This window comes from Camellia sinensis, chromosome 1 (assembly GCF_055761805.1).
Source record: "Camellia sinensis isolate YWXY chromosome 1, ASM5576180v1, whole genome shotgun sequence".
Taxonomy (NCBI): Eukaryota; Viridiplantae; Streptophyta; class Magnoliopsida; order Ericales; family Theaceae; genus Camellia; species Camellia sinensis.
In genome coordinates, this window is record NC_138961.1 from 148957049 (window position 1) to 149029137 (window position 72089).

The following is a 72089-nucleotide window of genomic DNA, read 5'->3' on the forward strand; positions in this document are numbered from 1 at the left end:
ACGTGTACGCGTCAATGCTGTCAAACAACATTGGCTAAAACAGCCAAACAGTATTGACACGTACTACTAGCGGGTTTTCCTCCTCGCACTCCAATTGGGCCACGTAACGGCTCTTGTCGTGTTACCCATAACCTGATGCAAAGTCGTTTACCAACTTCCATCAATTGGCTCAACTCCAAGTTGTTCAACCGGTTAACAGTGGCTCGGCCAAATATTGCTCGGTCCATACAGAAGACGACATCATTAGTTCAAACTATCCTTAGGTCGGCCCATTCCACATGTAGTCTGGTCCTTTGTTCGGTGTAAATTCCCGTCAATTGCACACATAGTTCGGCCCACACTTCTCGATCGAGCACATACATAGCTCGGCCATTCTGCTCATTGGATTTTCCCCTCTCATTTTCTTTCCAGCCTTTTTCACTATTTTCGATCACCCTTCTACTCTCCATAATTAGAAATGGGCGTGCATTGCTAGAGAGCAAAAGGTGAGGCTAACATCCAGGCCTTCTAATAAAATTTTGTATAAAAATTCAGTATAACAATAATTTTACGTCATTGTCAGCATGTGGTATCACAAACCAATATTAAACAATGTATGGTGAGGTGAACCCTAATTATCAGATATAACTAACAAACTTCCACATCTACATAGAGAGATTAACTATGTTTGCATATTAATGATGATGTGATATCACAATTGTATTATTTTTTTTACGTAATTTTTATATATGGGCCTATTTTGAAAAAATGGTTAAAAAATGAACTTTTTGACTTTTTTAATTTTTTGAAAAAATATGTAAAAAATGTGAGAGGTGATATTATTCAAAATATGTTAAAAACTGACTTTTGACTTTTTTTTAACTCTTCCCAACAGAGCCCATAATAGTTAGGGTGTTTGTTTGGGCTTTTTTGAGTCAACTTATAGCTTTTAGCTTTTAAAAAGTTATTTTGGACCGTTTGGTTAAATTTATTTCAAACAGTTTCTGTTTCTTACAACTTATTTTAACTCAAAAAAACAGATTCTGAGAAACTGTTCACCCCTTACTTCTGATTATCAACTTCTGCTGTGAACATGTTAATTTACGGTTACACTCTTAGATTTTTTTATTTTTTTTTTAAAGTAGAAAAAGAACCAAATGGACTATATATTATTATTATTATTATTATTTATGAGAAATATAGACAAATAATGAATAACAAAAAATAAAAGTTAATTGAAAAAGTTATTTCACAGTTTATTTAACAAACACTACTCAACAACTTAAATCTATATTTCAACAGTTATACCAAACAGATTAATAACTTCTGATTAATGTCATAATCTATAATCCGTTAAATTATAATTTATAATCTGTTTTAACAGTTATATCAAACAAGGCTAGTGTTATTTGTTATGGTCCCTTCATTTTAAAAATGGCATTGACAAATCTTTCTAAAAATTATTTATGTATAATTATTTTGTTTGTAAATTATTTGTTTATCTAAATAAAATAAAATAAATAAATAAATAAAACACAAAAAAATTAAGGGGGCACGTGACCCTAATCCTGGAGTAAATCCGCCCCTGCCGTCGAGTCTAAATATTATAATTTGAGAAAAATCAAATCTAATCTTAAATTAAATAACATATAACTCTAAAATAAAATTTTAAAAAAATCACCAACTAACCAAAACAAAATTGTAAAGTGTGACTGAAAACATTTGCATTTTGGTTTTTTTTAATTTTTTGACTTTTTTTTTTAATCTTAATATCTTTCTATTTTTTCATACAAAAAAATTAAAAAAATCAATTAAAAAAATCAATTTTTTTTCATCTACTCAACACACTCCTATTATAAATTCCGCGTTCAACCTTATCCGTAACTAATAAGCGCGTTTATATACTGTACAGTAGTGGACAACTGTTCCAATCACAACCAAAAAAAAAACAAATACTAGTCAACTGTTGAGTCTAGACCCGCCGACTTCGATTTCAACAATGATGTTTTGCTATCTAATGCGATGTTGGGTGTACTTCACAAATCAACTCAGTCGACAAAAACTTTTACATTTTTTTTTTTTTTCTTTCCCCCTCGCTTATTGGTAATACTCCTCCACTTGGGAAGAAATCGACAACGCGTATGTCTGACAAAACTTTCACCCAAAAAACAAACAACAATGATACATTTTATTAATTTGGAGTATTAATGAATCACTAATAAGGTAAAAATTAAAAAAAACAAAAAAAAAAATTTAAGGTCAAAATATCATATCAGTCAGTGGAAGTCACTCTCTAGAGCTTCTTTAGTATTCGCAATTTAGAATTCCCAAACATTTTTCAAAAACAAAAAAAAAAAACAAAGACAAAACTTTCAACTTCTTTGGATTATATACTATTAAAAATAAATAAATAAATCGATTCAAACTAAATTGTATAAAATAAGTTAGTTTCCTCAGTCCACATATTGTCTTTGTTATTAAAATAAGTAAATTCTATTTTACACTTCCATCTATAATTTTATATGTAAATCAAAGTATAACATAGCGGATAAAAAATTTCAGAATCATATTTTTTAGCAGAGTCTGAAGCGAAGAATCTCGTAGACAAATCACGTGCTTCCAGAATGTGAACAACCAACCCAGCAATGAAGTGATACTACAAAATGAGTATCACCCACACAAGTCACAGTGCAAAATGACTTGATTGTTATTTAATGGGAGAGAGTCAGTATGGGAAAAACAAAAACATACGTTGTTTGCTGATATCCATATCTCATATATCATATCAGATATATATGATAAATATATCATCTATCCATATCAGTTGATATGATAGATATAGATATCCTGAGTAGTTATCCAAATAAGTTTTGAATTCAAATTTAAACTTACATGGATAATGTTCAAAGGGTCATGCCACATGGGCGTCCAATTTCTAACATCTCCCACCCGCACATGAGTTGGCATGACGCTGCCACATCTCTATCTCAATCTCCCCAAAAAATGAACAATCTCATACTAGCTAATGCATCGTGCGACCGATGAGAACACCTGGATGTGAGAGTTCTATACTAGAAACTCAATATGAGTCAGCATAGAAACATCAACCCAAAATGAACAGAAACAATGTCTCATGTACCCAGACCCATCTAGCTATATGGGTCCAAAAACATCTATAATCCCTCAAAGAGCATGTTTAACTCTCCTAGGTCCCGCATTATATTCACACCCAATCAGCATCCCATAGAGAGCGATGTGAGTTGTCGACAGTGAATATAGAGCAAAGATGTAAAACTAGATAATCTTCCCTTCACCCTCATATCATTTAATTTGAAATTGACCGCTTTCCCAGTAATGTCCCTTAAAGCCGAATCATACATGACCGCAGGCAACATACCAAAGTAGCTGAACATCAACTCCTCATCTTATGACATAGTCAAAGGTCACAAAACGCACAAAGTGAAGTCATTTAGGGAAAAATGACTTTTAAGACTTACACGGTGAAGCAGCAGGTATTCATTCTTTCACCTCGCTAACGGGTCGATAAGCATATGCAGTACGAATGAATGTTATTGTGGAGTAACTCTTCCAAAGAGTTATGTTAAACTCACACACCATACAGATCTTAGTCTAGTCGCTCTTAAGCGCACAAGTCGCTTCCTAGCGTCTAACTCGAATTCTCTATTTGCTCGCCTCTTAGGCATCAAATGAGATCTCGCATCTGGCTGTCCATAACAGGCACATCATGGAAAAGTAGGTACTCTCATATCCATGGTCGGTCTCTAACAAGACCTCATCTTGGCTCCAACCAAGGCGACATAGCTAGTGGATAATTTTGGCTTCTCTATTTGCTCCAAATACAATAAGCCACTAGTCTCATCCTTACTCGCTACCTAGCACTAAGGATGATTGTTCGTGTGAGTGAGCCAATCTTGCTTGCTAACATCAATTTAATTATTCTATGTATGCTAATTCACAAATCATTGCAAAAAGTAGTAAACATAAATGTGTAATAGAAACAAATATGAATACTAATGGCATAAATATCCCAAAAAAAATGAGTTCAACTGTATACACATAAATATATACCACCTACGTAGTCCTAAAGCCCTAACATGAGTAAGATAAACATCTCTAGCAATGGGCTTAGTCAAAGGGTGCGCAACCATGCGACTCGTAGGAATGTGCTCTAGGATCACTTTTTTCTGCGCCACAATGTCTCTAATAAAGTTGAACTTCACATCAATGTGTTTGGTTCTGTCGTGGTATTTAGAATCCTTAGCGTAAGCGAGTGCAGCCATGCTGTCACAATGGATAGTCACAGGCTCTGAAGTGTGTGTGACAACATCCAAATGTTGAAGGAATCTCCTCAACCAAACGGCTTCCTAAACGGCATATGAACAAGCCACAAACTCAGCCTCCATAGTCGATAAGGCGATACAGGATTGCTTCTTACTGCTCCAAGAAATAGCACCATCGCTAAGCATGAAAGCATATCATGAAGTAGACTTACGCTCATCTAAGTCTCCTCCCCAGTCAGCATCACAATAGCCAACTAGATGTAGATCTGAACTTTGGTAACAAAGTGTGCAATCTGCAGCCCCTCTAAGATATCGTAATATCCTCTTAACTGCTTTCCAATGAGCTAGTCCTGGGTTGGATTGGTAACGACTCACCAATCCGACTGCATAACAAATGTCAGGACGTGTACACATCATAGCATACATCAAGCTTCCAACAGCATTTGCATAGGGAACACGAGCCATCTTTTCCATTCTCTTCTGGAGTCTTAGGACCTATATCAAGGCTTAGGCTCTCGCATTTCGCAACAAGAGTGTCAATGGGTTTGCAGCTCTGCATCTGGATTCACTCTAGGATAGTCTTAATGTAAGTCTCTTGAGACAAACCAAGAAGTCTCCTTAAGTGATCCCTAAGGATCTTAACACCGAGCACATAGCTCGCTTCACCCATGTCTTTCATCTCAAATGTAGAGAACAACCACCTTTTAGTGGCGACAATCATCTCCTTGTCATTTCCAGCCAATAATATGTCATCTACATATAATGACAATATTAGAAAAATGTCCTTGGACCGCTTAACGTACACACAGTGATCTTCATCGATCATCGTAAACCCATTAGAAATAATAGCTCGATGAAATCTCAGATTCCACTGTCTGGATGATTGCTTTAAGCCATAAATAGATCGTTGAAGCTTGCAAACTTTGCGCTCATGACCTACTACCACAAAGCCTTCTGGTTGATCCATATAGATCTCTTCATCCAATTCTCCATTGAGAAATGCAGTCTTAACGTCCATCTGATATAGCTCTAAGCCCAACTAAGCTACTATGGCTAGAATTAGGCGAATAGAGGCAAACCTTACAACTGGTGAAAAAGTTTCCTCATAGTCCACACCCTCTCGTTGGGTGTAACCTTTCGCCACTAGGCGAGTCTTATACCTTTCTATGGAATCATCCGCTTTGCGCTTGATTTTGAGAACACATTTGTTCCCAATAGTCTTGCGTCCTGGCGGCAAATCAACCAAGTCCCAGACATGATTTTTCTTCATAGACTCTATTTCTTCATCCATTGCAGTACTCCATTCTTTACTAGCAGGGGATGAGAGAGCCTCTTTGAGATTCTTAGGCTCCATCTCATCACTCGGAGCAATCATGAATGCTTCTCCTTCAATCTCAAAACGACGACGGGGTATAGCACCGCGTTTGCTTCTACGTAGTTGAGAATCCTGAGAATCCTCATCCATTGGATCTAATCCATAGGCAAGTAGATCACTCCCACTGTCCCTAGGAGCTTGAGGGATTATCTCCTCATTCTCTACTAGGCTACCAGGTGCGCCTTCAAGTAGATCCTCCATCTCATAGAGTTCTACATCTATAGTTACCTCACCTCTGCTAGGGAAATCCTCCTCTAGGAAATCCACATCTCGTGACTCAATTTCAATCACACTTCCATCCAGATGCTCCCCAACAAACACATAGCCCTTAGAATACTCACTATAGCGAATGACGATACACTTCTTTCCTCTAGGGCCCAACTTTCCAAACTTATGAGAAGCATTATGTATCTAAGCTGCCGAACCCCAAGGCCGCAAATTACCCAAATCAGGCTTTTTTCCAGTCCACATCTCATATGGGGTGGAAGAAACTGATTTTGAGGGCACACGATTAAGGACGTAGGCAACAGTCAACAAAGCATCTCCCCAATAAGAAATGGGAAAATTAGCTTGCGCCATCATTGATCTAACCATGTCAAGCAATGTGCAATTTCTTCTCTCCACTACACCATTTTGCTGCAGAGTCCTAGGAATCATCAATTGCCTGATAACTCCTTTTTCCTCACAGAGCACTTTTAATTGCTCAAATAGATACTCGCGTCCCCGGTCAGTCCTTAGAGCCTTAATGCTCTTGTCTAATTGATTCTCAACCTCATTAACATACCGTCTAAAGTAATCCAATGCTTCTGACTTGTGAGAAATCAAATAGACATGACCAAAACGCATGTAATCATCTATAAATGCGATGAAATAATGGACTCCATGCCTTGCCCTTGCATTCATTGGTCCACATATATCAGAATGAATAAGTTGTAATGGGATAGATGCCCTTATGACTTTCTTAAATGGTTTCCTTGTTGCCTTTCCAGCAAGACAGTGCTCACAAGTAGGCAAAGTGACTCTAGCGAGTGGGCCTAAAAGACCTTCTCTAGCCAATCTAGTCATTATGTCTTGCCCTATGTGGCCTAATCTAGCATGCCATCTCATAGAATCATTATCACAAAAAGATGTAATATTAGAAATAGAGCCATTGGCATTTTTATTAAAACTAGAATCATCCACATCCAAAACTAAAAAACCATCTGAAAGATAACCAAAACCATAAAAAATTGTTCCCAAATAAATGCTAACACCATTATTCTCAAAACAAAAGCTAAAACCAAGGCTTATCATGCTAATAATTGAAACTAGGTTTCGCCAAATATCCGGAGCATAAAGAACATCATAAAGATACAAGGTACGCCCTCGTCGTATTTCCAGCTTGTATGTGCCAATGTCAAGCACCTCCACACTGGACTCGTTCCCCATGTAAAATTTTCTACTCCCAGCAGGTACTCGGCGATACTCAACGAACCCTACTCTGTCCCTCGCAATGTGGTCTATTGCTCCGGAGTCTACAACCCAAAAATGAGGAGAATGAGCAATTAATGCTTGACTATAAACAAAGTATTGAATGCGAGAAATTAAGTAAGGGAGTACCTTCTTCTGCTCAGGACAATCCCGAGCGAAGTGTCCTTCTTTGTTACAGTTAAAGCATGTCAATTTAGCCTTTACCTTCTTGCCACCTCTCTTGCCCTTACGCTTGAAATTTCTAGCGTCATTGGGCTCTAGCGCAACTGCTGCTTGCTTCTTAGGGGAACCTGTTGCTTTTCTACGTTTGAATTGAGAAGTCCTACGTAAACTCGACTCAACCACCATAGTAGAACCATCAGACTTAGCCGCCTCAAGGCGCTCAGCCTCTAGCTCCAAATGACGCGATATGTCTTCGAATGTTTTCAAACTCTCATTATGCATCATGTTCTGCTTCATCTGCTCCCAAGAATTTGGCAGAGAGCGAATCACAGCTTGTACTTGCTGCTCTTGAGTCAAATTGTGCCCAGCAGCCGCAAGCTCACGTATCATGGCTGACATGACCCTCAAATGATGCTTCATTGAGTAATGCGCCATTTTCTAATAGGAGTCAAACTTCATAGTCAGCCCACGTAGCTTTGCCAAAGAGGTAATAGCAAACTTTTGCTTGAGAGCTTCCCATATCTCAAATGCAGTCAGGCAATACTCAAACTCACTAATCAAGTCGTTGTTCATGCTGCTCAACATAGTGAAGCGCGCACACCAATCTTTGTTACGCCAAGTCTGAAAGACTTCAAGATCACGACAATATTGAGCTGTATTGCCCTGCTCTGGCTCAACCATCACTTGTTCAAGTGTGGTCAACACTTCTTGCTCATTGAGGATGTATTGGATCTTACGACGCCATATGTCATAATTGTCGCCATCCAATTTCTCTCCCTTAGTTAAGTCTTCCACCACTGTCTTAGCAGCCATTTCTACATACAGAGTAAACAAATGCGCAGGGGATATTAATGATAGCAACACAAAAAATTATTTTCGCAGCAAAAGAATCTAAATTAAATAATCATAATTTTACACATGTCTCAAGATCGAAAATTTGCTATGCTCGTAATCATCTCTTACGCCTCTAGTGATAATTATCAAAATTTAATTTAATTCCATGTGCAAAAAAAAAAAAAAAAAATCAATCTCCCACAACTTATGACATATACTAAGTATGATAAATTCCATACAATAGCATCTTAATAAATAACTCATGCTATATTCATTTAATAATGGAATTCAAATAAATAGATAAAAACTAAGCATGCTTCTCTAATCACAACATATTACAAATCCAAAAAAAAAATAATATGCTGTGTTTTATATTCACATTATGCCATAATAAAATGTACATCATTCTGAAATTTTCTGAAATTTTAAATAACTAATAAACACACATAAAATTAGAAATAAATATTTCAAAATCTAGTAAACTGAAACAATTATACCAGTAAATGGTAAAACTTTGCAGTAGTCTACAATAAAAAATTCAACCCCAGAAAATTAATCATGCAACACCAGAAGTATTTTAAAGCAAAAATAATGAATTATTATCACAGAAAAAATATTTTTCTTTTCATAAAATTTTTAAAATTTTACACATGATAGAAAATTTAATTCTGAGTCTAACAGTACTAACTACGCATAAAACAAATCTATAACGAATTATTTATGGCCATTTAACGCGATTCAGAATTAACAAAACAAGCAGTGCCTTAACATTAGCAGCCAAGCCAGCTAAGTCGGCGGAGGAAAACGGCGCGGCTTAGTGTACAGCGCGCGCGTGGACAGCGCCGCTGACGCGCGCATAATGGCTCGTGGAGGTGCGTAGGAAGCGCGTCTGGTGCGTGGGAAGCGCGTCTGGCGCGTGGGAAGCGCATGGCAGCAATTCACGGCGTCAGATGGCGCGTACGGCCCACGCACCGCCTTCCAGATTGTTTTCTGGTCCAATTTCGGTACTGCAGGACTCCATTTTCCAAAATAAAAACATTTATGGTCTTAAAAATGACATTTAATGAACATAAAAATGAGACATTTTACACTCTCAAACTAATGAGAGTGGAAGTGCAAAAACCCTGCACTTCATCTTCCTCCTTCATTGATTTTCATGCATATAATGTGTATATATTAATAAAAATATACACATGATTAAAAAAAACACGAAAATACCCATATAGCTCTGATACCAATGTAAATCAAAGTATAACGCAGCGGATGAAAAATTTCAGAATCATACCTTTTAGCAGAGTCTAAAGCGAAGAATCTCGTGGGTAAATTACGTGCTTCCAGAATGTGAACAACCAACCCAGCAGTGGAGTGATACTACAAAATGAGTATCACTCACACAAGTCACAGTGCAAAATGTCTTGATTGTTATTTAATGGGAGAGAGTGAAAAACAAAAACATACGTTGTTTACTGATACCCATATCCCATATATCATATCACATATATAGGATAAATATATCATCTATCCATATTAGTTGATATGATAGATATAGATACCCTGAGTGGTTATTCAAATAAGTTTTGAATTCAAATTCAAACTTATATGGATAAGGTTCAAAAAATTCAAATTTAAAGGGTTCAAAGGATCATGCCACATGGACGCATTCGTCCCTACAATCTATGCAAATTAGTGGCATAGGGACAAGGCAATGTCTCTCATTCATAAAGATATCTCTCATTCCTTATTGATCACCTTATCCAACCCTTCATTCCCTACCTTACCAATTTTTTTTTTTTTTTTTTTGGACAAAAGTCAATTGTTAATTGTTAAATTAACACCAATAAAAATTAGACTCCTCATCCTTGTAAGGTACAAAAAAAAAAAAAAAAAAAAAAAAAAAAAAAACTAACTGTTAATTGTAAGTATTTACCTTCTATTTTAACTTCTCTTTAAAAAAAAACTGAACTCCTAACTTCTCTCTCAAAATTAAACCTTTAAAAAAATTATAATAACCAATTACAATAGGACTAGTTGGTTCCTCCCTCACCCGTCGTCCCACCCACATTGGCTTTGCTAATATTAGACGAGAGAGAGAGAGAGAGAGAGATTGATTATGATGGGTTTCCTCATCAACATCCACAGAAGATGCTGGATGTGTGATGTGACATATTATGTAAATTATTTAAATATTGGTTCTTACCGCACATGTTTCTAATTATTTTAGCATTTTTTTTTGACACATTTTTTTTTTTATTTGAATCGCATTATTTTTTTATTTAGGTCATATCATCTTTCCATTACTTTATATATCTTTTCATAAAAAAGTTAAAAAATATACTTATTTAGATCAACTCAACTAACCCTTTAATTTTATTCTAGTAAAAAAAAGTATTTAAGAAAAAAAAATACACCCATCAGTTTTAAACTTAGGATCTAGATGGAATGGATAACATTCTATTTGGCTTTCATTTTCAGAATTCACTTTTCAAAGAATGTTACCTTTTCATTTTTCATATTTTTTTCTTTCTACTGAATTTTTTTAATATTTTAAGTATTTTTTTTTTTTTTTTTAGACAAACCTAACATAAATACACTTAAAAAGTATAATATTTATGAAAAAAATCTTACAAAAATTAACTAAATACCAAAAATATTAAAAAAAATGAAAATTTAGTACATTTTTCTTATTTTTGTGTATTTATTAATTTTTTAAAATATTTTTTCACAAATATTTTACTATTTAAATATATCTAAGTAAGGTACATCTCAAAAAGTAAAACAAATTGCTTAAAATTTTAAAATATTCACAAAAAATTTTAAAAAAAAAACTCAATTTTTAGAAAATTGAATTCTAAAAATTGAAACCAAACACACTGATCAGCGTTTGATTTTATTTTGGAATTATGATCCCAATCAAAAAATTTGAAAACTCGTAACTAAACACTCAATTCAAAACTCTTTTTAAAAGTCTATTTTTTCTAAAAAAAATATTTTTTCTTTTATTCTTTAAAATTATTTTTTGTATTTTATTTTTTTGAAAAAATATTTTTTCCAGAATTTTTTTTTATTTTTGAAGAAAAATATTTTTTTACATTTTTTATTTAAAAATATATATTTTATTATTTTTTTAAGTATTGACCAAATAATTTGTTATAATTTAAATATATATATATAGGCGATCCAATTTTTTTAAATATTTAAAAAAATAAAATATATGTATTTAAAATATTTTTTAAAAATTTAAAATGAAATAAAATATTAAAAAAGTAAGAAAATATTTCAAATAAAAATTATATATTTAAAATAAAAAATAATTTTTTTAAATTCAAATATTTAAAAAAATATAGCACACAAATGTAGTAAATACATTGCACATTAAAAATAAAAAAAAATATTTATAATAAAAAATATTTACCCTAAACAAATAAAATTAAGAAAAAATTTAAATATTTTAAAAAAATAAATCCAACGAAAGTTACAACTCAAAACTCAAAATTCTTTTCAAATCTCATAACTAAACAAGTTTTTTTTTCAAAACTCATTCTAAAAATTTATCTTTTAAAATATAATTAGACACTTAAATCGTGATTCTAAAATAAAACCAAGCGGACGTGTTTCTGTCAGCTAAACAACAATTTACTAATGTTTAAATATATAATATTTAGTTATTTTTTTAATATACAATATGTGGGTTTGTTCAAGAGGCTTGAAATTTTAACATTAGGCTTGGTATGAGATTTAGGGTCTAATGTCGGGTCAAGTTTGGATAAGAGATTTTTCTAAGTTTTCAATTCGAATTTTTATATTTTTAATGATTTTTTGAAATATTTTAATTATTTTTTTATTTACTTTTTAAATCTACTTAATCTTAGTATAATTAAAAAGTATAAAATTTGAAAAAAAATATTTAAAAATTCATTGAATATAACAAAATACGAAAATGTATTAAATTTTTATATATTTTTATTTTTCTTGTATTTGGTGAATTAAAAATATCACAAATATTATATTTTTTTAAGTATATCTAAAAAAAATTTAAAATTGGGTAAAATATTAAAAAAAAAAATTACTTGTTAGGTTTTTGTAATTAGCAATTCCATTTGACAAAATTCTTTTTAGTTGTAATTTTATTTGTTCTTTTATTTGATGTGAGTGTTTAGATGTGAATCCAATCTGAATTGTGCATGTGTAGAGGAGTTTATGCCAACATTCAATATCTTGAGCATTCCTTATTTGCCACTTTGCTGACTATGTACAGGGTTCAAGGGCAACGACCCTTGGCAGGTCCGGGGCAACGTTCAGGCGGGGTCGAGGGGTAGTGCCCCTGAAGCCAAAGTTGTTTAACTACTCAAGCGATCATATGTGCACTCGAACAGTGAAGTGGATCATCCAATATCTCTGCCTAAAAACTGAATTTCTGGGAAATATGTTTCACTGCTCGAGCGGTGGATGTTACACTCGAGCAGTTGGCTTATATGTTTGCAACGTCTTTACTCACATCACTTGAGCAGTAAAGTGTGCACTCGAGCGGTCTTCACAACTCTGTTTAATATAAAGTGTGTTGTTTGCTATTTTTAGGGTTGAACCAGTCCAAATTCTCAGAGATGAGAGCTACTAAGGTTTTCTATATTGGAGGGTGTTTATATGTTGGTTTCCTTGATGATTTGAGAGTGATCGATGAATTTACAAGTTTCATATTAACATCATTAAAGGATTTATTTTTATTATTTCATTCACTAAAGAATGAGGTGTTCTTCGGTAGATTCCGAGAAACTTGGACCTAAAATTTTGGTAGATTTCGAAGTGACTCATCGTCGTGGATTCGACATCGGAGTTATGAATTCAATGTTGGGCAAAGCAATTCCGAGGTGAAAACGGTGGTGGAAGAGGCATATCGGGTTTGGTTCAATTCGGGTGTCGATTTGCTAGGTGATTAATAGGACTCGTTTGTAATTCCTTTTCTTGTCTTCTTAATGGATTATTTTGTAACTTTGACAGGTGATTTTTTATCACAATTGGAGGTGCTCTATTTGTGATTTTTTTCACGTTAAATCGTTGTGCCAATTTGTTGTTGATTGTTTGATTGGGATTGATATTCACTATTTAAAATTGAAACATAATATGAACCAATATCTTGAGGGTTTTTAGATTGGATATTCGGTTCGAAAGTCCAAATTCAAATTTTGTTTGGTGAGAAGTCCAGCGCTCAAATACTTTATCCATAAAGACAAGTTTAAATAAAATGACTAAAATATCTTTGGCTATAAATACAAACCAAACCCTTACACCTCAAAAAAATTGTCTCCGCTCTCTTTCTAGTTTCGTTGTCTGTCTATTTGTCTGTCTGTCTCCCTCACTCTCTTTGCTCTCCGCTCTCAGTCACCAGCGATCGTCGTCGTTCACCTCTCACCCTCCGTCTCACCCGCGCCTTCGCCTTACATGTCATTCTTCCTCCGCCTTGGTGTCAATTGATCTTCCCTAAGGTTTCGTCATCAACGACCGACAACCAGATCTGAGATCGATGATCAAACCAAAGCTCCGTTGTGGTTGTCGATCATCCACAAACCAGAGCCTTACTCAGATCTGCTTCATCCGAACTCAGATCTATGGTTTTCATGTTATTTGCGTGCTTGTTTGTATTGTTTCTCTCTAGATCCATCTTGCTGGAGTTAGCTTGAGATGTTGCCCTCTGCCGCCGCTGCTGACCTCTGTACTCATCTCCGTCAAAGCTTCATTCTCCGAAGAGAAGCCCTTTGCTATAAATTTTCTTCATTTGATCTAAACCCTAGTTATATATATGTTTGATCTGATCTATTATTACGTTAGTGTAATGTCCTGGTGTCCCACATCCGGAATGGAGAGGGAGTTCTTGATCTATAAAAGTAAAAACTCGAACCCTTATGTAGCAACGAGGCTTTTTTCCGAGTGGTAAAATCCCTAACAGAACTCCCTAGTTAAGCGTGCTTAGACTAGAGAAGTTTTAGGATGGGTGACCTATTGGAAAGAACAAATCCGTGTGGGCGTGGCCCAAAGCAGACAATATCAATGACATATGAAGGGTTGGAGTGTTACAAATGGTATCAGAGCCGACTCTCTGAAGTACAAGTGTGGGCCCCTGGTGTCTCTCGGTGCATGTAAGCGAGCTTGTGAACTGGAAGGCTACTGCATGAGGACGTGCAGTCCTAAGGGGGGTGGATTGTAAAGTCCCGATGTCCCACATCGGGAATGGAGGGGGAGTTCTTGGTCTATAAAAGTAAAAACCTGGACCTTTATATAGCAACGAAGCTTTTTCCCAAGTAGTGAAATCCCTAGCAGAACTTCTCAGTTAACCGTGCTTAGGATAGAGTAGTTCTAGGATGGGTGATCCACTAGAAAGAACAAATATGTACGGGCGTGGCCCAAAACGGATAATATCGATGACATGTAAAGGGTTGGGGCGTTACAGTTAGTGCTATATATGTTTATTACCATGGTGCTATATATATGTTTATGTATATATATATATATATATGCAACTCACTCTCTCTCTCTCTTTCTTAGATTTGATTTTTTTTATTTTTTATGTAAGTTTAGATTATTGTTGTTGTTGATGTTAATGATGATGATGAAGAAACATTTTTTTTTTTTTTTTTTTTTGGGTTCTTGTATTGAATAGATTGGAGAAAGAGATATTTGAACAGATAAAAAAAAACAAACAAACAAACAAACAAACAAACAAATTTGAACAGATAAGGTTTGGTCTACCTTGGTATTGCAATTTTTTTTTTTTAATCGTAGATTTGAATTTTTTGTTATATTTGATCTTGCTTGTTGTTGTTATTATCTGTTTAAATTTGTTTTTCTTTTTGCTTTTATTTCTGTTTTTGTTTGTGTTTGTGTTGTGAAAAACATGATATTGAATAGATCACAAATACAAATACATATGAATTGAACAATAGTTTTTTAATTTGTTGTTGAAAAAAATTTGTTGAAACAAATAGTTTTTCAATGAACAAATAGAAAAAAATTGTTGTTTTTGTTGAACAGATAGATTTTATTTGGACAAAAATTAAACAGATAAAAATTTTGACAGATAAGAATTTAAACAAATAGATTAAATAGATAAAGAAAAATTCAACAGATTAAAATAATTTGGACTCTACACAAAAAATTTGAATAGATAGACAAAAAAATTGAACAAATAGGGAAAAAAATTCAACAAATAGTCAACAAAAGTCAACTAATAAAAAAAGTCAACAGATAAATTAAGGGATAAAATTGGAAACAAAATATCCTTCAAAACAAACAAAAAGATTTCTCACTAAATTACTTTCACAAAGAGTGGACCTCTCACAAATAAAAAATATCTACTAGACCTAATACTTTAGACACTTTCTTAAATTAGATTTATTACCAATTTTCTCTTTTAAATTTTTCAGTACTAAAAAAAAAAAAACACACAAAAATCACAAAAAATTAATTTTTTGAAACTTGAATTAAACCAAACAAGATTAAATTTTTAATTGATGATACCACTATGTTATCACCACCACTTATAACGATGGGCTTTGGGTAACAACAATATTTGATAATTAAAAAAATAATTAGAAAAAATAAATCTATAAATTCATATTATGTGTGACTTGTATTATAATATTAACTTTATTTGAAAATAATTTTGAGAGTAAAACATGATGAATGAGGAGACAGATAACAGTTTTAGGCCACGTTTGTTTGGCGGATTAAATTAGATGAGATTGTTAGTGAAGGGATGATTAGTGAAGAGATTGTTAGTGAAGGGATTATTAGTGAGAGAATGAAGTAAAAGTGTATTTATTTTGATGATGGTGTGAAAGATAATTAATGAGGAGATAAAGCAAGAATTTACAAACACATTATAAATAAATAAATAAATAAATGCCTTGAACACTAGGTTGTGGGATTGATTTTTCAATCCCACCTGTATTTGAAGGCATCCCAATCCCACCACTTTGTAGGATTAACAATCCCCTTGGAGTGACAATTCTAGGGCTCATAAACCAAACAAACAAGATATATGTGGGGTCCACTTCAATCCTAAGCCAATCCCACCCATGAATCAAGATAACAAACATGACCTTACAGCATTCATAATGGAGCTGTTTGTGTGTCCATTAGTGTCGATTTATAAATTTTAATTAGTTAAAAGTGTCATTTTAAGCTCCAATGAAACTGTTAAGCGGCGGGTTAAAACTTGAAAAATATTGTTGCCGTTTGACAATTGATTTTTTTAATTAAGTTTACTTGAACAATCTGCTGTAAAGATTATGATTGGATTCAAAGGAAAATGATTTTTGTATTATATTATTTCCATAACTATTCTGTGCTACTTATATAAATTATGAGATAAGGATAGATACAAAGGATAGATACAAATAATGATAAAGGAGTTACAGATGTATATCTGATATGTATCAGATAATATGAAGCATATCTCAATAGCCCCCCTCAAGCGGAACAGTCCGAAGAGCGGATTTTCAGCTTGTCCCGAAAGAAACGAAAAGATTGAGAAGGTAATCCTTTAGTAAAAATGTCGACAATTTGATCCTTGGTAGAGATAAACTGAATGAGAAGGTAATCCTTTAGTAAAAATGTCAGCAATTTGATCCTTGGTAGAGATAAACTGAATGTGAAGTTCCTTACGAGCCACCTTTTCACGGACAAAATGAAAATCAATTTCAACATGTTTAGTCCGCGCATGGAAGATCGGATTAGCAAACAAGTAGGTGGCGCCAAGATTATCACACCAGAGAATGGGTGGAGAGGATGATCGAATACCAAGTTCAGTGAGTAAAGATTGGAACCAAGAGATTTCGGCGGAAGCATCAGCCAAGACTTTATATTCAAATTCTGTGGAAGATCGGGCTACGGTCCGTTGCTTGCGAGAACACCACGAAACCAGATTGTCACCAAAATATATGGCATAACCATTTTGCGATCATCAATAGAACCAGCCCAATCAGCATCGGAAAAGGCTTGAATACTAGTAGAAGAAGAGGGTTGCAGCAAGAGACCATAGTGAGATGTATCCTTGAGGTACCGAAGGATCTGTTTGACAACTCGCCAATGGTCTTCGGTAGGCGAGTGCATAAATTGATGCACCCTATTGACGGAGAAGGAAATGTCTGGGTGAGTAAGAGTAAGATATTGCAATGAACCGTCCACCATACGATAATAAGAAGGGTTGGCCATAGGAGTGCCAATGGCTGAAGTGAGTTTGGTGGTGGTTGCAAAAGGAGTCTGAACGGGCTTGGCGAGCATCATTCCGGATTTATTTAAGAGGTTGAGGATGTATTTGCATTGACAGAGCAACAGACCGTGGGAGTGTTTGCAAGCTTCAATGCCCAAGAAGTAATTCAAAGTGGCAAGATTGTTGATGGAGAACTCATGACTTAGTTTGAAAATCAGCTGTTGAAGATAAGAAGTGGAATTGCCGGTAATGAGGATATCATCAACATAAATAAGAATATAAAGGAGAATACCATCATGGCGATATATAAACAACGAGCTATCAGATTTGGAGGCAGTGAAATGAAGCTGAAGTAAGAAACCCGTCAAACGGGAGAACCATGCACACGAGGCTTGTTTCAAGCCATATAAGGATTTGTGAATCTTGCAGACGAATGACGGATGAACGGCATCAACAAACCCAGGGGGTTGATGCATATAGACATCTTCTTGAAAGGATCCATGAAGAAAGGCATTGCGCACATCGAGTTGCCGAATGGACCAATTGTTGGAGACAGCAAGAGACAAAACAGTTCTAATGGTCGTGGGTTTAACCACGGGACTGAATGTTTCAAAGTAATCAAGCCCTCCTGTTGATGAAAGCCTTTGGCAACTAAGCGCGCCTTATAGCGCTCGATCGAACCATCAACCCGATGCTTAATCCAAAATACCCATTTACAGCCAACAATGTTCATACTGGGAGTGACCGGATGTAAGCTCTAAGTGCCGTTATGGATTAAGGCATTGAGTTCCTCAGCCATAGCCTTGTGCCAAATGGGAGATTTGTTAGCTGAAGTGAAACAGGTGGGTTCAATTGAGTTGGTAGAAACAGACGTAGTAAGTAAGGCATTGGCTTGGGTTGACATGTTCCGAAGAAGCATGGGATGAGTGCGACGAGGAATAGAGACAGGGGAGGAGTAAAGGTCAACGATAAGGTTGAGGCCACGGGTTTGGTGGAGTGGGGTGGGAGGACTCATAGCAGGAGAGGTAGGGGACGAGATAGGGGAGGCAGCAGTATGTGGAGCCGTGGATAACTAGGTGGGTAGAGGAAAGGCAACAACGGTATCTAGTGGAGCAGTGGGTATGGGATGGTTCGTTTGTATAGCAGTAGATGGAGGCCAGAACACGTGAGTGGGGGCAAGAAGGAATGGATGTGAAAGTGGTGGGTGAGGCCGGTGGGAAGAGGTAAAGGATGTGGAGAAAGGAAATGTGGATTCATCAAACCGAACATGACGGACAATGTAAAGGCGACCAGTGGAGGTGTTAAGACAACGATATTCAAGATGAGACGGACTATACCCGAGAAACACGCAAGGAGCAGAGCGAAAAGAAATTTTGTAGGTGTTAGAGGGACGAAGAAATGGAAAACAAAGACAGCCAAAAAATTTTAAAAAATTGTGGTCGGGTGATTTAGAAAACAAGCATTGAATCAGAGAGATATTGTTAATGACTTTAGAGGGCATTCAGTTAATGAGGTAGACAGCAGTGTCAAAGGCAAAATGCCAATATTTATGCGGCACAGAAGTATGAGCGAGAAGGGTTAGGCCGGTTTCAACAATGTGATGATGACGTCGTTCAACCAAACCATTTTGTTCATGCGTATGTGGACAGGGAAGGCGGTGAATAAAACCCAAGTTTTGAAAATATGAATTTAGTTTACAATATTCACCACCCCAATCAATTTGCATAATTTTAATTTTGCGACAAAACTGCCGTTCAACCAAACTTTTAAAATTTTGAAAAATATGAAACACATCGGATTTATTAAACATGGAAAAATACCAAATAAATTTAGAAAAGTCATTAACAAAGATTACAAAATATTTATGACCTTCACTGGAAGGAAAAGGGGAAGGTCCCCAAACATCACTAAAAATTAAATCTAAAGGAGCCAAACTACGACTAGGAGAAGACGGTAAAGAAAGTCTGGATGACTTGCCAAGAGGACAGGCATGACACATTGGTATGCAAGTCCGTGGATGTTGAACAGGAAGGGTGTGAGTTTAAAGGATGAGACGAAGAACACGCTCATGCGGGTGACCAAGACGACGGTGCCAGCAAAGAAAAGATACGACTTCAGAGAAGAGAGCTTCAGAGGGGGAAGGAGAGGTTAGAGAGAGCTGGTAGAGACCATTTTCATTCTTGCCATGGAGAAAAGTTCTCTTGGTGAGTTGGTCCTTAATCAAAAAATAGGTGGGATAAAATTTAAAAAACATATTATTATCTTTAGTAAATTGATGGACAGAAAGTAGTGATTTCTGAAAAGTAGGAACATGAAGAATGGAGTTAAGATGAAAGGAACGAGAGGGAGAAAAAAGAGTGGAGGAACCAATATGGGTGATTGGAATGTCCATATCGTTACCAACGCGAAGATGAGAGGTACCATGAGATCGGGGATGACATGGTGTGTAGCACCGGTATCCAGAAACCAATCGAGTTAAGATGAAGGAAAAGAACTCAAGCCACCATATTGACTAGAAGGGGGCTCGGAACCATAGCTAGTGAAGTGAGCACTTGGAGCAACCATGCGGTCAAACCGAGAATAGCATTGAGAAACAGTGTGATTGGTCCGATTGTAGATTTGGCAACGGACACGATGATCAGCAGATGGGATGGGGAGGAGGCCCGGACCACCAGAAAATCGAGAGCCAAAATTGGGTGAAGGGCGATCGTGCCCATCGCGCCCCCGGCTACGACCACGGCCACGAGAAAAACCACCACACGAACGGCCACGAAAGGTGGGCTGCGCAAAGTGAGCCTGTAGAATAGATGTTGGAGCAGGAGTGGGCGTGGTGCGATGAAGAAACTCATGGCTTAAAAGGAGACTGTGGAGTTCCAAGAAGGAAACAGGATCTGGTCGAGCCGTGAGGGTCTTGACGAGATCCTTTAAGTCGGGATGAAGGCCTTGGAAGACATAAAGATTGAACTCGGAAGGAGAGAGAGGAATGCCAGCAGCTGCAAGTTCACCGGCAATGGTTTTGGTGTCATTGAGAAAAACAGTGGCAGAGCGATCATTCTGTTTCAATTGTTGAAGGCTCAAACGAAGTTGAAGAAGCCGAGTTTGAGACGGTGAGGCGAGGGACTGCTCAAGGGTGAGCCAAAGAGTACGAGAAGAATTACAACCGACGGCAAGAGGTAAAATTTCATCCGAAAGAGAGGCAATTAGAAGGCTTAGGATGAGTTGGTCTTGACATTGCCAAGTCGCATGTGCAGGATTGGGAGTAGAGATGCCATCCAGGACAACCATGGATGGTGGGCAAGAGAATATACTATCAATATATTGGTAGAGTTGTTGGCCACGGAGGTAAGGAAGAAGTTGAGTTTTCCAATAGAGAAAATTGGTGGATGTGAGTTTGAGAGAGATGAAGTGATGAGCATGAGTAAGAGAGGTGGGTGAAGGTGCTGTGGTAGAGGGAGGAATAACACTGGAGGATGAAATTTCAGAAGCCATTGGCTCTGATACCAACTTGAACAATCTGTTGTAAAGATTATGATTGGATTCAAAGGAAAATGATTTTTGTATTATATTATTTCCATAACTATTCTGTGCTACTTATACAAATTATGAGATAAGGATAGATACAAATAATGATAAAGGAGTTACAGATGTATATCTGATATGTATCAGATAATATGAAGCATATCTCAATAAGTTTTTAACTATTTTAATTTGGAATTAAAAATTTATTTGGTTTGATTTTTTTATTTTTTTGACTTTTATAAGAAAAAAATGAAATACCTATAATTTAAATGTAACATTTTATTTTATTGACTTATTTAATCTTTTATATTTTTTAGCCAAAAAATGATTGTCAAATGTAGGGGTGGTTGCAGTTCGGTTTTGGATGGTTTGCGAATTAGTTTGGACCCACCTGCATGTATGCGGTTTGGAAAAAATTTAACCCACAACCACCCGTAGTGTGGGTTACGGTTTATGCGGATAGGATTCGCGGATGTGCGGGCGGTTGTGAGCGGTTTGCGTATTGAATTTTTTTCTTTAAAAATTTATTATGGAGCCTTTTTTTTTCCCATTTTGTAAATATTTATTTTGGGCCCTTTTCTCCCCATTTTCTAAAATGCTTCAACATTAATAATTAATGAATTAAAATTTATAAAATTAAAAACACAACAAAATCAATTTCTAACACAAACAAATCATTCAAAATATTAAACTTTTAAGTCAAATCATAAACTAATACAAGCACATCTTTCAAAATCCTAAACTAGATCTCATTTACTATCTACTACCTAACAATACAATTAAAGTAAAATCATTTAAAATCCAAAGCTTACCTAAATGTAATTCTTCATTAACTTTTACATTCATCCAAAATGTAATAATAAAATAACAACAGTCCAGGTTTAAAAAATTAAAAAATTAAAAAAAAAAATCTAAATACAAGCGGGTTCTTACGAGTGCAGGTTAAACCCGCAATCCGCAATCATGTCAAATTCCAAATTGCATCCGCCCACATTGTGTTTGTGAAACTGTCCATTTATATGCGGATCAGTTCGGGTTGAGTGGGTTGGACAATTCGGATAACTCTATGCATTTAACACATTATTCAGTAATCTTGAAATATGAACACGTGATATTCTATAATATTATAATTGGTGGAATGGGTGGATAAGTGGGGTATTGTGTTGAGTGATTGGAGAACATAAGGGGCATATTGAATAATGATTGGTTAGGAAATACAGACACGTAGTACTTCGAAAATATTAAATAATTTCCTTCCTTAACATATCCATTGCACCACTTCTCACCCTCCAAATTAATAAACCTTATAACACATAAAAATATATCTCACTTTTTTCATTTTTTATCATATAACACATACTAACCCACATAATTTTAATATCTTCATCAGAGATGCTCTTAATTGGAATAGCACTATTTAAAATTAAAAATTAAAAATTAAACTCAATTTTCAAGTTCAGTAATGTAACAATCAATTAAGATATTAAAGGTAACACCCTCTCATGTTTTTTCTAATTATTAATCGATCATGTTACTTATACATCATTAAATTTATAAAATAAGTATAAAAATATAGGAAAATATTTGGTAGCTCAAATTTTTGTGGCTCAAATGGCTCAAATCTGTCAAAACGGCGTCGTTTTACACTCAAAATCTGTCAAAACGGCGTCGTTTTGACAGATTTGAGCCATTTGAGCCACAAAAATTTGAGCTACCTATCATTGTCGAAAAATATATTTATATATCATTGTTCTAGTTGGAATTGAGCGAAATAGAGCCCAAGAAGTGGAATGTCGGCTAAAAATATGAACACCGACTGAAACAGACAAAATTTTGTATACCGACTGTTGTTGTTTGTGAATTCACACCCGCTAGTAATTCTCTTTGACTCACTCTCTCTCTCTCTCTCTCTCTCTCTCTCTCTCTCTCTCTCTCTCTCTCAATCCTAATATAATTTATATTATAAATCCAAAAATGCATACATATGCCTTCACACAATCAGAACCCTTTATTGTCCGCAGCTTCACTAGTGTGTCAAAATAAATAGGAAATAATAATAATTGAAACAAAGATATTTTATAAGTCAAAGCCCAAAAGAAAGAGGAAAACTAGAAACTCTTTTTTACCTCAAGTTTGGTTGCTTCAAACTGAAGGTGGCTGATACAGACCGACTCTTTTAATGGAGGCGGTTTATTTAATTCATATATTTTATATTAGCACCGCCATCACCGCCACACAATTTGATTTTTTTATATAAATCATGATGATGAGGATGGATCAACTTGACTTATTGATGGGTTATTATTATTGTCAACTTACTAGTTCAACTCAGCTCAGCTCAACTAAGTTCTCTATAGATAGATAGTATTATACCATATAATTAATATATTAGTTACATGTGTGTGTTCAGCTTCAAGGTGGCGAATTCAAGGAAGTCCGGCAAGAGTAGTGTGAGGTTGAGAGGTGGCTTGGAGGAAGAGCAGGAGAGAGAAAGAGATGAGTTACTCTACGGATACCAGTACAGTCGGGAGATGGAGATGTTGGCCATGGTATCTGCACTCACCCATGTGGTTTCTGGAGGAGACCTCACTCGGGATGATGATATAACTGGTGGCGGTGGCGGTGGTGGTGGTGGTGGTTCATCATCTGTTGGAGAGAAGAGAGGACGTGAACAGGATGGTCGTGGTGGTGGTATCTCTGAACCAGTAGCACGAGTTTGTACGGCATATGCTGACTTCCCATTTGGTGGTTCATCTCTTACTTTTAAAGGTATGTTTTAATAAGGGGGAAATTAAGAGTGATGCCAGAGATGTTGAAAAATTTATCAAAAATTTTATTAAATAATATCTTATATGGGCGTAAGATTTACATAATGTGAGTCTTATGTAAGTCTCACACTCAGTGAGACATTTAATAAAAATTTTAGTAAAATTTTTAACATTTTTGGTGAAAATAATAGCACAGTAGTGTCAAATATATATATATATATATATTAGGTTTATTTTGACCATTAAAAAAAAATTCAATTTATTGGTTTATTGACTTATTTTAATCAAATTATCCTCTCTTTTTTTACTTTTTTTTTTCTTGTACGATCTTTTAGAAAAACTAAAAAATTGAGTTTTTTTTCAACTTTCCCAAACAAACCTTAGTGTTAAAATTTATACACTTTAATAATTAAAATACTATAGGTTCTCCCTAATTTGGAATGTTTTGGAAAGATGGTTAAAAGTTTTTTTTGACTTTTTCACTGTTTTATGTGAGAAGCAATATGATCCAAAATGAATTAAAAATTGACTTTTAATTTTTTTTTAATGTATTACCAAAACAGCCTTTATAGAAAAATTTCTCCCAACTCCACTGAAAAGTATTTCTCCCTTTTAATAAACTCTCACTTTCTCATCTAAAATTGTTGTGAAAGGCCTCGTAAATATAAGGAGTTATTTAGAATAATCTAAATAAATATATTTTTTAATTTTTTATAAAAAGATATATAAAAAAATAAATATGTGATGTAACTCAAATAAGTACACTTATCTTAATAAGTACGCTTATTGTCAAATAGTGCCTAAATCTTGGTAGCTTTCCTTAGCCCCACAATATCTGGTTTCATAAAAATGCTACGGTTGATGAGCATATATCTTTTTAGGAAAATAGTATATAAATTTATTTTCTAGACTCACTTTTGAAATTAATGATGTGTAATTAAAATAATTAGTTGATAATTAAAGAAAAAATAACATATAAGAGTGATTTGATCATTAAACTTAAAAAATAAATCTAATTCTTTAGTTTAATTTGCACTGCTCATCTTATTTTATGTCCTATCTAATATGATACACATGTTATTTAAATATATTGGTTGAATATAAAAATTAGATGTATTTGTTGAATTGCATTACATCAATAATTATAAAACCTACCATTTATTTTTATTATTTCACATCACATGACATATTCATAATTACTCATCTAATGAATCTTGGACAAACTCCACTAATATTTAAGGAAGTGATTTTTTTTTATAATTTTTTTTTTTTTTTTTTTTGAAAAAAGTTTTAAAAAAATTAAAATGTGATATGAGTTAAATAAGTTAATAAATTAAAAAAAAAATTTCTTAATTATTAAAATTGGCCTTAATAACTATGTCGTGGATTTTTTTCTTAGGATCTATGACTTGGTGAGTTAAGACATAAGGTTGGTAGAATAAGTATTAAAATCCAAATAAAATGTATCTAATGAGTATGGGATGATTTGAGAAGTTAGTTAAAAGTAAATTTTTAAAAAAAATTTTATTATTTTATATGTAAAAAATATAAAAGATGATGTAATTTAACTAAAACCTAACTTTTACAAATTGCCCCTATATGAGTTCAAAGCTTGTCTATGTACAAGCCCAACCTGTGTGGTTAGACCAAATAATCATCATTATTAACCAACTTTGAAATGCGTACAGTGTTGGTATTCAAGCATGACATTCAAACTAAAGACAAAATACAGTAATATTAGAGATGCAGACATAATTATTTAAAAATTCAACGCTGTTAGGTAACTCGAAACAGAACTGGTCGAAATGGCTCGAATTCAAAAATAACATCGTCTTTGAATTTTTCTTTTCTTTTCTCTCTGAAACAAAGAGGTTGATTTTTTTTTTTATTTCTTTTTCTTCTCTCTAAAACAGAGAGGGGGAGAAGAAAGAGAGAAGAAACAAAGAAGAGAGAGGGAGAACAGAGAGAGAGAGAGAGAGAGATACAACAACACATTATCATCAACAATAACCAACAATCACAAAAATAAAAATAAAAATAAAAAATTATGTAGAATCTAAAAAAATTTCAATAACATATCATCATCAACAACAATCAACAATCATCAACAATTTTTTTTTTTTTCTTTCATCATCAACAACAACCAACAATCACAAAAAAATTAAAATAAATAAATAATGTAGAATCTGAAAAAATTTCAACAACAATTCTTTTTTTTTTTTTCCTTTTTCCTTCATCTTCTTCATTTTCAAATCTAGGTCCACAAGAGGGAAAAAAAAAAAAAAAAAAAGAGAGTAGAGAAAATAGAGACTTCGGTGGTGGTGGTAGTGGTGGATCTGGATTTACATCATCAAAAACAACCAACAATGATCACAAAAATAAATAAATAAAAATGAAAATAAAAATAAATTATAAAATCTGAAAGAGGCGAGAGACCCACCAGCAGATCTGCAGATCTGGATGGCACGGGCACCGCCACCTGCAGAGAGAGAGAGAGGCCGTCATCACTATCTCTTGTGTTTGTATACACAGATCTGTGTATACACACATAGATCTTCCTTCTCTTCCTCATCTGCCGTCACCGCTACCACGTCTTCTTCTCCGCCATCACCGTCTTCTTTTTTTCCTCCTCCTTCTCTCTATCTTCTCTCTCTCTTCCTCTTCTCTTCCCTCTCCTCTCTCCCGTTCTTTTGTCTGTATTCGAAAGCAAGAAGAAAAAAAAAATACCCAAAACGACATCATTTTGGGTATTCGAGCCACTTCGGGCCAACTTTTTTCGAGTTATAAAGTATTACTATTAAAAATTATTATTTTGTAATTCAAATTTATTCTATATATGAATATTACATCATACAAATTTAATTTTTACCATACAATAACCTATTTAAAAAAAATTGAGTGGATAAATCTGGAACAGTAGACTTATTCATATATATATATATATATATTAGTTTTCTTTAAATAAAAATTTAAAAAAAATATTACAAAAAAAAAAAAAGAAAAAGAAACAAAGAGAAGATGAGACGGCACACAAAATTAAGAAAGTGAGTGTGTATTAACTTTGATGCACCGATTAAACTTTTTACAAATTTATTCTCTTTTTTCTCATAAATTTTTATTTTTGTCATTTGTAAGTATATAATGTAAATATTGAGATCAAATGAATAACTCGTACCTCTGCTAACTTAGGCGTATAATCTCCACTATTCGGAATTAGGATTTCATTATCGGAAAAATCTAACGACAAATAAAAAAATTTACCATATATATAAGCACACATATACATACAATATGATATATAAATTATATCTATACACATAAAAAAAATTTAAATACCATAGAAGTAATTTCTAATAAGATGAAAAAGTTTTTTAGATACAAAACAAAAAGAGAATGCAAGATGAGATAAAAATGAGATATGTATTTTTCATACTATGGGTCATTTTATATATAAAATGAGATATATATATATATATATATTTAAAATACTATAACAAATTGTATTTTTTTACACAAATAGGGTAGCCATGGCCCTCATAATCTTTTCCTAATTCCTTCCCTGCCACTATTACCATGTAGAGTAAAGACATGTTTTTAGTCAAAAAAATATTATAAGTTGTCAATTTATTCTTTTTATTTTTTTTACATATCTTTTTATATAAAAATAAAATTAAAAAAATTAATTCCCAAACGAGCCTTAAATCTTGAGTATAGTAGTGGTGATGTCATGTGACTGTATCACTAATCAAGGACTAGGATTCTAACATAGAGTTACAAATATATATTGATAAAAATTTTAAAGTGAAAGTATAGATTATAATATCAATTTTAACTGTTATAAAAATAAATAATGTATTTTTTTTATATCTACTTTGAGTTGCAAAAGATAGTAACTATAAGATAATCTATCTAATAAAGGAAGACATTTTGAATTCTACATTTTTTTAATGTCATTAAAAATATTTGTAATTAAATTGACCTTAAAATCCTAAGTCCTGTTTTTCTTAATGAATGTGATCAATTAACTTGTTGATTTCTCCACATTTTTTCTCTTTTTTGCAAGTTAGAGCTTGTAATGACACTTGTTTTCATAAACTAATTCTTTTGTTATATTTTGTTCAAATTTTTTATTTTATACTTTAACCCCATATCATATTTAAATAACTTAGAGAATTTAACCATTTAAAATTTAAAATATATATATATATATATATATATATATTAATAACTAACAGTACTATAATAAAGGATCTTCATCACTAACTAATGAAAGATCTTTCATTGCGGTAGTGACGTTGGTTGGGTTCGTAGAAGATAAGATATTTCACTCAATGTCATTTGTAATATTTCATTAGCTAGTGATGTAGGTTAATATCACGTTGCACTCAATATTTGTTCTACAATGTGAGAACTCTTATTGATTAATAGTATCATTATGTGATATCAATGCTACACCCAATATTTACTGGAAAATTATTCAATATTTTTTGAGTAATACGTGTTTGTACTCTCTAATCAATTATCATTCAGTATGTCCCCTCATGTTTTTCAATCACCCAACACAATACCTCATCTAACCACCTTCTTCACCAATCATAATGCTATAGAATATCACGTGTTCATATTTCACAATTCTGAATGATTACCCTTACTTACTCTAGAAGTGAGATTGAAATATTAGATATAAACAATTATACATACTCTTTTTTGAATGATACCATATGCTCCAGTTACGATATTTGTAGTCTTTGATTATGATTTATTGTGGTATTAGTTATGAGTTGCTTATAACGCATTGTGGTGTTAGTTATAATTTATTGTGACGTTGATTATGATATTGCTTTGGTTATGATCCAAAAAGACTTTGGTTATACGTCATTTCTTTTTCTTAATTATGACTAAAAATGATTTAGTTATTATATTTGTAATAATCAACTCCACAAATGTCATAATCTGCATATAGTACGACCCTTAAACAATATATAGTATGCACTTCCCACCCCAAAAAAATGTAAAATAAAAGTCTACATATATAAATGAATAATACTATATGCATCAATTAGTGTACTAACTAGTGTACTAATTGATGATGTGGCATAATTTAAGAAGTTTTTGATATTTGTAATTTGTATAATGAGTGAAGTCAATAATAAAGTCATAACTAGTGTTAGTACATTAGTTAGTATACTAGGTGCATGTAGCACCACCTATATAAATACTAAATAGCTCAATTAATTAATTTGTGGACTGATGTTTTATGTGACCTAACTAATTAATACCTACTTCATTTAGTTTTTGGGTAGTGCTATTGAGAGTAATAAGTAAATAGAATTCAATGTCGATTTGTGTAATGCCATGGAGTTTTGAATTATTAACCCTTGTTTTGGTTTGTAGAAGGTTCAAGTAGTAGAACAAGCAGCATGGCAGCAGCAGAAACCACATACACATATGAAACCAGTGAGTCCTGTGGAAGAGGAGGAGGTGGAGGAGGAGCAGAGGAAAGGAGAAAATACAGAGGAGTGAGACAGAGGCCATGGGGAAAATGGGCAGCTGAAATAAGAGACCCTTACAAGGCTGCGAGGGTTTGGTTAGGCACATTTGACACTGCTGAGGCTGCTGCAATGGCCTATGATGAAGCTGCTCTCAAGTTCAGAGGCAACAAGGCCAAACTCAACTTCCCTGAAAATGTCAGACTCCGACACTCGCCACCGACCGCTGTTTCTAATCCTCCAAATACAAATACAAATGATAGCCTTGTCTCTGTTTCGACATCGAGTGAGCCCATTGTTCATTCTCAACCTTCTTATTATCATAACTTGGAGTTGCAGAGGATGAGCACAGACTACATGAACTACTACAACAACTCTCAGTGGAATTATTCTGATGATAATAATAAGCTTCTTCTAAGACAGCCTACAAGCTTCAGTTTGTTGGATCAAATGATGTTGTCATCTTCTTCAATGGGTTCCCATATTCAATCTTCTTCTTCTTCTTCTTCAGTTAGGTACCCTGTTTCATCATCATCTTCGTCACCACCGCTACCACCTTCTTCTGTTCCTCGGCTTTTTCAAGCTCAGCCACCGCATGAACTTGGGCCACCCACCACCGGTCACAGTAGTCATACAGATTTTCTGGCTGCCACTTGGTCAGATTCTACTCATCAGCCTTCCTCTTCAGGATAATTTTGGTTTTTTCTTCTTGTTTGCTTTTTTGAATTTTGAACTTTTTGGTAGCTTTTTTGAACTTGTTTTGTCGATTTTATTTTTCAATTGGACTTTATAGCTATCGTAATTAATTTTTTGTATTAGGTTATGATGAGTTTCACATCATTTTGTGCGTGTTATTGCTGAAATCTTGTTTCTTCATGAAATCATGCAAAGTTATTGCAGTATGTGTTTACCGTTTTCCTTTCCCCTCCCTTTTTTTTTTTTCAGCAATAAAACTTGAACCTGCACATCACATCCAAATAAGAGAACATCTTATCCACTCAGTTAATGTTTTGGCCAAAATAACATGTTGTTGGATTATATTTAAAGAGAATAACATGGATGAGTCTTTCAACCCAAAAACAAAACAAAAAAAATGAATTGGGGATTGTTGGAATGAGATAAGAACAGAAGAGAAAAGGTGTTTGGCTTCCAATAGGATGGATGAAGGACACACTGGAGGCAGAGGATGAGGATGAGGCTATGACAAACAGTAGTTGGGGTTTTTGCGAGTAGGATGTTGGGAAGAGACCTTTTTCTGTTTTTTATTTTTCTATTTTAAAAGGGTACTGCTGTAATTTAATACAAGCTTAGTGATGTCCGTTTTCAAATCATTTTCTACTAACGACAATCTTAAAAACTAAGAATTATTTTTACAAAATATCAACATATTTATAATCTCAAAACACCTTTTAACTTCAATACACCTTTCAGCGTATCCTAAAATATTTCCACGCATTTTAATACTTTTCAACACTTTCTACACGTTTTTAATAACACTATACAATGGCAAAGAGAGAAAAAGCCAACATATTTCAAAGCACAAAATCACTGGTCATAGATACTCCTAACGACCGACCCCCTTAACCAGAGTGATGCAATAATCATCATATTCCATACCTATTGGAGAATCTTTGATCCAACACCAATCTTAATCTATGAAGCATCTCATTTGTGCGAGTGGTTATTGGGAATTGGGTGCTCCTAGGACACAACCACATTGTGCTCCAAAGTGTTGCGATGGATGAAAAAAGTAAAACTCACGATTTTGTGTCGGATGCTTAAAGAACATAATGAGACAATGTATGGATTAGTCCCAAAACATTAACACGTAACACTGTAGAAGCATTGAATAGCTTTTCCATTTGTATCTACAAAAGCACCCCCCCAAAAAAAAAATCAAAAACAAAAAACAAATAGGGTTAATTTTAAGATTAAGACTCTGATATCGGGATTTGTTGAACCAGATGCAGTAGAATATTACTCACAAACCTTGCAAAGCATTGTATTATAGAAGTTAAACATAATCCACATCTGATTCAGAAATCATTTTACTGTAGACAACAAATACCATAGGCCTGCTAATTTTCATATCACAACTACCAATCTATCATCCCAATGAGTAAATCAACTGAGATAAAACACTAATAAAAAGCACAAAAGACTTAAAGGCAGAAACCATGTGGAATCTATAATCAATCTTTTAATAAAGCCGAAGGATGGAGGAAACAGATATAAGCACATAATAATCTCTTCCCGCTGCAACAAGACCAACCCATTTTGGTTTCTGTCAATAGGTCCTCAAAACACAGCAGAGCACACCCTGCAAAGAATTAAAAGACAAGTCAAAAAACAAATTATAACACGACTACCAAAGTAGCAAATTTTAATACATTCGATGCAATATTAAATATTTATATATATGTTCATGCTAATAGCAGACACAATGAATAGAGAAGTCTACTTGAAATTAGTGCCATCAGCATTTTCAAACTTTCAAGGCAGCTTTGTGAACCATAGTTTCCTTGTGGATTTGGTGGCAACTCTTCTCCACAAGGTCAAGCAACTTCTCCAAGTTCATAGCCCACGAATTCAAAATGTCATTGCTGTCCTTTGCTGCCTGGAAACAGACTATACCCATTGGCCGATCAATCTTTGCTACCAGCGCTTTAGAGACAACCATCTCTGAAAGATGCTTCTCAGCTTCCTGAGAAAGAGAGACAAATATGTAACTCTTCATAAAACACACGGATTCAGATACATGCAACATCACACCAATCAGCAACAAGATATGAAGAATATTGTCATACACAGATGTCAACCAAGATAAAAAAAAAAAAAATTATTGCAAGGAACTTGAAGTGCAGTATGCAGTAATCCAATACAGAGGTAAAGGAATAAAAACAAGCTCCCTCCAGATAAGATTAATAATAGCTCCCATTTTAAAGGGTTCTGCTTTTCTTTTTCTTTTTTTTGTTCCTCTGTTTTGTAGCCTGCCCTTAAGGAACAGTATCGAAAAGCTTAATAGTAAGTAATAATTGTTTGAGATAGTATAATTGTCAATAAGAAGTTATATATCACATGTGATGTTTTATACTATGTATCATTATACAATATAAACAAAAGAATAGAAGGAGCATAAATTCATTGTTCTTAAATGAGGGAATTTCAAATTATTGACCGCAACAAATATCAAATAGGCCTAACAAAAAGCTGAAAATAGGAAATCAAAAGAAGAGTGTTTTAAAGAAAAAAAGAAAAATAAAGAATACACAAATTTCTGTATAGGGCAATAGAAACTCAATAGAATCAAAGACATTAGCAGGGTAACTAATTTCCATAGATAGAAATAGTATTTTGCAAAATGTGGCTTCAATATGCACCTTAGTTGCACGAAGCGGAAGCGGGGACGGGAGCGAGGGAGCGTGAGCCGATAGAAGTTTCTTAGGTTGGGAACGCCTCGGGAAGCGGTAATATATATATATATATATATATATTTTAATACACATTAAAAGTTTTTTTATAAATACTTTTATTTTAATACACATTAATTATTTTATTTATTTATTATATTTTTTAAATAATGTGTTATTGTTAATTTATTTTTATTTTATTTTACATATATGTGAGTGTTTTTTTTATTAATATGTATAATATATACTCATATATATATATATATATATTATATTTGTATGTGTTAATGTTTTTTTATGTAAATATATTATAAAGATTATATATATTAATATTTTTATTTTTTTTATTATATATTTATATGTATATATATGATATATATTAAATAATAATGTGTTAATGTTTTTTAGTTTTTTATTTTTTAAATATATATATTTATTTAAAGATTTTATATGTTTTACTATCTTATATATTATCTTATATATATATATATATATATATATATTTCACTTATATATTAGGTATACATCGTGAAGGCCAGAGAGAAGCAAAGGAGACGAAGGCAAAGGCAAAGACAAAGATGAAGGCAGAGGAGACGATCTGCGAGAGAGAGAAAGAGAGAGAGAGAGAGAGAGACTATTTGCCAGAGAGAGAGGGAAAGACGATCCACGACAGAGACAAAAAACACAAAGAGAGAGAGAGAGAGACGACCTTCGAAGTGATGAAAGAAGAAAAACGAAGCAAACGACATACCAGACACAACCTTCAAGTTCTTCACTTTCTTTCTCCTCCCTCTTTGTTAACCAACAAGCTATGGTTTTTGTTCTTCTTCACCAACGATCCCATCTTGGTTAGGATCGTGTTTCTCTCTCTACGGAAACACGATTCCTACACGTTTCTTTCTAAGAAACACGGAATCACATTTCTAACGAAGATTCGTCACCTGTTAGGACGATTCCTGCAACTAAGATATGCACACGCTAAAACATAACACTTGCAAAAGATTAATAGATGTCCAAAGGCTATGAGCATGGAGAGTTTGAGAAGAGTATTGCAGTTACAGTTATTTCACCGATCCTTAAAACGGCATGGTGGTAGATATTACACATTTTGGCAAGGTTCTGAAAAACAGTTGCGGTCGCCGTAATGGTGGCGGTGGCGCGGTTGCGGTTGTGGGGTTTAAAGGCTGTAACGTAACAGTTGCGATAACCGAAACCGTGAATTTTTTCATCTTTCGCACAATTTGAAAAAACTTACCGATACACATATTTTTCTCCCATGATCATATTTATTGGGTTTAAAATAAATATTGATCAATTTTTGTAAACTTTTAAGTACGATCTAATATATTTCATATTTTTAAATCACTATAAACTGAGTTTTTTACATTTTATTTTAATAATTAATGACTTTATATTATACAAAAAATCAATCATTAACTATTATATGTAAGATAAAAAATGCCAAAAGTAAGAGAATAAATAAGAGCCTAAATATATATATATATACACATATTTTAACCAAGCCAAATAGATAATGACCACTTATTATTATTATTATTATTATTATTATTATTATTATTATTATTATTATTATTTTCAAATAATATATAGATAGAGACACACAAACAAAATGGTTGAATAATACCAGCTGAATAGAATAGCATAAATTTTACAGTTTCAACAAATCAATAACATGCTCTTCATCTTCCCTCTTCTCTCTATCTCTTGCTCCTTCATTTTCACTCTTTATCTTCCCTCTTTTCTCTATCCCTCTTCCCCCATTTTCATCTTTTTTTTGGTGTTTTTTTTTCGAAAGAAACAGTTCGGAACCGTTACGTAACGGTGCATAACAGGCCGTTACGGCTGTTACGGCACCGTTACGACCGCTACGGCCGACACACCTGTGAATCTCAATCACACTGCAAAAGCGGCCGTAACGGGTGACGGTCACCACCACAACCATTACGTAACGGTTGTGACCGCTTTTTAAAACCTTGCATTTTGGTAATGATTAGTTTATTGATATGCTATTTTTAAAACCTTGCATTTTGGTAATGATTAGTTTATTGATATGCTATCTCCAAGCTGAAATTCTCTATCCTAATCACTGGCAAAAGGAAAGGGTTTTTTTTTCTCAAGTTCAAGAGATTTTAAGCAAGACTCACTATGCCCACTTCTCTTATTCTAGTCATGGAGGTGTTACCAGTTGCAAGGTGTGTGTTGAAGACAGAGGTACACTGAGGAGATTCATGGTGGGGGATAGAGGAGAATTAGTATTAGTTTCTCACCTGCCTTTCTGTCATGTTATTTTTTGTGGAGCAGAAGAATGGCATCTCAGATTTCTCACTAGCGCTGATGTGTTGAAGTTGTTTGACCTATGAATAACATAGGCAAGGTGAATTGATCCCAATGGGATGATTACAAAAAGAAGAACCTGATTAGCACGGTACCAGAAGTTTAAGCCATGGCAGAGAACTTGGGCTGTGGGCATGGGAACAATACCATTGTCCTGCATTTGTCGTTAGGCTCCTCCTTTAAGGCTAAAATTGTCTGAAATTCTGTTCCATACAGTTAAGAGACTAAGAGGAGGGTAGCAGTGTAAAGAGGTAGTGTTTATCGAAGGAAACTAGCTCTTATTAAAATCACAATGCCAGCCTTCCAACATATTTCATTTTTTTATTTACCAATACAAACTTAGTAGTGAGAACAACCTACACAAGATTTGGAGACACTTCTTGTGCAGTGAAATGGGTTTGAGTATCATTTGCATTTGGTGATTTTGGATGTGGTGTCTTCTTTGATCTTCGGAAAGGGAAGGAGAGAAGTGGCAGATCATCTGCTCTTACTTCTCAAGAAAAGGATTGGGAATTTGTATGTTGAGAGCAAACCAACTACTACAGATGAAGTGGCAGATTCTTTGTGGAGTATAGTGGAGGAGAATTATGGGAATGCTTCAGGAAAACAGTTTATGATTACAAAGAAGGTGAGAAATGTATGGGTTGGCTTGTGGAATGGTAATATAAAAGGTAAGAATATTTTAAGAAGCAACTTGACCTCAAGGTGTGAAATTTCGAAAGATTAAATTCTGGCACAATATGTGGGTGGAATGACCATTTGTATGAAATGTTCCAGGACTCTTTACGACTATGGTCGATGATGATACCTTGATAATAAATAATGTATGCATCTCAGCTAATCAGTTGTTGTAGGCCCCTACTATTATTCGATTTGCTTCAGAATTCGGAATAGGAGTTGGTTGTTTCCTTCATGAATTTGCACAGAATTTTTCACAAAAATGAGATGGAACACAACTTGTGATGGAAAACAACTAAGAAAGGTGTTTTCAAAGTCCAAATCATTCTATAAAGAACTTTGCAGGAGGGGAGTTACTTTCTATTTTAAGAAAGGAGTTTTGTTTACAAAAGCTCCTTAGATGAAACATATTATGCTTAGACTGCCGCTGTATTGCAATCTTTCCCTTCTTACAATTGACAACCTGGAGAAGCACGAGAATTTCTTCACTAATTGGTGTTATATATGTAGAAGCACAGAGAAGAATGTTAATTATCTTTTACTCAACTGCAATGTAGCCACAGAATTTTGGAGCCAATAACTCTTGATGCCCAGCATAGACTTGGTCATGCCACGAACAGTTTGTGATCTGTTGGGTGTTTCTGTGGAGATTGTCCGCACAGGGGTGTTGGAACACTTAGAATGTGGTTTCTTTGCGTTTTCTGTGGCCGATTTGAGGTAATGGGTGAATACGCCTTTTTGAGAATGTGTTCCAGTTTAAATGTTGATTAATGGTGTTAAATTGTTAATTTGTTTTCTTCTGTTTTTGGTTCAAACAACTTTTCCCTCACTCCAATACATTTGTAGAGTTTTGGGTGATTCACAGCATAACATAGATGGATAGGGGATGTCATAGTCAGATTTTGTATACCTAATATGCATATGGGTACAGGATTCTGATGTTTGTAAACAAGGGGAAAAAAATAAAATTTTTTTTTTTTCGACTCATCGGAAAGAAAACAGACACAAACAGGGCTAAGCCCTTTCCCTAGCAAGACCACCATATCCGAAACCAAAGAGCTCTGATTTCGGCAGGGAGGTCATTTACGACAAGAATGTCTTCCGGTTGCTCTGCTCCTAGTTTGGCTAGTCCATCATCACACAAGTTTCCCTCTCTTAGGATGTGTTGGGTAGTACAGTGGCAGCCATTGAAGATAATCCTAGAGTCTTCTACCAATCCTCTAAAAAGATGCTTCTCACCAGGTCCTTCCTCAAGAAGCTTCACAACTTCTTCAGCATCCATTTCGATGATCACCTTGCTGAAGCCTTTTTGGAGGATGATGGTGAGCCCTCTGGGTAGTGCTCCTGGTTCCTTGTGCCTTCGTTCCAACGTTAACAAAAATAATAATAACAATACTAGTAAAAGATAGAAAAACTATATATAGTATCCCTGATTTCCTACGCCTTCCAGAGATTGCTCTACTAAACAAAATGTCTTCCAGAGATTGCTTTAGTAAACAAAATGTCACTAATAAAATAAAAAACCTAAAGCTGAAACTCAAATCTTGTCTAGTGCCTAGTCTTCTTCAGTGATGTCAGTTTTGTGCTTTCGTACATAACTGGAAACACACAAGTTCTCATCAAGAAATGGCTTAGAAACAATCTTTTTCCCATTTTAAAGGTAAAGAATATGTTTTTGTAACATACCCTAGCCTAGATTCTAATACAACTATACACTATTTTGAGCATGACAACAAAGCAACCACCATCTCTGTTGCAAAAATGTAAACAATAATGTGAAAAAATAATATTCCTTTCAAATTTTAACCTGCTGGAACTGTTTTCCAGAGCAACTAACTTATACCCACCAGATATGTAATACTTTTGTCTCATTTCACCATCTATTAAATATGACTACATAAACCTTACATCTGAATTGAAAAATGTATCATATTTTTCTGTCCCTTTTGTTGCTCATACCTGTAGGCTGTAACCTAAACATTTAAATAATTTATCCCTAATAATAGTCTCCAAAATTAATAAGATTAGAAAAAACATTAGAAACAAGTGGCATACAAAAAGTTTCTCCCATACTTATCATATAAATCCCCAAGAATGACTTTTCACGTGAGAAAGTAATCAACCCCGTCATACTATTCTATGGGCAGATAAGTGCATCACAACCATTTTGTTAGAATTTACCTTCACCTCACCTACTCCACTAAACCTAACCCACTACACCACTACCACCTCCACTTCACCTACTCCACTAAACCTAACCCACTACACCACTACCACCTCCACTTCACCTACACCACTACCACCTCCACTTCACCTACTACACCTATATCTCCTATATAAGGAGCCTCTCACATTTGTACTAAGAACAACAATTAGATATCAATCAATAATACATCAGTTTATTTTTTACATGGTATCAGAGCAGGTTTAGAACCTACTATTTTCGCTTCCCGGCGGGCGGCAACCTCACCTTGGCCGCCCGCCGGACCTCAACCTAATCCACTAAAATTTTCTACACATACCTTCACTCTTCTCTGTCCTAAAGTCTGATCTTTCATTCCGATCCGATCCGATCCAATCATCAACATCGAAATCAGAGAGGCCTAGGTCTCATCACTGTCTTCATGTACCTCTGGATGCACAATCTCCCCCAAGAGAAACCTCGACACCAACACACTGAAAGCAGGCTCACCACTCTTGATGATGTGAGTAAACGACACTGCAATACTCACTGTCGCAGCCACATGCCCAATTGTATGCGCCACAGCAATAGGAAAGAGGGTTTTCCAGAACTCGAAATCAGTCTTTGGTGCTTCGGCTAGTCTGGTAGCCCAAGAGATCAACATCATGAGAGATCCACAAGCGAGAGATAGAGTCGAAGTAAGCCATGGAAAAGGAAAAGAATTTAGTTTTTTTTTTTTTTTGTTGTAGATGTTGAAGATCACATTCAAAGCCAACCCAGATCGCTTCTGTATATTTCCAATCCAGTACCCACAAATCTGGGAGATGTACAAGAAGGCCGCAGCATCGTTCTGGACTGCCGAGGAGGTCGATTTATCACAAGATCAACGACACCGGGCCGCAACTCTACCTGCCGATGAGAGGCATTTCATCCCCCACGTCCTTGCTTTCTTCGCCTCTGCTGGACTTGTCTTGGAGAATCTCGCCGGAATCATCGTCAACTCCAGTCTCCATTTGGGAGTCTCAGCTTCGTCTGAGAGGGTCCTCCGATTAGGAGCTGTGAACGAGGGAAATGGATGGCTTAGTTGAGGATAATCTGAAGGTGGAGGCAGATGGGAAAGGAGATGAAGCAGAAGTCTTCTCTGGTCTCTCTCTCTCTCTCTCTCTAATAATCAACCCATATGCCCCCACATGCCCCTCATGATATTTCCCTTTTATTCCCACTTCCGTTTATTCTTATTCTTATTATGCACCACCTCAGAACCATGTGCATCCCTTTTATGAAACTTTCTTTATTTTATTATTTTATTTTATTTTATTAAAAAAAAAAAAAAAAAAAAAACCAAAGCCACCCACGTGGGTTGGTTCTCATAAATCTGCAATTTGATAGCATGCCATCATCCACTAATTTTTTTTATTTTTTAAACCCATCTTCACCTTTTGCACTCACGTGGTTGGTTCTCACTTTTTCATCATCAATAGTTGGTTCTCTTTTCTTTTCTTTTCTTTTTCTCTTCAATTTTTTATTAAAAAATAAAAAAATAAAAAAAAAAATAAAAAAAAAAAAAAACTGGGCCAATAAACCCCGTGAACCACTTTCCTTATTTCCCCTATCTTTCGTTTTGATTTCAACTTTATTCTTATTATTTCTTTCTTTATTTTTCTTTCACATTATTTTTACTTTTTTTTTTCAAATTTCATTCATACCATATAACTTTGCACACCAAACCATATTTTATTCATCTCAGGGATCCACCCCGATCACAATTTTCCCACAAAAAAAAAAAAAACAAAAAAAAAAACAAAAAACAAAAAAAAAAAAACAAACAATCAAAACCAACACATATCGGAACAGTGGGATTTTTTCTCTCTACTCTACTGCAGGTCTCTTCTTCTTGCCTCCGTCCTGTGCAGCCCTTGCCGGTGTTGTCTCCATATTTCCCACTCCACTGGGCATGATAACTACTCCCTGCTCCTCCACTGCAGCATATGGCGGCCCTCCAAATCGGAACATCACGGTGGCCTTCCGCTTCAGTTCCTTATTTTCTGCCTTTAGCACACTGATCTCTGCTCGCGCATCCTTATACATGCGTTGGAGCAGAGCCAGCTGGGAATTTAAATGCTGCACCTCATTTGTCCTACTCTGCAGCCGGTTCGACAAATTTGTGACCGCCGTCATGGTTTCCACGCATGACTTCAGAGTATACTGATTAGCCTCAATATCAGTTTGCACCGCCATTTTTTGCTCCACCGACCGCATCGGAAAGTTCAATGGAGCAAAACCAGAGGTGTTTGGTTGAGGTTCACTGGCCACCGCACCAGTTATTTCTCTTGTGGGCTCGTTCAGTTCTGGAAAGAGCGTGAGCAGGTTCTGGGTAGCTGGACGGGAAGAAGAGGCCATGTTTTTGGATTGCTAAGTGTTTCAGCGAAATAGCAATTTCAGACTGGTAATGTTCGGAAGGGTTGGTGACAGAATGGCAACAAAGAGTTCCACAGTTTCTCTCTCCGCAGAGGCAGAGTTTTTTCAGCGAAGGGTTGGTTTCAGAGGTTTCAGAATGGTATGCCTCAGCCTCAGCCTTCGTCTTGGTTAAATAGCCGAGGCAGCCACGCGTATCGCGCGCCTCTTGCCGCCCGACAAACTGGCACGCCTTTTCATGGCACATCTTTTGACAAAGTGGACACGCCTTTTGATGGCACGCCTTTTGATGGCACGCCTTTTGACAAAATTGGGCACACCTTTTGAGGGTGCAACTTTTTATGGGTCCGACAAGACTCTGTAAACTGTCCCGACATTGATTCCGGTTAGCTCCTTTATGGGTCCGACAAGACTCTGTAAACTGTCCCGACATAGATTCCGGTTAGTTTCTACAAGGGTCCAGCAAGACTCCGTAAACTGTCACAACATTGTCTTCTACAACGGTCCGACATGACCCCATAAACTGTCTTCTACAACGGTCCGACATGACCCCATAAACTGTCTTCTACAACGGTCCGACATGACCCCATAAACTGTCTTCTACATCGGTCTGACACCACCATACAGTGTCCTCTACAACGTTATGACACCCCATACAGTGTCTTCACCAACGGTCTGACACGACCATACAGTGTCTCCTATCCTTTTTTATTTTTATGTATTTTCTTGTTTTATTCCTCTCTCCAAACTCAAGTTGGTTAGTTTCTATCCTCCTTGAGTTTGCGGGGGGCTGTTAGAATTTACCTTCACCTCACCTACTCCACTAAACCTAACCCACTACACCACTACCACCTCCACTTCACCTACACCACTACCACCTCCACTTCACCTACTCCACTAAACCTAACCCACTACACCACTACCACCTCCACTTCACCTACACCACTACCACCTCCACTTCACCTACTACACCTATATCTCCTATATAAGGAGCCTCTCACATTTGTACTAAGAACAACAATTAGATATCAATCAATAATACATCAGTTTATTTTTTACACATTTGATGAAGACTATCCGATAAATTAATTATTGACATACCTGGACACTGAGACAAAGCAGCTCAGCAATTCTTTTCAATGTAATCTTTGAGTAATACTTTGAGACAACAAGAATGTTCTGCAAAGAAGGAATGTCTTGTAGATGAATTATTACAAGTTCAAAAGGTTAAAAGAATTACAGCATGTAATTGAAAGGGTAGTGAAAGATTACATGTTCTATTACTCTCTGTCTTAAATCTTCAGCTGCCTTGTCACCTAAAGGGCCACCAAGCATGTTCTTTTCATTTTCAAACTCATCCTTGAATGTATTCCACAATGCCGTCCACTGAATGACCTCCATTGTAACAAGCTGTTTCAAAAGCAACCTGTGACAAAACAGAAGAATAAGCATGAATGGTATTAATAAGATACAGAAAACTAAAAAACTATGCTTTTTTTAACCTTTTGGTCATTGTCTCGGATGGTTTTGTTGTCATTGGTTTGGGGGTTTGATTACGACATACCTGAAATGAGGAATTTCTGAAAGATTCTTATCCTCCAAGGTAGAGTTGAGAAGGCTTGACTGCATAGGATCATGAGGTGACAAAACTAAGTACCAGCATATTTTCCTCAGGACCTGCAAGAAGTAAACTGTCAGAGGAGCTGAACAAGATTGAGCAAGGCATCTTTATTAGAAAGTAAAAAAAAGGAAAGCATTTTCTTTTCTTTTTTATCTCTAAGGAAGCACAAGTTAAGCTTCTTTACCGGTATCCACTTAGCTGGCTCTTCTTTCACAGAGGGAATCTCATATATTGCCTTGTAACAGCGACATATTTCAAGGTAATCATTGCTGTGTGAGTAGTACCTTCATATACAAGAAATTGCAACAAATTAAATCAAAAAAAAATTGGGCTAAAAACAATTACGTATACAGCTTTTCATATTCCAAGCTTTCATCTGAAACTGCTCTAACATGTCTACATTGACATGGTTTTCATATATCATTTTCTAGGTCTGTTTGAAAAACTAGTGAGAAATCAGTATCACCATAACAGGTACAAGTCAAGTATCTGGGTCCTGCCATCTGCCATCAACTCTGCTGCTTTAGACAGTTACTGGATTAAGGTTCTTACCACTAATTTATAAGAATCTCTGTAATGAGGGTAACGCTAGAATTTTCTTTAGTTAACTTAAAGAAAACCTTGCTTCTTTTTATCACAACCAAAGAAAAAAGGCCCAAAATGTGCCCAATATTTAGCAAATTAGAAATCTTTATGTCTCAATAAAATTATACCACAACCTATTATTGTTCCCTTCTAGAAAATCCATCATGGTAATTAAAGCTCATAAAGACCACCAAAGCACATAGCCAAAATTAAGGCTTTGTTGCATTTGGCATTAAGAATGTCCAGTTTAACTATTTCCAAAAATTTTCTATCAAACTCCAGTAAGTAATCCATATTTAGAGCACATTTGAAATTCAGACTGGATTGTTGGTACCAAACTTCATTCCATCTCTTATGGCTTTTGACTTTTAAGAATTGCCACATCCATATTATGCCCATGAGAGACTAGGGCATGCAACTTTGAAGAGTTTTAAGTGTTCGCACTCGCAAATATGAGAAGAGGTTTTTGAAATTGGGAAATTTAGTCAATAAGAACCTGTAAAAACAAACCCCTTTTCCAGAATTTTTCTTTCTTGGATGGAGTTGGAAAATCAAAGTACTGATTTTTTTAATAAAAAATTTGGCTAAATTCTCCCATCTTGCAGAATTCTATCCAAATTAGGCTGAACTTTCAACAAATTCAGAAGTTCATTGAGATTTTCAAACCAAACACGTTCGTAGTTTTTGTTTTTCTTTTTCTAAAAATAAACAAAAACAAGTTTACAAATTTTTTCTAAGCATAAACAAAAAGGTAAATGTTACCACACACTACCTTTCTAAATCTTACGATTCAACATTCAATTCAACTCATGCACTGAAAAAAAATAGTACTTTTATTCATAATTCATATCTCAATTCAACAATTATGATAACTCACAAAACCAAGTCCTTGATTCCTATTAAAAATTAAAGCTATGCAGATTAAGAAGTCTTAAATACACTCTTTCTATCAGGTTAACTTTTATACCTTGAATAGGCCCATACAAAAATTTTCTATCTAAATTAAAAACCAGAGATTTTTCCTTCTTTAAGTGAACTTTGATAAACTTTTATAGCCAAATGAAGCATACTCCAGCCAACTAAAACAAGCAAGCTCAGGGAAAATATCAACCCCACATCTTCAGCCTCAAAGGAAGTACATCTGAATATGTTTAACCTCATCGTTCCAGATGGCACTCTAAATCAACTTAAACGGTAAACCATCAGACAAATCCTCCTCTTGAAGTTCACTTGATTAAATTTACTGCTAAATTAATCATAGACATGAATCCACAATGATATAAAAATATGAAAATATGGGAGAAATGTGTGAACCAATTGAGAGGTTGCAAGTAATGATTCAGGGAAGAGTGTTGAAAGTGAAGTGCTTGTCAAAGGCATTTGACGTTCGGTCACAATTTTTTGTAGTGTTAATATACAAATGTTGGGAGATTTGACAGAAGGCATCTCCAGACAAAGTTTTGTCAAAATTTCAAATTAACCCAAAACATTAGAAGCACCTTCCTTCAAAATATATATATATATATATATATATCTTTAAAACTTCTCTATCTTTTCACTCTCCAAAATCTAAGATCATATTCTCATCTGCACAAATAGACTTGTTTTCCGTGACCATGGAAAATTATTTTCCGTTGACTTACGTTTTCCATTGTATCAAATGCCAAAAAATACAAAAAATATTTTCTACCCAAACAAACAGAGTGTAAGTATTAATATCCTAATTAACTATAAATAAAATATGAAGGACATAAATAAAATTATAAAGTCTCCATGAACGTTCCGCATCGTTCTATCAACTGAAAAAATAAAAATAAAAATAACTCTTCCTCGAGTTCTCCTTCAAATATAGATCATTCCCATGCCAACAAATTAAACATTTAGAATATGCTACTTGCTTGATCTTTGCCTCGTTCCACCTAATATCTATAGTCATACAGTTGACCAGAGTTTTAAAGGGCTTTCTTAAGGCTCGCCTCGATGCTCGCCTTGCCTTGAGGCTAAGGTAAAACGCATCAAGGTTTTGATTTTTAGGTATTACTCCCCAAAGGCTTGCGCTTGCGCATCATAGTTTGAGACATGCTCCTTAAGTGCGCTTTTTACGCCTTTTGCGCATAAGCATGTGAGGAGTATGCACATGCAGAAGTTGCCTTGGGCATTTGTTAAACTTAGTCTATTAGATTGTTAAACATAAAAAATTAAAAAGAATCTATTTTTACAACTATATTCTACAGGAAAAATTAAGTAAATGATCAATCAAGAAAAACACAGTTAATGGTTAAGTGAAAAGTTCAATCACTGAAGTTAAAAATAACGATTTCTATTTCAGTGAAGGAAAACTTCTTTCTATGCAGTAAAATGTTCAACGCATTAAAGTGAAAAGTATTTACGCATTTATATTTAATTTTGTTTTTATTTTTTTAACTATTTAAAAATATTTAATTTATTCAGTAAATATTAAAATTTAAAATTTGAAATGCTTACGCCTCAACGCCCTGAGGCTTACGCCTCGCCTCATGAGGGGTAAAACGCCTCAAGGTACGCATTCGACTTTAAAAACTTTGCAGTTGACAAGATCCATCAAATATGGATTGAATAAACAAAGAAAAAAAATTGATAAATAAGCAAACTTTATTGAGAAAGCATCAAGACGAAGCAAAGAATACAAAAGTGACAGACCCCCAACACCAAAAACCAACTAATCAAATCATCCACAAAAAAAAGAAAATTTTCAACACCAATAAAAATCAATCCCTTCAAATTTGACCAAGTAATCAAGTTGCTGGTCCATTTTATGCTAACTGCTCTAGAGGGTCCATGCAAGGAGATCCTCTTTCTCCCTTTATTTTCAATACAGTCGAGCAATGCACGGTGGAATGATTAGAGGATAAGAGGTTCATGGTAAAGTGGAACAAACAACAGTAGTACCTTCTCTTTGCAAATGATATTGTAGTGTTTCACTGTTTTTGCGAGGCTGACAAGGAGCAATTGAGCCACTTGCAGGATATTTTGATATTCTTTGAGATAGTGTTAGGGCAGACAGTTAATGTAGGGAAGAGGGAGATTAATCCAATTGAAAACGTTCAGCATGTGTAAAGTTTGGTAGATTTCTCCAGGTTTGACTGGAATCTCTTCCCTTAGTTTATCAAGGCCTAAGGTAATATCTCTCAAAAGGCAGCAGGTTACTCTTACTAAGACCTTGTTTGGGAAGCAAGGGTTTTAGCCAAAACGCTACTCCAAGTTGTCAAATCATTCTCTCTACTTTTTTGCACGTCCTTTCCTAAAAAGTCAAAAGGCCACTAAAAAGCCAATTCCCAAACGCGCTCTAATAGTACTTTGGAAAGATTGCCCATATATTTCATGTTTATGTTCACTATGTCACCGTCAGCTTTAGTGGAGGGGAGACCAGAGAAGTTTCACAAGAACCTGTTGTGGGCAGGCTTGAAAAAGAGTTTAAATATCATTTGGTGAGTTGGGATGAGGTGCATCCCTCTTGAAGGATGGTGATTTGGATATTCAGCACTTCTATTCGTTTAATCAGGCAATACTGGGAAAGTGGCTCTAGCACTATGCAGAAGAAGATCATCTTTGGAGGAGGGTGATTGATTGCAAGTTGGGTGTGGATTAGAAGGTTGAATTTCTAAAGTTCGGAAACCTTATGAAGTGGGCCTATGGAAGGCCAAAGGAGAAAGCCGATAGAATTTGCAGAGCATGTGAGATATGTTCTAGACAATGTGAGGGGAATTCAGTTTCAGCATAATGTGTGGTGCGTAGATGTCCCTCTATCAGTGGGGCTTTTCAGCATTAAGGCAGATAAGGAAGCTCTATCTAATAGCTAACTAGAGTGGCAGATTCCGATTTGGTGTGGGTAACACTATTAATTAGATCTCCTAGTGATTGGAAACTTGAGAAGAGAAAGGAATACATGTACATTTGAAGATACGGCATTGGGAATACAAAGGCTCAAGATGGCTTTGTTTCATAATTTACATTTTCTGTGTGAAGGGTTTTTTTCTGTGAATCCTCATTTGCTTTTATAGATTTTATAACTAAACTCAAATTTTGTGTTGTCTCTTTTTATACAAATACCTTTTTGTACATAGGTTGCACCCCTTCTGTCACTTTTTTAACACAATTTCTTTATATTAAAAAAATAAGTGAAGTTTACTATGAGATAGAGCTTCCTTGTTCATGTCTTCACAACAAATAATGGAAAAAGAAAATCAGGGAAAGAAGGTAGTGCATTCCCATACCGTATCATTAATTCATAGTAGATCCGCTTCAACTCCAACAATGACGGTATATCAGCAGGAGCCTCTTCCACAACATTATCACCTTCTTTAGGTTTTTTCTTTTCTTTTGAAGTATCAGCATTAAAAACTCTTGGACTGATTTTTCTAGAGAGGATCTGTGCACGAACGTAATCCTGGCGGTCTAAACATAGACGAACCTACAAAATTTTAAAATTCATAGAATCACCATTTTATTCCTACCAAAACTTGACAAGAAAACAAGAATACAAAACAATCAAAAATAATAAAAAGAAAAGAAAGGAGCCCCATACTTGGTCAAGAATGAAGGCAATTTTTTCAGTTTTTGCCATTGCACCAAATGTCTCCACCTATAATTCAATGCCACAAGTGCCAAGAGTGGGGAGAAAAATCACCTCAATCGAGAATTTAATTCAATTATATCATAGTAGAAAGACACCAGCAATCTACGAACCAAAAGAAAAAACTCATCCCTAATGCCACACTTACTGCAATTTCTTGCATTAAATCAGCAGCCTCAGCTATCTGCCCTTGTTCTTCCTTAATCTTTGCAAGCCTTTTGATCAATCGTGCTCTCTCTATCTCAACATATATCTACAAAATAACAGGGCCCAAAAAAATATAAAATAAAAGATAAACCTCACAGTGAGGATAATGCACTGTAGAATATCTTCAAATGTTCACCTTCCCTGCAGATACATTGTTAAGCGTCTTAATGAGCTCTATCTTACTTTCAATATCTGGAGTCTCATCAATATATTGCATCGCTTGCTGGACCATCGCAGTTACAGCCTGTGTGAAAATAATAACCATGACAGAAGGTTAGCACCAAAAAGATCCCACAGTACTCTTACCATAAAGAGAATAAGGCAAAACTTCCCATCATAGAAAGAAATACTTAGGTATTGATGCAATTGGCGAAGTGTCAAAAGAACTGAAGCACAGAAAAGTTAGATGCCAAACTATTTCTTATCCCAAAGAAGAGTTGAACTGCTGTTACACAGGAGGATGTCGTTGGGCGAGAGGAACATAAAACAAATAGCATTACATAGCAAGAAAAAGCATTAACCGTTCCAAACTGAAACAAATTGCATGCTATTCCAAACTATAACCATATTGTGTGATTGCTTACTAGATACACACACCCTATGACGCACGAACACTTCAAAATAAATGCCGTAGCGGTGTTAGACATGGGGACACGCCAAACGATGAGTCCCTTTAATTTTATTATTTTTTGCAGGGGACACGCCGGGAACACAACATCTTTAAATTTTTTTTTTTTTTTTTTTTTTTTTTTTGCAAGGGACACTCTGGGGACATGTGTGTCCAAATATGAAGGATCTATTAATTTGTTTAAATATAGCGGTTTATATATATTGAATTAATGTTAGTTTTTATTAATTTTGATTGTTTGGTAACACAATATTAATCTACATAGTAAATATATAAAAAATAAAATAAAATTTGTGTCCACCGCCGTGTTCGTGCCTCTATTTTTTTTCAAATCACCGTGTCTCGTGTCCCAACTCCATATCCAAACAAAGAAAAAATACAAAAATAAGGCTCAAGTGAGAAACTCGATAACTAAAATTGAGAACATCAATTTTTGGGTGACACTCTCCAAAGGCTTGCGCATCATAGTTCGAGGCTTATGCCTCAATTGCGCTTTATACACCTTTTGCGCATAAGCATATGACGAGTATGCACATAGAGAGCTTGTCTTTAGTTGTCATCATATATTTGTGTTTAAATTATGTATTATATATATATATATATATATATGTCTTTTGTAACTATATTGCATGAGAAAAACAACAAAGAACAACTACAAAGATAAGGCTCAAGTGAGAAACTCAAAAACTGAAACGAATAATGTCAATTTCACCTCAATAAGAGGCAAGTCTCCTTCTCTACATTGAAATGTTTGAGATTTACTTCTCCATATTTCATTTTTTAATGTTTTTTTACTATTTAAAATATTTTATTTCATTTACTAAACATAAAAATTCAAAATGCTCATATCTCTCAACACCTTGAGACATACGCCTCACTTCACGAGAGATAAAACACCTTGCGTTATGCATTCTCCTTTAAAAAAACTTTGCAAAGCATACAAACACAAACTTGCATAGATACAAAAATAGACATACAAAACAAGATGCCCTGCCCAACAAACATATGCAAAAACATAAATAGTTGTCCAAGTGCATGCAGGTATTGTCCAATCCCTAGTTTCTTACAACAGTCAAATTATAATTAACTATCAATTCAAAAAGATTGGCCACGAGTCTTTGTACTGCAACTGCAAGTAATATCAACAAAACAAAATCACTAGTTACCCATTAAAATAATTACAATTATATCTCCAAGAGAACAACAACCCATTAAATCCTTAATTTGGTGATAAGTGACGACCCATTACAGAAAAAGAAACAAACATTCCCCATGTTCACATAGTTAAATGGGAAAATTGCACTGCAGTGCAAGTTTCCAAAATAAAAATTACAAATCAGTGAAAAAGTTTATCAATTTTAATAAATAAAGTTACAAGTTTTTCCATGAATTTGTAAATATTTTGTAGTATTACCACTGATTTGTAATTTTCTTTAGTCAAATTGAGAACACACAGACACTTGCTCCAAAAATTGAAAAGGCAGATACAAAAGTTGCGATGTTTCTGTCTCCGTACCTGCTTCAACTGACCACGGCGTTTTGACAACAAGACAATCTGGTCATTGAGAGTCTTCCAAGCACGAGCTTCGAAACAAAGCTGCAAAATATCAGTGACGGCCTTCTTGGTACCGGCGACATCGCCGGCGAGCCTCATCTGCTTCTCCACATTTAACAGTGACTCTATCTTCGAGTCCAAATCGCCTCCAACTTCCTGAAAAGCACAAATCATCCATTGCAAACACATAAAAAAACAAGAAGGGATAGAATTTAAGCATCCGAAAGCACAGTAATCGAAGAACAAAACTTGAGATCCAAAAACAAAAACAGAATAGTTGAAGAGATTGAAATGAAATTACCATCTCGAATCCGAATGCGAGATTTGAAGTGAGAACTCGATCAACTAGTTTTCTTTAAAGAGAAAGAAACAGAGAGAGAGAAGGAGAGAGAGAGAGAGAGAGAGAGTTGTGAATCTGAAACCCTACCAAGAACGCAACCGAGGGTTTTCTCCTTTTTGTTTTATAGGGTTTTTTTTTTATTTTTTTTATTTGGCTTCATTACTCTTTCTAAAAACTTAACTTAAAAATAATAAGTTATTATCTAAAACAATTGAATTTAAAAAATTATTAAAAAAACTTAACTTAAAAAGAAGGGAAAATCGGTCTAGGGTCCCTCTTCCACTTTTCGTAATAGAAGAGATCCATAAAATTATTTTTTGATGTCTAAGGTCCCTAAACATATATCAGATGAAAGTTTCACTGGCTCATCTCTTTCCACTCACTGAAAGACCTCTCGATCGTCTTCAACACTGGACAATTCGATTTACACAAACTCAATTTGACCGATTCAATGATCGGAAACTCCGAAACCAAACTTCAATTAGAAACCCTAGGTTTGTCCGGGATTCAACACTGCGATTACGGCCTCAGTTGGCTCTGGAGGAGTTGTAAACAGCTCAAGAAACTCCAATTGCGAAGCTTCTATGCAATCGGCGATGAATCATCACTCTCATCGTTCGTCGAATGCTTAATTAGTCTCCAAGAAGTAGAATTGTGGACATGTAGGGCGATAATCAACGAGGTTCCTATTCCTCCTCCTCTTTCATACACTTTCTCATTCTAGGGTTTCAAGTTCTTGAACCCCTTCAATTTCATTTTAATTCATCATCCCCTGTTTTCCCTACTATTCCGTCAAGCTTTTACAGTCTATTTCATACACTTTTCCTACTCTTCTGTCCCTAATGCTTTAAATTTGCACCTTACAATGAACAAGTGTGATGATCAATCTGGGAAGCAAGATGCAAAAGAACAAGAAATGGAATGTCTGGTTGTAGGAGATGCAGCTGTTTCAGAGCCTGGGGAGACTAAGAGTTTTGGGGAGGAAAAAATTTCAACTTCTTCTATGTTTGAAACAGATGCTTTAGTTCCTGAAATTGAAAAGACTGAGAAGCAAGATGTAGAAGCACAAGCTAGCAATGATCTTATTTTGCAGGATGCTCTTTTGAAGCACTGGTGGACAGACATGGATGAAAGATTATGCATGGATGGAAGACTCTGGATGCTCTTTTGTATGTTTTATGGACAGAGAAAAAGTTCCTTTATCACATCATACATGGATGGAAGATTCTGCTTCTAGTAGACAGTCATCTACTTGTTGTGAACCAGAATTTCTCTGTGAAGTCCAGAGAAAATTCGACCAGAGAAATTCTCTGTGAAATGTGAAGTTCAGAGAAAATTGGACCAGAGAAAATCTCTGTAAACTAGAATTTCTCTGTGAAGTCCAGAGAAAATTCGTCTAGAGTCTCTAGATCGAATTTTCTCTGACTAGTTGAGTCTAACTGATTCAATTTCCCCTTCTACAGCTTGTATTATATCTGTCAACTACACAAATGATGTGTTCTTGTACATGTGTGCTTTTGGTATTGTTGTTGTTTCTTGGTAATAAAGTTTGTGCAGTATTTGTGCTGTTTAGTTACTGATATAGAGGTTGATGAAGATGTCGAACAAGAAGATAAACCTGGAGTTCAAAACCTCAGCATCTCTGTGTTCTACAAGAGGCAAAGTAGTCAAGTAAAAGTCCTTTTCATCTCATTATTGCTCCGAGCCTTCACTTCCAACTCGGCCGAATCCAGTGACCGTGACGATAATTCGGGCTTAAGCATTAGCGATTGTATGGAAAAGTGCTGGAACAATTGCAGTTGTGTTGGGTTCACCACAAGCAATAGCAATGCTAGTCCAGAGAAATTCTCTGGGTTTCAAATTAAGCATTCCAGGTTCCAAATTGTGAATTGAATTTTTTTTTGTTTCATTTGAAGTTGAAACCAGAGAAATTCTCTGGTTTTTGAATTGAATTTTCTCTAGGTTGAAACCAGAGAAATTCTCTGATTTTTGAACTAAATTTTATCAGGGTTGGTCCAGAGAAATTCTTCCCAGAATTTCTCTGGACCAATTTTCTCTGTGACGTGAGATGATGACAATGGTCATGATTCGGCGCTGAAGAAGTTGTAGAACTCTCCCATTAATGGAAGACTGAAGCGGAAATATAAAGGCCACGAATTGTATACGAAACACAATGGTAGAAAGAATTTTGAATTTACAGCCAATACATTGTTTTTTCTTAGGAATTGGGAAGAACTTGCATCAAGTGATAAAAGGGAAGGGGGAAAAAAAAAATCATTCGTAAACTTCTTCAAGATAAAAAAGACATTTCTTGATTATCAGTGCACAAACATTCACCAAAAATATGCATGGTGTATGTGTGGCTCCCTCTGCATAAAATTCTGAGAATAATTAGATTTTCCAGAGAAATTTGGACTGAAATTTCTCTGGACTAATTTTCTCTGGACTGAAATTTCTCTGGATCAAGGTTGAGGGACCTTAGACATTATGAAAATATTGTTGATGGACCTTAGACATCATAAAAATATTTGATGTCCTTTATGCTATAAAATCATAAGATCAAGGACCTTAAAAAAAAAACCCCTAAAAAGAATAAGTTATTATCTAAAACAATTGAATTTAGAAAATTATTAAAATAATCTATTCTCAAATGGTATTTAAGTTTTAATTATGATTTTTAAAATTTTTAAATCTCATTAAATTTTTGATAATTAGAATTGCCCTTTAAATAATTATTATTTATTATTTATGATTATCTATAAAAGAATATAACGATTCGATATTTATTTTGATTTTCAAAATTTTAAAACATCAACTTTTAAATCGAAAAAAAAATAAAAATTTTGATGTGCAAAAAAAAAAAGTAATTTTTTTTGCAAAAATTTGATTTATTTTTTGGTGCAAAATTGAAATTTTTGTGTTTATAAAAAGACATGATGATAGAACATTGATGTGCAAAACTGAAAAAAAAAATATTAAAAATGAAAAACAGATAATGTTCTTGAATTTAAAACTGAAAAAAATAAAAAATAAATAAATAAATAAAAACTGTTCAGTATGTTTGGTTTCAATTTTTCGAATTCAATTTTTTAAAAATTGAGTTTTTTACTTTTCATGTGTTTTTTATTTTTAGTGAATGTTTTTAAAACTTTAAGTAATTTTTTTACTTTTTTAGATGTATCTTACTTAAATATATCTAAATAGTAAAATATTTGTGAAAAAAATAAAAATTAATAAATACATAAAAATACGAAAAATGTACTGAATTTTCTTCTTTTTTTTTGCATTTTTGGTATTTAGTGCATTTTTAAAAGATTTTTTCACAAATATTATACTTTTTAAGTGTATTTTTGTTAGGTGTATCTAAAAATTAAAAAAAAATTACTAAAAATATTTAAAAAAATCATTGAAAACATTAAAATACATAAATAAAAAAGTAGAATTTTCTAAAAACTGTTTTTTGAAAACCAGAACTAAACAAGTTTGTTGATATTCTCGATTTTATTAGATAGTTGAATCAAACAAATAAGTAAAATGGCAAAAATGTTTAATCTCATGCTCTGTTTTTTTATCAGTTAGTAAAACAATTATCTGAAACAATATTACTCTGTAAAATTGATAATGTTCTTAATTTTAAAAATTAGAAAAAATTAATAATATTCTCAGTTTTACTAAATAGGACTTATTGGTTAAAAAAATCTTAAATAGGACATGAGCTACCTTAACGTTTGTAAATAGGACTTTTAGATAATTAACTCTTAAATTATTATGAGTGCTGCTATTATCACCCCATCAATTATTTTAGACCCCCTATTTTTTAGCTTTTTTTATTACAATAATAATCTCAAATAAAATTATTAAAAAGGATATCAATAATTTTGGGACACCACATCTGAAAATTAAGCTCACATACCTACTGCATCATGAATTAAGGTTTATGAGAGTATCCACTTCCATTATCACCCCTCCATCGTCCCCAAATCCCATCTTTCAAATCCGTCCACCCTCAAAACCTTAAAAAACATTTGGCGTCAATATTCCAGTAGTAACGATAGCAACCATCTGATTACCTGCACTTCTTCAGTAATGATAATAAGTGGAAGTTTTTCCAGCAATCATAATTCCATGAGACTAAAGAAGTACAACAATATAAGTTCCTTCAACTTTGATGGTGTCCTTAACTCAGATGAAATTAGTCTTATAAAGGTAAATTTCCTAGGGGGAAAAATGGCAAAAATAATAAAAATTGTTCGTCATTTTTTCAGAACTAAGCTCCCGAACATATGATCGCAATTTGGGAACACAATCCTTAACATTGTTTATTTGTTCGGAAACAGGTAACTGAACATTTCTTATTTGTTCGGGAACAGACAAGCAACACTAATAATGGTCAAACCAAAAAAAATGATGAGGTGGCAAATATCACAACCCAAGCCAGTCTTGTCATGGCAATTGACAGTAATCACAGTTGGCTCTTCTTCTTTTTTCTCAAGCACAAAAATCCTAACCCAATTTCTTGCTGATATATTCTAAGGATTGAAGATTAAAAACCTTACATTTATTTTCTCACTATAAGGTCATGAACAAGTATGTGGAAATGAAATAGTAATCACATTCGTGAGTTTTGTTAGGATTTTTGGGATAGAGGTTTTTTTAGGGGTGTGCATTCAATTGAATTGGTGGAATGTTTTCAAAAGGATAGTTTTGGTATTATTTGAGAGAATAAATTTTAAAGGTTTTAAAATTTATAAGTGCGAATACAAAGAAATGGGGATCCAAAATAATTGATGAGGTGCTAATAACAGCACTCATTATTGTCAAATTATTTATTTAATTCTTAAATTATTAATTGAATTTACTCAATCCTTAAAATACATAAATCAAAATTTATTTAATCTTTAAACTATTGAATCCCTAAAATATTCAGGGGTCGTTTGGCAATATTGGCTTTTTGGCTTTTTTGACTTTTTTAGCTTAAGACTTCTTTGTTTTTTTGGTTTTCTTGTTTGGCTTTTTTGTATTGGAATGACAAAATTGCCCTCCAATTGGAAATAATGCTTTTTTTACTTTTTGTTTGTATATGGGTCAATTTGGTAATTTTGCATCCAAAGTCAAGTGTTTTGTCATTTTGTGATTTTGTAGCTTTTTTTTGTCCATATGTACGTATTTAGTCCCAACGAGAAAACCAAACCGGGGCCCAACTCAAACATATTTAGTCCTTAAAAAATTATAAAAATAAAATATATGTCCATAAGTATTATAAATTAGTAAAATATCTTACTTAATTAAAATTTTATTATAGAAAAAATCTTTTAAATATATTTTGTCTTTAAAAAGTAATTTTTGTTGTCGTGTGTTAAAATTAGTATTAAAGTTTACTTTTTCTAGTCTTGCCAATAACATTACATAAGTATTTGATATATTGAAAAAATAAAATTAAATAATTTAAATGATAACACTTTATTATAAAAAATAATAGAACAAAATAATAAAAAAAAACTTAACAAAAAACCTATAAATAATCAATTAAAAATTATAAAAATAACTTATGCTCACTTTTTTAAAATAGAATAAAAATTAAAATAAAATTTTAATTAGATTGGGTCTTTTATTAATTTATAAGACTTATAGACTTATATTTTATTTTTATAATTTTTTTTAGAGACTAAATAAGTTTAATTAGGGACTTAATAAACTAAATCGATACTTTACGGATTAAATGCTTTAAGGACATAGTGACTCCATCAATAATTTAAGGACTAAATAAAAATTTGACTATAATTTAGGGGCATAAAATGTAATGAACCCTTGGGGAACTAATCCAAAGGTCAAAGCCCAACATAACATGCCCTATTTAGGCTCAAAACAAATGAGTGATTCTACTTACATCACTAGTTTATGGGAAATTATATTTCTATATACTTAATTACCTCAGTACACATCTTCTCTCAGTACACACACTTATTAATTTGATTATTAATTAATTTTCTCAATCCAGACACTTAAAGTTACAATTATACATTTCACTCATAATCATTGTATACATACCACTCAAGTTTCTTTTCTACACACTTATTAAGTGACCCTGCTTCCAAATTTGTAGACCCACGTGAAAACCATTCAAGGCCACGTGTGAAGTAAAATGACGCAACGGAATAAATCACACAAGGGTAGATATCGTTCTAACAGACGAAACAAGGACTAGATATCTGTCACGACCCAAACCCGCCCCTATAGGTCTAGCGTCATGACTGGCCAGTAATCCGAGATTACCAAAGGCCTATTTAACAGTAATGCAATAATAGCGGCTGGCGGAAGTTTGTAAATAATAAAATATAACGTCCAATGAGCTGTGAGAACTTGAATGAGTAACATAAGTTTCATATACTGATATATGTACAAACACTTAAGTCTATAAGATTTTATAGACAAAATAAAACAGATGTTAGGGAATTAAATCCCAAAGCCAAAACGATTTATACAATGTTCACTTGACTTCATAAGAGAGCACTCAAAAACAATCCTTGACATTAACGGTTTAGAACCTCATAGTGAGGCACAGTAGGTTGGCTTGACAAAACGAGTTCAAGTCAACACTGCTAACTTTGCTCCGGTGCTTGACCACATACATATATATAGTAAACTGTGAGTTAAAGCCCAGTGAATAACAAATGTGTAAAGAGGTTAAGAATGAATGCCCTTTTAGTAATTAAAAATAGTCAATTGCATATGTAGATCAGTTATTCAATCAATGCCTCATATTTCATGTCATATCAATCATTTAGTAATCATAGCAGTCATACGTGGTACATCCAATAGCAAAGCAGTACAGTAGGTCATGATAGACTGAACAGTCAATGAATGGCCATCAATACAGTAACAGTAGTTCCAAGGATTGGAACTGACAGAGATCTCTGTAACAGTAACAGTAACAGTAGCAATAGCAGTAACAGTAACAGTCAGTTGCTGTCACGACCCAAACCCGCCCCTATGGGTTTAGTACCGTAACCGGCCAGTAATCCGAGATTACCGAAGGCCTGCTTAACAGTAATACAGAATTACAGAGTACAGGGGCTGGCGTAAGCCAATACAGTAATTAAAATATGTCCAATGAGCTGTGACAGTCTGTATGCAAAAAGACTTTTCATATCATATACACATATACAGTCAGTACCAAAACAGTATGTACAATATATACAATCATTCAGGACAAGGACTTAATCCCTATTTAAAACAGTACAGTACAAAAACATTCAGTCTATACAGAACATAACCAAGAAGGGGAAAAACTAAAACACCCCAAAAGCCCTAGCTTGACAGGCTCGGAACCTCGCAGTGAGGCACAATGGTTGGCTTTGACAAAATGGAGTCTAACCCACGCTCCTAGCTCCGGTCTGGTGCCTGAACACCTACATATATATATATGAGTAGTGAGCTAAAGCCCAGTGAATAACATAATGCGTAAAGAGGTTAAGAATGAATGTCCTTTCAGCATTGAAAACAATCAATTGATTCAGTGTATCAGTCATTCAGTCATATGTGGTGCATCCATTAACAGAACAGTACAGTAAACAGTAGGTCTTAAAAGACCGAACAGTCAATGATGGCCATCGTAACAGTAAACAGAAGTTCAAAGATAGGAACTGACAGAGATCTCTGTAACAGTAGCAGTAACAGTAACAGTAGTTGCTAAGGATGCCACAATACAGTTCAGAATAGAGGACAAACATTCATCTAGTTAACAGTGAACAGTTCAGAAAACAGTTCAGTTGATCATTCAGAAAATATTCATTTTCGAACATACCTTTACAACATTGTTACTCACAGAGTTTTGGGCTATAAACAGCTAGAGCACGTCGCCGAAAGCCAACCCTATACAGTGACAGAACGAACACACACTAAGTTACATATTCGGGAATCAAAGACTTAGGCCTCGTTTGGGAACAGGCTAATTTAGTAACTTTTTGGCTTTTTGGCTAAAAAGGTAGGTAAAAAAAATTTGTATGTTTGGGATGATTTTTTGGCTAATTACGAAAAGATGTGCAAAAAGTAGAGAGAAAAGAGAATCTTTGACTTTTTGGTATGGGTTGTTGGCTTTTTGGCTAATTTAGTAACTTTTTGGCTAATTGGCTAAAATAGCCTCTTGCCAAATGAGGCCTTAGTCCCTACTTTAGCTCAGTGTGGTCCTACATTAATATCCTCATTAAGATGCCTTAAACTAGGCCTAAGAATGCCTAGGATGAAATGAGGATGCAAAGATGCCCTTTAAAAATATTTTCAAAAAACAGGGGTCCCGCTCGAGCGTGGGTTTACCCGCTCGGGCGTACAAGCAAACAAAATACTCCACTCGAGCGCAAGTTATCCCGCTCGAGCGGACTGTAAAACATGCCAAAAGTACTGGATGTATGAAAATCACACTCAATTGGGCGCTCGATACCCGCTCGAGCGTGTGACACAAGTCCTCGCTCGAGCGTCCAATACCCCGCTCGAGCGGACTGTAAAATAGTGTAAAGTGTTGGATGTACAAATTTCACGCTCGAGCGCCAGTCACTCCGCTCGTGTGTGAGTCCAAAATCTGGAATTTCCAGATTTGAACCTCAAGCTCAAAAACAAGTTTCAATATACCAAATTCGATTCTTTTGGGCTAATTTTCTGGAAAACACTTCAAAACTCATAATATAACATGTTTCAAAGATTAATTTGAGAAATCAAAACCCAAAGGTAGTTCGATTAACTCCAATTTCAAACCAATTTTCATGAACATAACTCAAACATGACATGCATGAGTTTAAACCAATTCAAAGCTTCAATTACTTGCTCAAATGAGCTAATTCTTCCAAAAACATGGTAAAATCATGAACTATACTCAAAATATGAACATGCAAAAGGAATTTCATGAACATTAACTTCAAAACTCAAGAATGGCAACATGCATGCATGGATTAAGCTCTTAATTCAACATATTAAGCAAATTTTGACTCCTATTTCCAATATAACAAGAATCAAGCAAGAACTAACTTAAAGACAAGTTTAAGAAGGTGGATTCTCTACCTTAGACCTTGAATATCAAGTGTAGGAAGCTCAACTATGAAATCAACCTTCAATTTCTTTAATTCACCAAGCAATTCACAAGATGGAACTCAATTTCCCTCACTCTCTCCCTTTCTTCTCTCTTGGTCGGTTTGTCTCAAGAAAAATGGCTGAGGAAAAGTCTAATGCTAACATAAATGAATCAACAAAAGGGTCCTAGATTAATCCACTAGGATGGCAATTTGGTGATTAAGGCCAACTTTTATAATTTATCAACGTTTGTTCTAATTTAATCATACCAAATCACATTTCAATTAAATACACCATAAAATCATATAAATCTCAATTAACATAAAACACTAATCAATTTTTGGTTCGGCCGCCGATAAGGCCTTCGATTTGTAGTTTAAAGCTTAAAATATGAACAGATAATTTAACAGTTAACGGATAGAATCGCACTTAAACACATACAGACAATCAATCAGTTCAGGATTTCAGTCAATTCAGTCAATTATCATAATCAGTCTCAGTTTAACAGTAATCAGTGGTTTATCAGTAAACAGTGGTGAGGGTTGTCACAGTTGCTATGGATGCCACGAGTACAGTTTATAAAATAGAACAAATATTCATTTGGTAAATAATGTCATTTCAGAAAACAATACAGTCAATTGTTCAGAAAATAATTATAATCGAATATAGCTTTACAACATTGTTACTCACAGTTGATTCCCAGGCAAATAGAGTGAGTAAGCAATTCAACTATCTTATGGCACGTGACCTGCACAGACACATAACAATATATAGTTGAAGCACACGCTTAGATAGTACATAACTTATTTCACTTTGTTATTTGTGTGTTTCTATCATTTATCCCCATTATGGTGACCCAATCTTGGCCTAGGAATGCCTAGGATGCAATGAGGATGCCAAAATGCATTGGAAAACACTTGGTTAAATTTCTGAAAACAGGGTTCCCGCTTGAGTATAGCTTTCTTCGCTCGAGCGGACATGCAAAATGTGAGTGGTCACTCGAGCGTAGCTTCCTTCACTCGAGTGGTCTGCAAACTTTGAAAAAGTGCTGGTTGCATGATTTTTCCACTCGATACCCGTTTGACGCTCGCTCGAGTGCAAGACTCAGGTCTTCGCTCGAGCGCAACTCTTGTCGCTCGAGCAGACTGCAAAACATAAGCACTTTTGGGAGCGTGCATTTCACGCTCGAGTGAACTTTCTGGTCCCTCGAGTGGAAGCGCAAGATCACAGAGTGGTCGCTCGAGCGCAGGTTCTGTCGCTCAAGCGGAAGATGCAAATTCTGAAATTTCCAGATTGCACTCCCAAGCCCATAACTCGAATTCAAAGCCACAAAGCATGATCTTTTGGGCCAAAATCTTGAGAAAACATGTCTAAACTTGGAAAACATGGAGAATTAAAGATCACTTCATGAAATCAAGGCCCAAAGTCATACCAATTATTCAAGCTAATCTTTAAACTTTATGTATGACACATGCATGCATTGAATTGAGTTCAAACTCCACAAATTACGAACAAATGAGATGATATATAAACAATCATGTAAGTCTCTCAACATTTATCAAATACAAATTTATGCATGTGAGATTCAAATGGAAATTCAAACCCAAATTTTTATGAAAGATGCATGCAATTCATGATTCATGCTCAAATTCATCATTTAAGCTTAATTCTTGTGTCTAACTCTTCAACCCTCTTGAATTCATCCTCCTATTGAGTCAAACATTTAGTGTATGAGTTGAATTCTCACCTCAAGTTTTCAGTTCACAAGTGTAGGAGTTTAGATGTTCTAATTTTCTTCAATTCTTCAACCAACTCTAGCAAATCTCTCTTATTGATTTCAATTATCCAAAATTAGCCCTAGTCCCTCTTCACACTCTCTCTCTTATTTGTTTGTGTGGCTCAAAGATGTAATGAAGAGAAGGATGAGTAGGGGCACATATAGTGGCCTTATATAGGCTTGATTAGTGGTGATTTGTTAAAACTAATCAAATGAACATTAATTATTCTAATTATTTCGTTTCGAATTGAATTTAAATCGAATCTTCCATAAATTTTTAAAAATCCTAAATAACACATATCCCAAGTCAATTTCTGATGCCGATATGGCCTTCAATTCGCAAACCGAAACGGAACACATGAACAAATCTTTCTATGTCAAACAGATATAAATAGAAATAAGGCAACTTATGATGCAAAATTTCACTTACACTAAATTAGATTATACCAATGCGGATTTAGGCTGTAATTCCTATTTCATGATTTAATTCTAACTTGTTAAAATTAACAAATCAGACAAGTTTAATATTCACTCTAACCTATCTGTCCACAATAACACATTTCAAATAGTCACATAGCATACCAATAACACTTAATACCACCCAATTATACAATTAACATTAAGCACGTAATCAATCTAATTAATTTGCTTAATCAAGGAGACGGTTGTCACAATATCATTCTAGTAGACGAGAATTCTTGAATCCACAAGAACACTCTTGAATCCACAAGGAAGATAGAAAAAAACTCTTTAAAATATTATTGATTGAATAAATCCATTGCATACGCTTGTAGGCTTCTTTATAATAAACAAAACCTAATACTTGTAGGAAAAGTAATTCTAAAATAAATAAGGAAACTTAAATCAACACAAATTAGGAAACCTGAGAAATTAGAAGAAAAAAAAATCAAAACAAATTAAGAAACCTAAAAATTCTAAAATATTTATACTAAATTACAAGAATCCTAATAAAATAATATATCAAAAATATTAAAACTAAAAATATAAAAATTCTTAAAATCTTGTCCTACATCAGACTCATTTTCTTTGAATGAACTCGTCCTCGAGTTCATATTAGAGATCTATCATGATCCATGCCAAAAAAAAAAGATACTTGGAATACTTCAGTTGTTTGTCCCTCATCCAAAAATTATATGCAGAGAAGTCTACTTTCTAAAAGTTATTCTCTATTTGCTTCAACTGGTTGACAAGATCAATTAGACAAGCATTGAAAATCAAATTAAACTGCTCCATACCAAGAAAATAAACCAAATTTACTTTATGTAGAACTTGCATGCTCTCTTGATGTTGTGCCATCTCATATTCAATTGATCCTTTAATTGTTAACCTTGGAATATCAAGTGTAGCATCAACCAATTTCTTTGTTGCACACAACAGTTGTATTATCTCTTCTTTTATTTTCTCTTTGTTACTGGGCTCAATCAGATTTCCTTTTTCTTCAATATTTTTATGATTTGCTTGTAAAAATTTCTCCCCAATATTCAAATTACCATGTGTTGGTGCATTATCAACACTCGAACAAGACTTTGTATATTCTTCATTAGTTTTACAAACAAGCTCACCACAAATAATATTTGGATGCGAATTCTTTTCTTTTGCAACTACAATTTCATTGCAAGTTTTTACTTACTCCATGGAAGTATCTTGATTTGTATATGACAATATATCTTCATGATCATGAAAGTAAAATTGTAACGCCCTCAAAAATAAACCCATTAATTATATGTATCAACAGCATGCAATGTTAGAGAGGAAACATTTCATTATAATATTCATCAGAGTCTTACTAAATAAAAGCATTACATATAATCTCAAATTAAATGCCCTACAGGCTTACATCTTTCCAAGCCAACACTTGGACAACAAAAGTATGAGTTCTAACTCAAATCCAAATAAAGCCCTAGGCTTGAGTGTTTACATGTACTAACAAATAAAAACAAACAACTGAAAATAGTCTTCAAAATCCAAGTCCCTTCCAAGCTAATTCCTTCGAGGTAGCTTATCACCTGAACCTGAAAATAATGTTCCCATATAGGGTGAGCCACAGCCCAGTAGAAATATACTAAACCAAATATAAGCAATGAATAAAGCAATAGCATTCAATAGATGGTTAACCAAGATAATCAATTACAACATTATCCAGTCTCATGACACTATTGTCAATGACACGTTCCACTTTCCAACATTATCAATATGGCTCAGAACCTGGCCAAACTTACAACAGTGAATCATATATATCATATTCACATTTTTCCAATGTCAACAAACAAATGAGACTCAAGCTCAAATCAAAACACTTCATACTTCCAGTTTGATACACATTTTAGTGCTGTATCAATAAAAACACTTCAATATAAATAAGCACACATAAAAGTGATGCTAATGGAGTCCATCCCCTATCTCCTCCCAAACAAAATCCGGTTTAGAGGTCTATCCCCTATCTTCCCCTAAACCGTGGAGTTCATCCCCTATCTCCTCCCACACAAAACAATGTATGTAAACACATAACATATAACACACAATCAATATACATAATGTCTGTATTAATTCAGCAGTCAAAATGAATGACTCAACCAATGTGATTTGTTTTAGTTATCCCTAATCCACATGCATTGTCTACAACAATCACGACTATCCTCCACCGATAGCCCAAAACAGTTATTTCTAGATTTGGAAATAAATATATCAACAATTCAATAGGCGAGTGATTTAAATTATCCAACTACACCATTTAATCAATGAATTCCTCAATTCCCTTAAATTAATTATACAAATTAATTAATTAATACCACTAGGGTTTTTCCCAAAATTATCAAAGTAACCCCAACATATCAATATACCAAAACTTAGAACAAAACCTATAAAATGGAGTAGGAAATCCCTACCTCGAAGAAAACAACCCAAATGGAGAAGACAGAGATGAATACCCAAATACCAATGTGCTCCAAATCGCCAATTGTTCAGATTAAATGAAAGCCATCGACTCCCTCTATCTTTTTAATAAAGCAACTAGGGTAGAAACACACTCTAAATAGATCAAACCTAAGAGAGAAGGTGAGTAGGGAGAGAGAGAAGTCGAACCTAGGGTTTGGAATCAAAAAGAAGATGAAAAAGACTGATCAAAACCCGCTGCTGCGTATATAAACTGGACAGGCTCGCTCGAGCGAAGACTTGGTCGCTCGAGCGACCAGAAACAAGAAATACTCGCTCGAGCAAATAAAAGCTCGCTCGATCCAAGAATGCAATGCTACAGGTCCATACTGGACGCAATCTCTCGCTCAAGCGACCAAACCCCAGCTCGAGCGAAGAACCAAAAACAACAGCTCGCTCGAGCGACCAACTTCTCGCTCGAGCGAAGAACCAAAATACTGGACAGCAACACTTGGTTTCTAAACCCAACCAACCTGAAACAAACCTGCCCAACACATCCTATAACTCCAAATAAGAAAATATGGGACAACAACAACAATTATATAATGACAGAATCTACGGAACCTAAGTCCGGATACAATAATCAAATGGGAAAAGACCGGGGTCGCTATAAAAATTTTGTTGCTAAAAACTTTTTCATTATTAACCATGAATGAATTTTGTCTTTACCTTTGCAAACTCAAGAATCTTGTAATCCATTGCACCACTTCAATGCAATTTTATCAAGTTTGTAGGATGCAAATATAACTTTCTTTTCATACGGAATCTGCATGAATTCAAATAAATCTTCAAGATCAAGCAACCAATTAATAAAATCTTCTTTTTGAAACTTACTTGAACTGCTAAAATATGAAATTTTTGCAAAATAATGTAAGCTAACAGGTTGGCCTGGGATGAATCCTTCGGCGCAATTGCTATCAACTATTGGTTGCCTCTGGTTGACGATTAGTCCCAAATTGGCAAGTAGATTACAAATCTCATTGCAAAGTTTATGCACCTCTAGCCGATGTTCCTCAATCGCATCCCATATGGCTTCCACCTATGATCAATGCCAATAGGGACTGTGTGTTCTCCATTGTCTTGTGTCATTGAGCTAGGCGAATCCATACTCTGATAGCACTTGAAGCAGCGGAATAAATCACACGAGGCTAGATATCGTTCTAACAGACGAAACAGGGACTAGATATCGTTCTAGTAGACGAGAATTCTTGAATCCACAAGAAAACCCTTAAATCTACAAAGATGATAGAAGAAAAACCCTTTAAAATATTATTGATTGAATAAATCCATTACATATGCTTGTAGGCTTCGTTATAATAAACTAAGCCTAATACTTATAAGAAAAGTATTTCTAAAATAAATTAGGAAACTTAAATCAACACAGATTAGAAAACATAAGATATTAGAAAAACAAAATCAAAACAAATAAGAAACCTAATAATTCTAAAATATTTATACTAAATTACAAGAATCCTAATAAAATAATATATCAACAATATTAAAACTAAAAATATAAAAATTCTTAAAATCTTGTCCTACATCATAAAGTGAAGTGAAGACCAAGTCCTCCATTAAGGACCTCCATTGAAGACTTTATTGAACCTCCATTAAAAACACTATTGAAAACCCTCCAAAATATTGTTGAAAATGAGGCATCTTTTCATTTGTTATTGCATTTACCATTTTGTTATTGCATTTATCATTTCCAAATCTCTGTACACTTCATTGCCATAAAACCCTTATTTTTTTTAAAAAAAGAATTTAATGTTTTTTTGTCTAGGGATTTCGGCACTGGTTTTTCTGAAATTATACATTTAATTCGAAACTTAATTTTCTGAATGAAAGTGATTAGTTCGATCAATTTGTTTCGAAAAAAATATAAAAAAAACTTCCGACAATTAATGTCCGAATATAATGAAATAATTCGGCAGTTTATGTCCGAATATAATGAAATAATTCGACACTGGTTGTCCAACTAAAAACCACGAAAGGGAAAAAAAAAGAAGTTCTACATGAAAAAACTAACATTTTCATCTCTAATAGAGTATAAATCTAGAGATTAAAGTAATATAAGTGTTGTTATGAGAGTATTGCTTTGCAAGCAATATAAGAATATAGAGTGTATAGTACAACAATGAAAAAATTAGGGTTTAGTTTTTTATTACTTAAAAGGCGTACATTGAGATTTTTTTTTTGTTTTTAAAAGATCTATACAGAGAATATTTTCATATAATATTATGGGTGCCAGTAGATGTCCATTATGGTCATTTTAGTTTAGGGTATAATTGTCATTAAAATAATATTTCATTAAGCGTGTGCACTCAGGCAATTAGGTGTGTGGAAATAGAATTTCTCCTAGTTTACCTCTTTACACCCTTTATATGAGATTTTTTTTTTCTTCCAATTTTACCCATGTGTGAAATTATTTAAGGATAAAAGATTAAAATTAGATATATTTTATTATCTCCTTACACCTATTACTCATCAATCACAACTACTCTTTTTCCCTTTTCAAATTTTTTTTTCTTGCTACATATCTCTTTTCAAAAAGTAAAAATCATAGTGTTTTGATCATAGAAAAAAGCAATAGATGAAGAAACGGAGGTAAAGAGCCATTAAAAAAGTGAAATAGTGAGTTTTTTTTATTTATTTTTTAGTAGGTTTTCATTTTGCTTTTTGAGAGAATTTTTTGACTTTTGTTCGCTGTGTAAAAATCAAACAAAATAAAATAGTCCAAAATCACATTGTTGAACAAAAAATATATATCCAGTAACCCACTGTCGAATAGAAAATACATTTTTGGTAACCCAAGGCAAAACGTTTTTAATTTGTTCAGTTACTCATTACCGAGTATTTCCAATTTTTTTTATAGATTTTTTTGTGTGCTTAGAAGGATTATCCTTCTATTTATTGCAGCAATGCGAGTACAATCATCCAGTTACTGAGTATCTTGAATGACACTCATTTGCTGGTAAATTATCCGAGGAGGAAACATCCTTGTTAGTTGACATATCAAAGAGTATGGTGTGACCAAAAGAAATATTGATTATATTGAAATGAATGGATGATTTTAATGCGAAAATAATGAAGACAATCTATAATGCACATAAAGCAACAGGTGGTTAGACAAATTTATATTAGTTCGGCAACATAACACTAGACTAATATAATTTGTACAGCAACGTATCACCAAACAAGCACTTCATAGCTCCAACTAATTTCTTGTTAAAGTAAAGTAAAATCATCCAATCGAACGATAACAAATGGCTAGAAAAAATTAGTTTGTCTAGTAACAAGGTACTAAAGTAATTCAAATTCTTTAGCATTGTATTACCAAAAGCTATCGGTATAAGAGACAATCACATTCTTTAGTTTAGGGTTAGTTTTGGTATTATAATGGGTGTAAAGAAAATCACTTTTTTTTTAGTGGTATAATGAGATAGAGGGTGTAAAAAGGTAAATTAGTGGTGTAAGTAGAATCACTCTTCAATACTCCATTAAGTCCTAAAATTAATAATAAGACCAAAACACCCTCAAATATCACCTAATTTACAAGCTCGCAAACACTACCTACGATCACACCATTGATACTTCCATTCCCACTCATCTATCGTTCAACTCTGGACTCCCACTCCTTCATCTCTAAAACCCTAGCCCCAACACGAAGTTGATCAACTTCTCTAATCGGCGACTCTAAAAAACACAAAGCATGTCATGACCCAACCTTCGCCCCAAAGGATTAGAGAGATGACCAGCCAGTAATCCGAGATTATCAAAGGCCTGCTTAACAATAATACAGTAATAGGGGCTGGCGAAAGCCTATAAATAAAACAATTTATTGTCCAATGAGCTATGAAGACTTAAATGAACAAAATAAACTTTTATACATATACACATAAGTCCAAGCATTAAGCTTATACAGACATAAACATAGGGATTTAAATCCCAATAATAAAACCAGTTCTATCGACAGTTGTAAAAACATAAATACTTGTCTCATTGATACTCAAACATTTAAATGCAAAAACAAAATGGTGAACTCTAAATCACCCAAAAGCATTGGAGCTTGACTAATCAGAACCTCGCAGTAAGGCACATGAGTTGGCTTGACAAAACAAAGAGTAAGTCAACGCCACTAGGCCTGATCTTGAGCTTGATGACCTACATATATATATATATATATATAAAACAATAAGTTAGAGCCCAGTGACTAACAATTGTGTAAAGGGGTTTATGAATGATGTCCTTATAACAATTCAAACTAGTCAGTTTCATTAGTGAACCAGTTCACAAAGCAGTATTTCATACATTTCAGAGTCGTGAAATCATAGCAGCCACACGTGGTACATCCAATAGCAGAATAGTATAATAGGTCTTAAAGATCGAACAGTCATTTGATGGCCATCAATATAGTAAACAGTAGTTCCAAGAATTGGAACCAATAGGGATCTCTATAGTAGTAGTAGTAACAGTAGCAGTATGCTATGGATGCCACGAATGCAGTTCATAAAATAGGACAATCATTCATTCAATAAATAGTATCGTTTTAGAAACAGAACTTAGCAATATCATTCAGAAAATAATTAACACTTGAACATAGCTTTACAACATTGTTACTCACAGTGGGCTCCTTGAAATATGTGATGACAGTGCAGCGTCAGACCTACATAAACATATTCAAGCACAACAACTCAAATTACATTCAATTTGTTCAGTCGGTGTTAATCTTATTCGCTTTATAAGTTGCCTATTCATTCAGTCATTCCTATTCGTTCTTTAGTTTTCTTTTATGTATATGAAATGCCATGAAATGCATATGAACGCAAAATACATGTGAAAACCATGCAGACGGAGCCTGGAAGTTAGAAAAATTGAGCGAAAACTAAACTGGAACCAACCTGAAAACTGCACGTGCGGAATGCCCAAGTTGCACATGCGGAACCTTCACCGCACGTGCAATCAAAGCAGAATGTTCAGCCTCTATTTTCCGCATATGCAAGGCTCTAAGCCGCACGTGCGGAACTGAGTTGCATAAGTTCGAAAATTTCCCTTATATATTTGGAACTCAAGCTTTTCAAAATTTGACTTCAATTCCATGTATTTCAAGGCCCAAAATTCTTAAAAACAACTTGAATTTAGCATAATTAACTTAAAACAAAAATCATAGCTTTAAACCAAAACTCAATTCCATGCAACAGAACTCAAACTCTTGAAGTTAAATACAAAATCATATTTCATGCAATCTTGAGTTCCATAATCAAAATTCTTTAGATTTTCTCCTCAAATTTGAGGAACCATGTAAGATTGCAAATGTATGAGCAACAATGAAGCCATGCATGTAAAGATTATGAACTCAATTTGTCAATTGAATGATCAAAACTTTAATTAAAATGGAAAATTACAAACGTGTATACTTTGAATTCGAACTTCAAAATCATTGAAGTTTTCTCTCCAATTCAATGAATCATGCAAGGACTCTACTGTATGAAGGAAATTTCCATGAAATATGCCATGCATGTCATGTTCTGGAACTACTTCTTACACTTTCTTCCTTATCTTGTTCATACATATATTCTTCTTTAAATTACTCCATAAAACCACCCAATATGCTTGAATTCTTCTTAATTAAACTTAGATTCCATGGGTTCACGAGTATAACAAGTCAAATTTATGAAATTAGAAGAGAATTCCTACCTTGAGTTGATGAATTTATGGAGATCAAAGCTTTTCTCCTTCTTGCTCTTCTTTTCTTCCTTTCTTGAGCTATCTCTCTCTCTCTCTCTCTCTCTCTCTCTCTCTCTCTTTGAAGTTGTATAACTCTCCAACAAAACCCACTAGTCTCTTTCTCTCAAGACTCATCTTTTATTAAATTGAGCTAATGGGTTCTTTAGTCACTATTAATTCTATAAGTCTTAATTAATCCCAAGTTTAGATTAATAAGTCAAATCTATTTAATTAACTCAATTCTCATCGTATACATCATAATCTAATGTAAATTGAACCCAATTTAATCACACTAATATGAATTATGTTCTAATTGCCTATCACAACTATTTAATTTAATCTTGCATAAATTACTGATTTACACATGCTTAATTTAATTGAATTTAATCTATTTAATTTGATCTGAATTAATTTTTAATTAAATTTTACAATAGACTCTAAAAATTACGCTGATCACAATAAAGTGATCAGTTTCGGTTTTTGATGTCATTCTCAACAGATATTTTCGAATCAGACAAATACGTACAAATTAATTATATGGCTCATTTCTCAATTAAAATTTAACACATAACTAAATAATTGAAATCACGATTTATATTTTGGGGTCGTCACAAAGCGCCATCACAACTCTAAAGAATCTTTATAGTTTCTCATCTCCAATTCACAAAAGTGGGGAAAAAAAGTAAGATCTCAATTCCGAAACCCTAGATTTTATTTTCCAGTCAAATTTGTAACTTATTGTTTGATATTCTTCATGTGTTATAGTGTTTCAACAACACTTTTAGCAAATTTCATAAATAAACCCTTATTTAAAATCATTGTACTTGCTTTCAATATATAAACCCTATTGCTATCTAAAATATATATACACATATATATATATATATATAAACCCTATTTTTACACATTCTACCTACGATTCTAGATCTGTGCTTCATTTTATTCTTGTTTACATTATAGGGTTTCACCAAATGTTACAATAAACTTCTTACATAATCTCTTGTTTTTACACATTTTAGTTACATAATCCCTTGTTTTTAAACATTGTACTTCTTATTCTTGTTGTTATTGTAAGTATTGTTGTTCTAAGTATATTTATTCTTGTTATTGTTGTTCTTAATCTTTCATAAACTACAGTTTCATTGAATTGTTGTTGCTGTTGTTGTCGTTGCTGTTGTTGTTGTTGTTGTTGTTCTTCTTCTTCTTCTTCTTGTTTTTGTTTTTTTATTACAAACTACAATTTCATCAATATGAATACCTAAAACCTAACCTGTTTATCAAAATTTAGTTATGATTCATAACACAATGGCTATTCTCAACTTCTACATCTTTTTTGTCGTCAGTATTGTTATTGTAGTTATTCTTGTTGTCCATTGATTACAAATTAGTGTTCATAAAACGGTAAAATTATACAATTTTATCACTATTAAAATTAAATATATAAACTATACGGGAAAGAAATAAACCCTCTCATATAATCCTGTTGATCAAGTCTGCGCTCCTTCAAACGTCGTCGTTTTACTCCCTGAAAACATAAACGTGAGCTAGCCGATGGGTGTGTGCTGGATACCTCTCCGATGCCTAAGTCAGCAAAATAGACAAATAGACAAAAAGCTCTGTGTATTCGGGAATCAAAGTTGTGTTACCTCTCCATAGGTGATGTTATGAGCTTTTACAGGTTCCGTGTGGCACAATCCTAGTAGGACTCTTACTCCTCCATGTAGAGTCCTCCTAGGAATCACATTCTTGAAAGATAATGCTTATCCTTCAACACCCCCCTCACTGCTTAAACCAAGTGAGATGGTTCTACCACGGTTGGATGTCCATACGATCGAGATAACATGGCCATGCTAAAGCCGCAGACTAGACCGAGCTCCAATTAACTCGATTCTTCCTTTCACTGCACATGTACCTCGGCTGACACTCCAACTAGGTTGTCCAAAACCGTGCTATCCACCATGAGCTTGGACCGAGCTAACCAGTAGTAAGGTTCTGAGGAAAGCTCAACATACCTCGACCCAACATAGTATGACCGAGCTAACTGCAATATGCCATGACCAAGCTATTTCTGCGTGTGGTGACCGAGCTACCTGTAAAGCTCTTATGGACCGAGCTTAACTCCAAAGCTCTCTCTGGACCGGGCTATCTCCAAGCCTTTTTTACTGTGGCCCACAACGGCCCATTACCCAGCTCGGCCCAATTTACCTATAAATTACCCTCTCAATTGCCCATTAATTCCATCTGCTCAGCATGATAAGGATTACCCGTTTATCAGCCGAGCTAAAAAACTTGAGCCTTCCAACCGGGCTAAATAATAAAAAAAACTTTAGCCTTCCAACCAGGCTAAAAAAACTTTTAGCCTTCCAACCAAGCTAAAAGCTTTTAACTTCCCAACCGAGCTAAATTCATACTGAGCTCTGTCTGTTCGGTCAAAACGTCTCTTCAGTCGCTGTAACTGAATCGATTCCCATCCGATGGACACGTGGCGAACTGTTATTGGCCCAATGTAGCTGTCAGCCGTCTTCGTACTCCGTAATTTTTGAACAGTCCCGTGTTTTTCCTTCCTTTTCGTAAAACAAAACCTTTTGTTTTGAAACCCTTCATTTGCACTATTCATCCTCTCTCTCTCTTGCTTGAGCTTCTGCAACCCCATTTCTATACTGCATAAGCTCGTGTTCTTGTTGCCGTTGCTTTCATCTTCAGCCTCTTCAACTTGAACTGGTAAGTGGTTCGAATCCTCTTCCTTTTTGTTGTTTGCGGACTTGTTTTGCAACACATAGCATGTTTTATTTGTATGTTTTTTCAAAGCATACTCCACTTTTGCTACAATATTTCTGGGAAAAACCATATAGTAGAACCTCTGGTACTCCATGAATAACTTGAGAA

The 72089-nt window shown here is 34.4% G+C and overlaps 2 protein-coding genes and 2 long non-coding RNA genes across 5 annotated transcripts; 2 read left to right on the forward strand and 2 right to left on the reverse strand.

Moving 5' to 3' along the window:
* Positions 1 to 22851: 22851 nt before the first annotated feature.
* Positions 22852 to 30004, forward strand: LOC114323882 (ethylene-responsive transcription factor ABR1). 2 transcript variants are annotated; one of them, XM_028271551.2, is made up of 2 exons: positions 22852 to 23614; positions 29008 to 30004. In XM_028271551.2, the coding sequence occupies exons 1-2, from the start codon at positions 23242 to 23244 to the stop codon at positions 29793 to 29795; spliced, it is 1161 nt and encodes a 386-aa protein (XP_028127352.2). In that variant the 5' UTR covers positions 22852 to 23241; the 3' UTR covers positions 29796 to 30004. The 2 variants fall into 2 exon arrangements, with proteins under 2 accessions (XP_028127352.2, XP_028127353.2); XM_028271552.2 differs by having other exon boundaries at positions 22920 to 23614; positions 29011 to 30004.
* A 1075-nt stretch (positions 30005 to 31079) lies between these two features.
* On the reverse strand, positions 31080 to 49950 carry LOC114323881 (26S proteasome non-ATPase regulatory subunit 12 homolog A). The gene is made up of 12 exons (XM_028271550.2): positions 49652 to 49950; positions 49312 to 49506; positions 47304 to 47411; positions 47109 to 47213; positions 46913 to 46969; positions 46602 to 46798; positions 41948 to 42047; positions 41707 to 41819; positions 41415 to 41568; positions 41244 to 41321; positions 31564 to 31806; positions 31080 to 31422 (listed from the first exon to the last, which is right to left on the reverse strand). The coding sequence occupies exons 1-11, from the start codon at positions 49652 to 49654 to the stop codon at positions 31588 to 31590; spliced, it is 1329 nt and encodes a 442-aa protein (XP_028127351.1). The 5' UTR covers positions 49655 to 49950; the 3' UTR covers positions 31080 to 31422; positions 31564 to 31587.
* Positions 34286 to 38069, reverse strand: LOC145798597 (uncharacterized). Its single transcript, XR_014339696.1, has 2 exons — positions 36496 to 38069; positions 34286 to 36455 (listed from the first exon to the last, which is right to left on the reverse strand). It is a non-coding gene; the product is annotated as an uncharacterized LOC145798597 (long non-coding RNA).
* Positions 49951 to 50705: 755 nt separating the features above from the next.
* LOC145790030 (uncharacterized) lies at positions 50706 to 51887 on the forward strand. Its single transcript, XR_014328665.1, has 2 exons — positions 50706 to 51564; positions 51699 to 51887. It is a non-coding gene; the product is annotated as an uncharacterized LOC145790030 (long non-coding RNA).
* The last annotated feature ends 20202 nt before the right edge of the window (positions 51888 to 72089 follow it).

Bases quoted from the DNA above. Each gene is read 5' to 3' on its own strand.
- LOC114323882 (XM_028271551.2), top strand. From the start codon at position 23,242: ATGTGTGTGTTCAGCTTCAAGGTGGCGAATTCAAGGAAGTCCGGCAAG. The intron at 23,615-29,007 runs GTATGTTTTAAT...TTTGGTTTGTAG, and splicing joins TTCATCTCTTACTTTTAAAG to AAGGTTCAAGTAGTAGAACA.
- LOC114323881 (XM_028271550.2), bottom strand. The intron at 41,322-41,414 runs GTAATCTTTCAC...CCTTCTTTGCAG, and splicing joins GACAGAGAGTAATAGAACAT to AACATTCTTGTTGTCTCAAA. The intron at 31,807-41,243 runs GTATGTCAATAA...TCTCTTTCTCAG, and splicing joins TGCTTTGTCTCAGTGTCCAG to GAAGCTGAGAAGCATCTTTC.